General features: G+C 53.1%; 2 protein-coding genes across 4 annotated transcripts; both read left to right on the plus strand.

The window, feature by feature from the left end:
• The first annotated feature begins 2,075 nt into the window (after positions 1 to 2,075).
• Positions 2,076 to 25,949, plus strand: RAPGEF3 (Rap guanine nucleotide exchange factor 3). 3 transcript variants are annotated; one of them, XM_032876951.1, is made up of 28 exons: positions 2,076 to 2,091; positions 3,411 to 3,623; positions 9,349 to 9,402; positions 9,488 to 9,594; positions 9,759 to 9,880; positions 10,034 to 10,202; positions 10,751 to 10,835; positions 11,170 to 11,230; positions 11,339 to 11,415; positions 11,590 to 11,736; positions 12,271 to 12,383; positions 12,660 to 12,748; positions 13,050 to 13,128; positions 13,336 to 13,486; positions 13,572 to 13,654; positions 14,480 to 14,519; positions 17,030 to 17,111; positions 17,414 to 17,560; positions 19,495 to 19,592; positions 20,053 to 20,178; positions 20,272 to 20,453; positions 20,714 to 20,804; positions 20,907 to 20,957; positions 21,846 to 21,933; positions 22,280 to 22,344; positions 22,740 to 22,794; positions 22,920 to 22,991; positions 23,808 to 25,949. In XM_032876951.1, the coding sequence occupies exons 2-28, from the start codon at positions 3,531 to 3,533 to the stop codon at positions 23,924 to 23,926; spliced, it is 2,646 nt and encodes an 881-aa protein (XP_032732842.1). In that variant the 5' UTR covers positions 2,076 to 2,091; positions 3,411 to 3,530; the 3' UTR covers positions 23,927 to 25,949. The 3 variants fall into 3 exon arrangements, with proteins under 3 accessions (XP_032732842.1, XP_032732840.1, XP_032732841.1); XM_032876949.1 differs by lacking the exon at positions 2,076 to 2,091 and adding an exon at positions 2,592 to 2,934; XM_032876950.1 differs by lacking the exons at positions 2,076 to 2,091; positions 3,411 to 3,623; positions 9,349 to 9,402 and having other exon boundaries at positions 9,494 to 9,594; positions 10,057 to 10,202.
• Positions 25,950 to 35,669: 9,720 nt separating this feature from the next.
• Positions 35,670 to 49,401, plus strand: ENDOU (endonuclease, poly(U) specific). Its single transcript, XM_032876952.1, has 10 exons — positions 35,670 to 35,860; positions 40,372 to 40,494; positions 42,781 to 42,852; positions 43,309 to 43,443; positions 43,880 to 44,051; positions 44,457 to 44,656; positions 46,797 to 46,910; positions 47,535 to 47,641; positions 48,392 to 48,534; positions 49,159 to 49,401. The coding sequence occupies exons 1-10, from the start codon at positions 35,806 to 35,808 to the stop codon at positions 49,277 to 49,279; spliced, it is 1,242 nt and encodes a 413-aa protein (XP_032732843.1). The 5' UTR covers positions 35,670 to 35,805; the 3' UTR covers positions 49,280 to 49,401.
• The last annotated feature ends 7,744 nt before the right edge of the window (positions 49,402 to 57,145 follow it).

Below are 57,145 nucleotides of genomic sequence, written 5' to 3' on the forward strand. Positions count from 1 at the left end.
ACCTTCTTGTGTCTCAACTTCCTCATCTGTGAAATGGGATGACAATAAGACCTATCTCATAGGACTGTTGTAATGATTAAAAACGTGCATGTATATAATGGATCAAGAGCAGGGCCTGAGGTAGGGCAACTGTTATCATTTATCTGTCCTAACACACCTCCAGGCATCTGATGACAGTCAGGGGAGGGTGAAGGCTGCCCCGGGGTGGGGCACGATGGTTCCCCAAGATGTCTCACTGTCTGTCTTGGGATGTCTTCCTCAGACACACTCCCCTTGTCCCCTGCCCCCTGCAGGCCTCAGTCCTGATTAAACATCTGTTGAATGGTCATTCTACTAGGCAGCCCTCACTCAGGAATCCGGAGAAGGAAAAACCAGGAAAAACCTGGGCTCATCAGTTGCCTGGGGGTGGGGCAGGAGGGGGCAGGAGGCTTTGCCTTCAGGTAATGAGAATGGGACCAGTGGGAGGTCCAGTGAACAGGCAATCACTCCAGCCATCCTCTAGGTCTCCCAGGAGAGGGGAAATGAGAAAGAACCCAGAGAAAAGAAAAACAAGGAAAGAGTAGTGTTGAAGGAGAACGTAGCTAGGGGGAAAGTGGGTCTGAGACACTTCCATTTGCATCCATCTGAATGACTTTCTTTGGACCTCTCATCCCCCACCCCAAGTCCTGCAGACATGCTCAATTTCTCCTTCCATAGCTTTCTCTTTTAGGCATAGAGTCCAGATTAGGAGAACGAATATGATGGATACACAATGCAGAACAACATGGGGGTCACGTGGGTCCTGGCAACCTGGATTGAAGCCCCAGCTCATCATTTGCTAGCTGTGTCACCTTGGCCAGTCACTTAATAACTCGGAGCCTCAGTTTCCCCATGCATATAAAGTGGGAATAAGGGTAGTGTGAGTTCATAGGGTAGCGAGTGGCAGAGATTACGTACATGAAGCACTTGGAAGGCTTCCAGGCACCTACAGGCTCTCATGGCTTCCTGAAAGGTCTGCAGCTACGTAGATGTCCGGCTCCGCTTCCCAGCTCCTTTTCCACCTGCCCATATAAGGGCAGGTATAAAGACAAAATGGGGGACCCCTTTCTGACCCCACTGCCAGTCCCTTGGAACTCCTCTGTAAGACCTTCTAGATCAGGTCACTAGCCCCAGCAACCTAAAACTTCCACTCCCCTCAACTCACTTCAGCATGCACCCCTGTTCCCCCCGCCTGTTATTCTTTCCTGCCAACAGCTAAGCTGTTCTCCCTTCTCTCAAATTCCCAGAACATGGCGGGGACGCCCGGGGTGGTGGTGGTGGTGGTGGTGGTGGTGGCTGGGTTTCAGTGTGGGGCAAAACTTATTCTCAGGCTCCCCACATCTCCTGAAAAACTCCACCATCATTTCTGAAAATGTGAACCCAGCAGACAACCTTGGGGTATTTGCTCAAAATACAGATTTTCCACTTCATGCCAATAGAACGGAATCTGAATGGGGAGGAGGTGGGGAGGATAAAACTTACATTTTGATAAGCTCCTGGGTGGATTTTAAAATACATATTAAAATTGAGATTTTAATCACCATTATAAACTGTATTCGAGAAAATAATCGCGGGTGGGAGATGGGAGCTCAGCGTTCCAAGCAGGAGGGATGGCTAGCGTCTTCCCCAATTCAGGCAGGCTCAGCAGCCAAGTGCAAAGGACAGAGACTGGGCCAAAAACGTGAGTCCTAGGAGGCTGGGGGCGGGGTGTGCGACTCCTTTCAAAACCCTCTTCCCTGTCCTGACCAATTACTGGGCGCTGCGGGTGTCGCGGTGAGGGGCCACTGTCTCCCCTCCCTCTCCGAAGCTGGAGTGGGCCGAAGAGGGCGGCTCTGGGCCATCTGCGCGGTGGTGCACACTGAAGCCCAGGAAGGCGACGGGCTTTAGTCCAGAGCCTGCAGAGGACTCTGGAATCCCGAGGCTCAGCCTCCAGCCGCCCGGCAGCCGGGGAGCGCGCTGCGGGCGTGGTTCTCGCAGATCCCCTCTTTTCCACAGCTCCGCCACACCTCCGGGCCCCCATCCCTCCTGGAGAGCAGCCCTTCTTCTCCCGCCTCAATTTCCCCACCCGCGTCCGTGCGTGTGTGTGCGTGTGTGTGTCTTGGGGAGGGGAGGCTCGGCAGCGGGATTCCCCCACGGGAAAGCAGCCCAGTCCCTCCCCCGGGCTGTTCGAGACCCTGAACCGAAACAGGAGGCAGGACGCCCCTGGCCGGGAAGCGGCCCCAGCCCGGATTTCCCTCCCGGGTGGGGCCGCAATGACTCACCCCCCTCCCCCTTCACCCCGGTTTCCTTGTTTGCATTTCTCCTCCCGGCCACGTGGCGGCCGGTGCCGCCACTCACGACCCGTACCCGGACACCGCGGCCGCGGCGGCCCTGGCACACAATCCCGGGCCGCTCCTGCCCCCTGGGGTTTCTCGGGTCTCTGGCTGGCCCCCGCCCTACTACCCCCGAGTCCCGACTCCACCCCCGGCCCATGCCCGCCCCCTTTCCTGCACCCTCCCCCACCGTCAGGCCCGGCGCCTCCTCCCTGCCCTCTCAGCCGGTCCGGGGGAGGGGAAGGGGGCGGGGAGCGCAGGGGGGTGTGACAGCTCCCGCCCGGACCAGTGCCAGCTGCAGCCTCGCTTCAGTGCCCGGTGCCAGCTGGCTCATTCGTCTGGGACGGAGGTGGAGGTTTGGGGCTCCTTGACGCAGGGGGGGCTCCCCCCCACGCCCCCTGCCCTCTACGCACCTAAAAGGAGCTTCTCCTCCCCGCCAGTTGCCCTGGCGGCGGGTCCAGCTAGGAATTACCCTGGTCACTTTGCCTGGGGCTTCCAACCCACACCCTTGTAGGAGCAATCGGGGTCTCGCTGAGGGTCTCCCCCCGCCCCAGCCTTTCGCTAGAGCCTGCAGGGCTGTGCGAGCTTGAGCAGGAACATGAAGGTGGGTAAGGTGGGGGTCAGGGTGGGGAGGAACAGAAGAGGAAGCTGACAGGGTGCGTGGGGTGTTTGGGTGGGAGAGAGAGGGCTGGCCAGGGGTGAAGGAGAAGGGGAGAAGAAGGGTTTGAGCTAGAGCTGTGTTTCTGGGGGATCCAGTGAGTCCGTAGCCTCATACTGGGAGGTGGCAGAGATCCCTTCAGGGCCATGGGCTGTGGGGTGGGGCAGAAGTCCAAAGGAGACAGGGAAGAAAGGCCTGATCTCCGGCCGCCAGCTGGAGACCCCAAAGCGCGCCAGACCGGCAGGCCCCAGTGAAGGTCTTCCTGTCCCTCCCCCGGCTTCTGGCAGGGTTGCAGCACCTCCGCCTGACCAGTCCAGAGGACTCAAAGGAAGTGGTTCTGCCTGGGGCAGTTGCGCCCTGGTCCAGCTGCCCCGGTCCCAGCCCCAGTCCCATGGCTCTCTGCCTTCCTCCCTGCGTCACAGGTGGGCTGGCCAGGTGAGAGCCGCTGGCAGGTGGGCCTGGCTGTGGACGACACCCCCTCTCTAGGAGCGGCACAGGTGGGAGGCCTCCCGGACGTGGTGCCGGAGGGGACCCTGTTCAACATGGTGCTGAAGAGGGTGCACCGGCCCCGAAGCTGTTCTTACCAGCTGCTGCTGGAGCACCAGCGTCCCAGCCGCATCCAGGGGCTCCGCTGGGTGAGTGCCTATCAGCTGCTGAGCTAGGGCCGGGCGGTGGGACCGGAGGGCCTGGACTGCGAGAAGGAGTACGCCACTGGGGGTGGAGGGGCCGCTGCCGGGCTGCACGGTGCGGTGAGCAGCTGGGCTGCTGTGCGTGTGGGTGGCGTACACAGCCGCCCTATGTGTGTCTGCATGCGAGTGGTACTCACCCCTGCCCGTGCTGGCGTGGCGGAAGGGGATTTGTCATCGACCTGTCACTTCTGTGCACCCCGAGTTAGGCAGCTCGTGTGTTCCCCAGGTGGTGGTGGGAGGCATGTGGGAGATGGGGGCAGGTCAAGGGGGAGGGTTAGGTAAGCTTCGTTGCTCTTCTGGATCTCTCACCGCGGCAATATTCTCCTACGGCGAAACGCCGAACTGCGCCAATTCTGCTGGATCTTGGGGTGAAGTGGTCATGTGAGCACTGCCTGGCGTCTGGCTCTGGGGGTCTCAAGGGAGGCTTTGGTGAAGTTTGGAGACAGGACCCGGAGTCTGCCTTTGCCAAGGAGCCTCCTGGAGCTGTGAGAATGAAGGAGAGGGCAGGAGTGGGCAGAGCTGTGGGGCGCAGGGTGGGCGACGGGATTCAGATCAGCAGAGAAGCTCTCTCCAGCTCTCTCCGGCCACCCAGAGTCCCTAGAGATCCTTCCCCTGAGATTTCGCGTGTGTCTATTGTGTGGGTCATGGGACAGCTTTGGTGGGGGGTGTGGGATGCCAGGAGGGTAACCTGGGCAAAGGGGTAGAGGGAAAGCAGGAGCAGGTGACAGAATTGGGAGAGCTTGTCACCTATGTCTTTTATCAGCAAGTCCCTTTGAGTAGGATGACCACCACCTTCTGCCTCTTTTCCTCCTACCACTTGCCCAACTGCCACTTATATTTATCAAAATATGAGGCTGAGTGAGAAAAAATGAGGTCTGCCAAGGTGATGGGACCTCCTACCCCAAAACGGAATTGAGAGGATAATCTAGGTGCCAGTCCCTAGCTCTCCCCCAACCCCTCCCTCCCCCCTGGGTCTTCCTGATCAGTTGTCTCTTGGGCCTGGGTCCAGGTCAAGCTGGGGCTCCAGAGGGAGCAGGGGAGCGGCCCCTTCTGGGCTAAGCCGCCTCCCCACCCCTCCAGGTCACTGGCGGTAGCTAAGGCTTGGAGCCTGAGGGCTAGAACCCTCCCTCCTTCCTTCTCAGGCTATAATTACTTGTGCATTTCCGGTCCCTTTCCCAGCTAGTAGAGGCAAGATGGGGAGTGGGGGAAAGGGCAGGTGCCGGGGACAGTGAGGTCACTGGAGGATCCCTGGGGACTCAAAGACTCAGGAGGGGGAATGGGGGGGGCAGGGGAAGTGGAAGAGGCCACAGGCTGTCTCCTGACTCTCCCAGCCCCCAGAATTGAAGAACTGGGGTGTGTGGGGAGGCCAGAAGGGTGGTGTGAGGGTTGCTGGAGTAGAAATGGGGTGAAAGTCACTGAAACACAGCCCCCACCTCCCACCGCCAGGTGTGTGGGGGGTAGGTGGGAATGGGTGATTAAAGGGAACTTAGATTTTTAGGGCTGGGGCAAGGGCTACACCCTCTCCTGATGACTGCCTCTGGGCAATGGGGGGATGGTTGTCTCAGCCCACTGCCGCTGTGTTTAAGAAGCCACACCTCTCACCTGTAGATGATGCATTTGGCCTAGGAGGGGCTCACCTGAAGGAACCAGGGGCTGCGCACAGTGGGTAAAGGGTGGATGTTTTAAAGGAGTGGAGGCTAAGATGACAGTGCTGGCAGTCATTCAGGCCGTGACAGCCTCTTAGAAAACCAGGGGGAAACCCATCAACCTCCCTTGGCCTGAAGAGAGCACTTTGTGTTGTGACAAAATCAGGACAAGAGAAAATAAAAGCAAGTTACAGCAGGACGGCCTGAGGTTAGATAGAGAACAGACTTACCAACTATCGCGAAAGTGACACTGGAATGAGATGGAAGGACATCTCCTTTGGAACACTGGAAAGGGAGAAGAGATCTTGTCTGATGTCTGGGAGCCAGAGAAGGATCAATTTATCTAGAGGCAGGGGCAAGGTCAGGATACATCTGGTGGGTCTCACAAGCTCAGAGAAGCCTGGGATGCTTCCCTTTGAGTGGTTGTTTTGGGGGAGGTGGCTCTGTTCTCTAATTCCGAAAACATGCTTTCATCCAACCTGTCCAAACAATGGTAGTAGCTAATAGTTGTTTAATACTTAGGTCCCAGGCACTATTTTTTTTTTTTTTAAAGATCTTATTTATTTGTTTGAGAGAGAGAGGAAGCACAAGCCAGGGGGAGAGGCAGAGGGAGAAGCCATCTCCCTGCTGAGCAGGAGGAGCCCAATGTGGGGCTCTATCCCAAGATCCTGGGATCATGACCTGAGCCGAAGACAGAGGCTTCACCGACTGAACCACCCAGGTGCCCAGGTCCCAGGCACTATTATAAGAGCTTTCCCTTATCATATCAGATAATCTGACAATAGCCCTGCGAGACAGATACTAATGTCGTCATCTCATTTTATAGACGAGAAAACAGAGGCACGGGGTGGCTAAGTGACAAATCCAAGAGGCTCGGATTCATCTCTGCTAAGAGACAAAGTGAGGCTTCTGTCCCAGGTGGTCTGGCTATGATGGCCGAGTACATGGCATGCTTTCTTTGGCTACAGATGGTAACACTGACCCCCAAAGCATCACCCCTCCCCTTGCGTCCTCTCCCTGTCCCAACACACACAGCCCTGGCCTGAGACCCTAGCCATGGCCTAAGGGAACTGGTCTGACAGGTCCCCACGAGGCTCTCTGGCTCAGTGCCGGCCTCTCCAGTGTGGCTCTGACACCAAGTGACAGGGAGGGAGGGTGGAGCTGGCTTGTGGTGCTGGTGCCCGGAAGCTCCTCTTCTACCCTAAGTCCCTCCTGTCTGGGGAGGAGGGTATGCCGTGGGCAAGGGCCTTCACCCCTACTTCTTTCCAACTGAGAACCCCTATGGTGACACTCAGGGTTATCGTATCAGGGACAGGGTCGGCCAAGGTACACAATATTTTTTGCATTGTGTCCGGGTAATAGGCGCCCATCGTGAAATAATGGTTTAATCAAGTTACTTAACACTTACTAAGCAGTTACCACAAGCCAAGCATCACTTCGAGTGTTTTATGTTATTAACTCATTTGACCCTCATAATTCCCTTATAAGATGGGTACTATTATCACAAACTCGATTTACAGATGAGGAACCTAAAGCCCACAGAGCTGAATAAGCAGCCAAGGTCACACAACTGGCTGGTACTGGGGACCCGAGATTTGACCTGGGCGTCTAAATTGGGAGACCCTAGCCTTAATCGTATCTCCTGAATAGTACCGCCGCTACCCCACACCCATCCTAAGTCGTTCCCAGAGCACAGGCACAGGGTAGGGACCCAGAGGGACTATGATAACAAACCCGGGCAACTTCATTTAACGCAAGGTTTTCTAAACTTACTTGCCCGTGGAACATTGCTGAGGGCCGAATTTATCTGTCCATAACATGAGGTGGGGGAAGCCCCAGGCCGTGGAGGTGCCTGGGAGACAGTGGTGTGGAGGTGGTGTGGAGGGGCTGAGGACCTGTGCTTTGGAACCAGACAAGCACAGCGTGAATCCCGGAGCCCCTCTTCACCAACTCTCAAGTGAGGTTGTGTCACCTCTGAGCCTCCTCCTCCCCAGCTGCGAAGCAGGAGACAGACACCTCCCTCCAGGCTCAGCTCGGCTGTTCAGTATGCTCTTGAATTTCTGAGCAGCTGTGAGGGTCCATCACCTCATCTCTCTGAGCTCCTGTTGTCCCTGGCAGACTGAGAGGGAGGTCTTCAGGAGCCTTCCTCAGCTCTGATGGGCCAGAGCCCACTTCCCCTGACCCTCATGCTTATTCCCTGAGGCTGGGCTGGAAATGGCTTCAACAAGGCCTGGGGATCTGGGATCTGGGGTGTGCCCTGCCTGGCCCTACAGGAGCGGACACGTCCCTTCCTAATGTGCCCTCCAGGGTCAGAATAATACCAGGAAGGGAGCACAGGCTAGGGCACAGAGGAGAGCTGGGGCAGGGACAGGGCCACCTGGGCATTTTGACATGAACAACAACAAGTCATTAGCACTCGGCACTGTTTGTTCTGACACAGGGGGGTGGCTTGGTAGCATTCCTGCCCTTCCTCCTTCCCCGACTCCTCCTCCTCCTCCTCCTCCTCCTCCTCCTCATTTCCTGTTGCTAAGTCTCCAAGGCTCTGTGTCTGGCACCAGGCTGGCCCCATGACCCGGGCAGGGATACCCTAGGGACACCTAGCGACTTCCACCCAGCCCCAGGCCAGACGCCTGTGCTTGCCAGACCTCGGGCCTCTGCGTGGCACACAGTGGGAAGATGCCAGGACCAGGCCAGGGGGTTCTGGCCCTGGGCCTGCTTGATCCCCAGCTCCCCAGCCAGGTCCTTTTCAGGGTCCTGAGGGCATCTGGGAAAGCAGGAGACAGAGCTGGTGAGAAGGGGGAAGAGGGGAAGGGGAAGGAGCTAGGCAGGTGCGGTGGGTGGGGTGAGACCAAGAATGTGCGCACTTTGGAGCTTATGCGTGGCTGTCTGGCTAAGTAGTCACTCATACTTGAGTGACTGAGTTACACCGGCTCTTCACCCCGACTTCCTAAGTCAGAGAGGACAGACCATCCCTGCTCCGCCTACTTTCCGTCTGGTCCTCTTCTGTATAGGGTCAGAGGAAATCATGAAGCAAGACGTGCCTTGTAAACTGCAAAGTATTCTGCCTTTGGGAGGGCCCATGGAGGGTCAGGAATCCTGTCCAGAGATGTCCACAAATTCCAGTTTTCCCTCTGACAGAGAAAGAAGGGTTGTAAGGGGCTGTTGTAGCCCACGTCCCGGGACCTATGGGCCCTGGGGTCCTGGATGGCTCAGGTGATACCAAGGGCATGGAAGCCTTGTTAACCAGTGTCTCTACATAAATCCCGTCTTCCAGAGCCGGTGGGGCTCCGCCAAGACTTCCTCCCTCTTGCAGGGTTATGGGCTAGCAGCCGCATCTCAGAGAGCACAGGGCCTTCCCAGCAAGCAGCCCGCCCTCTGCTTCACAGATGAGTAATAATAGCCAACATGTACGTACAGCTCTGTGCGAAGCTGGGCTTCAAACATTCAACCCACACTAACTCACAGGACCCTGCCCAGAGCCTCTGTACTGCTATTATGAGTGTTTCATAGGTTTTATAGACAAGGAAACCGAGGCAGGGAGAGGTCAGGCCATATATTTAGGGTCACACTGCTAGTACACTGAGGAGCAGGGATTTGAATCCAGGAGTCCCCAGGTCTTGCGGCCGGGGACGAACCCCGGCTCGGGATTAGGCTTGTGTGACCCCAGGCTAGGAGCAAAGATGCTCACTTCCTGACCTGTCATGGGCCTTTCTTCCCTCCCATCCTCATGCTCTCTCAGCAATGTCCCCTACACGGGTGTGGTTCACCTGGGAGCCTGGGCATACCTGGGCCCTGCGTAAGCAGAACAGGGATCACATCTCTTGGGGTGCAGTGCTCGTGTCGAGAAGGAAGACAAGGGTCTGGTTGTAGGGTGGGGAGAGGTGGATGCCTGGTGGACGCGGGTGGCCGAGTAGCTCAGGTGCATGTGTTTGGAGCTGGGGATGGCGCAAGGGGTGCGAGAGAAATGGGGAGGGCTGAGGTCCATGAGCTGGCATTGACACGCAGACCCTCCCCCCTGCCCTTAGACGCCGCTCACCGACAGTGAGGAGTCCCTGGATTTCAGCGTGAGCCTGGAGCAGGTACCAGCCGCAGGGGGTGGAGCCGGGAGGGGACAGCAAGCCAGGGCTTCAGTGCCTGAGCCAGCTGTGGCCCTCCCCGTCCTAGGCGTCCACGGAACGGGTGCTCAGGGCTGGGAAGCAGCTGCATCGACATCTCCTCGCCACCTGCCCAACCCTTATCCGAGACCGAAAGTACCACCTTCGGCTCTATCGGTGAGTGGAGGCCTGGGCTGCCTCCTTGCCCGCCCACCGTGTCTCTCCCTGTTACTCTGTTTCAGGCCTCTGGGCCTCACCCTGCTGCCAGCCTAGTTCCCCCTTCTGCCCTCTACCCTCCTGCCTTTTCATTCTCCCTCTTCCTGTCCCCTTACCTCTCATAGGCAATGCTGCTCCGGCCGGGAGCTGGTGGATGGCATTTTGGCCCTGGGCCTGGGGGTCCAATCCCGGAGCCAAGCCGTGGGAATCTGCCAGGTGCTGCTGGATGAAGGTGCCCTTTGCCATGGTGAGCCTGAACCCAGGGTGGGGCCCTCCGGGCTAGGCAGTCCTGGGGGGCAAGCATCTGGGGGCGGAGCCTCGGCGGGCCTTACTGTGGGGGCCTCTTACCCACGCGGTCTCTATTTGTTGCCTCCCTCACACCTGGGCCTCTGCCCTGCAGTGAAACACGACTGGACCTTCCAGGACCGAGATACCCAATTCTACCGTTTCCCCGGGCCGGAGCCAGAGCCCGCAGGTGTCCGGGAGCTGGAAGAGGAGCTGGTGGAGGCCGTGGCCCTGCTGTCCCAGCGGGGGCCTGACGCCCTGCTCACTGTGGCACTCCGCAAGCCGTGAGTCGGGTGCCCTGCCGCCCGCACCCCCCGGCCTTGCATGGCTCTAAGACTCTTTAGTCTTTCCATTTCATCTCTGAGAGGTTCCCTTTCCTTTCGCTGTGTGATCTGGAGCCCCCCTTCTCCACCTCTGAACCTGTTTCTTCCTTTGTAGCTGGGGTGGGAGGCATGGGGTCTACAAGGAGCAGGTGTGCTCAGGGGCAGTGGTGGCTGGGAGGGGGTGGGCAGGCAGGTCCTGGTTCAGGTTCCAGTTCCGCGGGCGACTTTCTGGGTAGCCTTGGACCTCTCCATGCCGGCTTCCTCCTCTGTCAAAGGAGGAGCGCCGTGCCCACATCACAGGGTTGTCACGAGGGCAGGTGGGATTGACACGTGCGAAGCACTTGCCCCTTGTCCAGCATGTGGTGCACACGCAGTAGTGGCCGGCCTGGTCCGGTCACCACCACGGCTGCGGCCAGCTGGCCCCGGGCCCGAGCATGGTGGGCGGAGTGGCTCCCATGCCCTGAGGCCCGCAGTCCATTGTTTGCTTCTCTACCATCTTATGCCTGCAGCCCTGGTCAGCGCACAGACGAGGAGCTGGACCTCATCTTTGAGGAGCTCCTGCACATCAAGGCTGTGGCCCACCTCTCCAACTCGGTCAGTCCGCCTGCCTCCACCCTTCCCCCAGGACCTCCTCTCCCTGCAAACCCCTGTGGCCCCTATGGCTGGGCCAGCAGGTGCTTCCCTCCCCTTCAGCCTCTGGCTTGGAAATGTCCATCAAATTTCTGGCTCCCAACATCCTTGTCCAAAAATCCCTCTGCCCCTCCTGGCTTGTTTCCTTCCCTTGCGTTGTCTCCTGCTGAATCCCCGGCACCTGACCTAGCCCCATCTCTGCCCCCAGGCGCTTGTGTCCTTGAACCTAACCTCCCCGCTAACCTGGCCCTTCTTACCCTGGACTTGCTCCACTGACCCTCCTCTCTCCGCCTCACAGGTAAAGCGGGAATTAGCAGCAGTTCTTCTCTTTGAACCACACAGCAAAGCGGGGACCGTGTGTAAGTCAGACGGGGTGTAGGACACTGGGCACCAGGGGTCTGGACGTGGCAGAGGCCATGGAGAAGTGGAGGGTGACCCCAGGTATGTCTAATGGTTTCTTCTCTCAGTGTTCAGCCAAGGAGACAAGGGCACCTCGTGGTACATTATCTGGAAAGGATCTGTCAATGTGGTGACCCATGGCAAGGTGAGTTCTCCCTCTCTCTCCAGCCTCCTTGGTGGTATCTGCTTCCCTGGCCCTAGCCTCGAGGCAGGACCTTGAATGGACCCAAGATTACCAATCTCCCAGGTCTCCTCCTGCCCAGGGGTTCTCCCACCATGGATCTGCTCTGACAAGGGCTGGGGCGGGGGCTGGCTGCAGGGGCTGGTGACCACACTGCACGAGGGAGATGACTTTGGACAGCTGGCACTGGTCAATGACGCACCCCGGGCAGCCACTATCATCCTGAGAGAAGACAACTGTCATTTTCTCCGTGTGGACAAGCAGGACTTCAACCGTATCATCAAGGTGCCGTTATTGGGGGTGGTAAGGGCAGGGGACGTGGCAAGGACCCTCCTCTGGAGCAGTGGTAGGGGGTAAGGGGCAGGGACCAGAGAAGGCCTATAAGGAGCATGGAGAGGTAGGAGCTGGAGAAGCTTAGAGGTGATGGCTGGTGCATGGGAGAGGTCCATAGCACGCTGAGGAGGCTCAGTGAAACTGGAGAACCCCAGCTCAGTGTGGGAGACTGTGGGGGTGGGTGGCTACAGAGAGGTGGCAGGGCACAGAAGGGTGGGAGACTAGGGCATGAGGGGAGGCAGCGTAATGGTGAGTGGGAGCCACAGAAGGAGGTGGGGGAGGGAAGGGTGGAAGAGGTGGCTCAGGCTGCATGATGAGGACTGGGAGTAGGGAAGATCCAAGGTCATGGGCATTGAATGGGGTGGGAGAAGGGCTGAATGACCTTGTGGGAGCCTTGTGGGGCCCGGGGAGGTGGAGGGAGATGTCCTGGAACAGGGGAAAGGACCTGCGGTGTGTACTGAGCACTGGGTGTGGCTTGTTCTCCAGGATGTAGAGGCGAAGACCATGAGGCTAGAAGAACATGGCAAAGTGGTGTTGGTCCTGGAGAGAGCCTCTCAGGGAGCTGGCCCTTCTCGCCCTCCAACCCCAGGCAGGAACCGGTAACACACCTACCACACTCCTTCGGCACAACTTCTCTCTTGCCCACCTTCTCTCCTTCCGTTTTCCAGGCTTTACTCCCTTCCCCCATGTCTTACCCCTGCTCGCTGGCCTCCCCGGGGTGGGAGGGGCGGGGCATTCGGGGATCAGATGCACCCCCAGAGCCAGCTTTCCCTTAAACCCCAAGGTGGGCCAGAGCTGGCGGATAGGGAAAGGTGATGTGATTCTTGATGTCTGTCCAGATGTGGGAAGTGCTATGGATTGGCTGTTTCCGCTAGGTATACCGTGATGTCTGGCACCCCAGAGAAGATCCTAGAACTACTGTTGGAGGCCATGCGACCTGATTCCAGCGCTCATGACCCAACAGGTAGGGGCAAGAGATGCCCCGTCTACTGTGTGACTCATCGGGTGGTCAGCGTTGTCTGGGAGAGGGCCAGGCACCCTGAGTGTGATGTCAGTGGGTGCTGGGTTGGCCCATTTGGCCAGTTGGCAGGAAGTCCTCATTCCTGTGCTCTTGGCTTGGGTGGGGAGTGCCGTCACAGGGGCTGGGCCTTGCTGGGACACTGCCGCTATGGGACTAGGAGAAGGGAACCCCAGTTCTGTCTGTATCTGTGCTTGGCAGACTTGATATCTGAGGTTCCTCCTGTTCCCCTGTTCCTGCCCTACAGAGACTTTCCTCAGTGACTTCCTCCTGACCTACAGCGTCTTCATGCCCAGTGCCCAGCTCTGTGCCGCCCTCCTGCACCAATATCCTTCCAGCCCCGGGGGGATAAGGAGGTTGTGCAGAACAGGGAGAAGGGGTCTTTCCCCACAGGGCTGCGCTGAGCTCTCCGAAGGACCAGGCTGGTGCCGAGGCCAGCTTGTCTGTGGGCCCCGGGCGTCCTTGCCCGTCCTTTGCCTGAGCTGTGGTGGGTGGCCTGGCCGGCCGTTGTGGTTCCCTTGACTGGCAGCCACCTTCCATGCGGAGCCCTCGGGGGGCAGTGAGCAGGAGCACAGCACCTACATCTGTAACAAGAGGCAGCAGATCCTGCGGCTGGTCAGCCAATGGATGGCCCTGTATGGCCCCATGCTCCATGCGGACCCGGTGGCCACCAGCTTTCTCCAGGTACCTGGGGGTGAGGCAGAGCCAGACTGGGCAGCCAGGGGGAGGCGAGACTACCTCTGAGCCAATGCATCTTGGCTCCTCCCAGAAACTCTCAGACCTGGTGAGCAGAGACACGCGGCTTTGCCTCCTGCTGCGGGAGCAGTGGCCGGAGAGGCGGCGACACCACAGGTGATGCTCAGGCTCTAAGTGAACTTTCCACATATGTGGCGGGTGGTGCATGGGGGATGGAGAACCCCACGCTGATTCTGGACACTGACACAAACACGTCGTTTGCCATCCAGGCTGCACTGCTTGTGGCTCTGCTGTTCTAGGCATGGTCCCCATCTCAGGGCTTTGGGCTCTCGTCCCTAACACCGGGATGGCGCCCATCTCCTGAGGATGGCATGTTCCCATGCCTTAGCTGAGCAGCACCTGCAGGTGCTGTGAGCCCTGGGAGTGTCAGCTGGGATTGCTGATTTGACTCCTTATTACAGTTAGCCCTTCCTACCAGTCGCTTGCTGTTCACCCTCACGCCATGCCTGCACATCCTCCCTCGCGCCTTCTCCCGAGTGCACCTGCCATTCCCACTTCCTCCATTCTGCACGTACTTACCCCAGAGCATCCTCAGTGTCCGGTCCTGCCGGCCCCACCCGGTGCATTTCCTAGAGCTTCTCTTGGCCTTCCCAGACATTCCCGTGGGACCAGGTGAGGTTTAGGGAGGGCTCACCTGCCCAGATGGACCCCTGGGGCACATTGCTTCCTGGAACTCTCTTTCCTTCCTGTGCTAGCCTGCGAAAATCCCAGCATACAGGGGCTGAGTTTCAAGCCCTGGCTTTGCCCCCTCTGGCTGGAACTTAGCAAGTCTGCAAAGCTCTGAGCCTCTGCTGAGGGCAGATGGAATCCAGAGCCAGGCCCCCTACCCCCACTCCTTGCCCCTACCCTCCTGTCTCGCCCACAGGGGTCTGTTGCTCTGTCCCTCGCTGCATCTCACTGCCCTTCTCACTTGCTCCCCAGGTTGGAAAATGGCTGTGGGAATGCATCTCCTCAGATGAAGGTGTCTGCATGGACCAGCTCCTCTCACCTCTGTCTGGCCCCAGCTTCTTCCCTCTGCCCCTCCTTCAGCCCCCACCCCAGGGGCTCAGCCTGGGAAGGATTCTCATGCACAGACACACCCCTGGGGCCGGGATAGGTGTTCACAGAGCAGGAACTCCCCAACAGGCCTGGGGAGACACAGAGGTCTAGGGTCACCCCTCCACCCCTACCTCACCCCAAGGGGTTTCTGTTGCATTTGGGAGGTAATCCGTGTTCATAGAACCAGTTAGCAGTTCCCGGGATGGGGGGATGATGCCTGAAGGCAGCCTCTGAAGTGTGAGGGTTCCTGGGAATCAGAGGTGGCCAGTGCCATCCCTGGCAGGGGACCACAAGCAGCAAAGGGGGATGAGAACGTGTGGCTGGAGCTGAGATTTCTTGAAGAATAGTAGGAGAAAGGGCTGGAAAGGTAGGATGGGGCCGGTTATAGGGAGTGCTGCCCTGGGAAAATAAACACCAGGCTCTCTGTGCCCGGTGGCCTGTCTGCCCCCTACCCCCAGACTCTCACAGGCTCCTTCTCTACTATAGGCAAAGTTTGTTTCTACCTCAGGGCCTGGAAATTTTTATCTCTGGCTCTGGGCCCACCTAGATCCTTATCTTTATGATCTCAGCAAAAATGTTGGGTTCTCAGAGAGGCCCACCCATCTCCTTATTCAGAGCACCCCCACCCTCTCCCCTGCCAAGGTGTCTTCTGTGATTCTCCTCAAAGCCTTAGCACCATGTGGGGTACTTCTTTATCATCTGTTAGTGCCCGTCCCACCAAGCTGGAGTGCTGGCTTCGAGAGTGAGGGGCCCGGACCTCTGCTTCCCCAGGGCTCCCAGGCTGCCTTGCTCATGGCGGGTGCTCAGGAACTAGTGTGGAATTGCCCTCACAGGCCCTCTGCTAGGTGCTGTTGCTGCAGAAGTGGAGGCAAGACACCCCCGGCCATGTGGGGCTCACATCACAGACAGGCGAGGGACAGAGCGGCTGAACAGTGTCGTGATGCCTAATGGCAAAAGCAGGAGTCTCTGGAGACAGAGAAGGGACGGGCTGACTCGGGGTCAGAATCGGGGAGCGTGACCACAGGAGCTGAGAGCTACAGAGCAGGAGGGTCAAGGCAGAAGAGGCCCCACAGTCTGGTTCGACGGGGAGGGAAATCTACCTGTTTGGGACCCTACAGGAGGGAGTGTGAGAGGGAGACACCAGAGGAGGCCATGCTGAGGGGTTTGGTCCTTGTCCTCTGAACAGTGTGATGCCTTGGAGGTGTGGGAACCATGGGTTGACAAGGTCAAGTGTGTGTTTTGAGTAGGTCAGCTAAAGAGCTGGTGATTTATCCAGCAGACAGTGATGGCCTTGAAGCTGCATTAGGAAGCTTGATCTGGCTCTGGTCAGGCAGACGGGTTGGGGGGGTGGGTGGGGCTGTGGGGGGAGGGGCAGGAGGCACCCAAGGGCTGATGGGGGGGAATATTCTGGCCACTGTAGCACATGAGGAGGGAGGCAACTGAGCAGGTGGATCTGAGGTTTGGCCTGGGCAGGGAGGAGGGGCTCAGAGGAACCCCCAGAACAAGATGATAAGCTTTAGGGAAACCAGAGTGGGGCGGCAGGTCAGGGGCTGGAGAAAGGTTGGGAGGCAGGATGAGAGCGTCTGGGGGGATGGAGCACAGATATGGAAGGATCCAGGAGGTGTTGGAAGAGAAGGTGATGCTAGAGGCTGCGACCTCCCCATGCAGGTGGTGTGAGACTGTGGAACTCTGGGGAGAGCTCTGAGACGTGAAACATAGAGAAGACCCGCGGGCCAGGGTCTGAGCTCAGAGGATTGGCCCCATTCAGAGCTGGGAGGGGAAGAGTCAGTACAGGAGTGGGAAGAACATTCTGGTGGACAGAGGCACTGTGTGGTGGAGGCCTCCACTCCTTGCCCTGTGCTGGGGCCGCATGAAGAAGGGCTGTGGGGCCTGATGGGGCAGTAGCGTGTGGGGAGGTAACAGCGCAAAGGGAGGGAGGAGCAGGTTAGGATTCTGGCTGTGCTACTTAGCAGCTCTGTGGCCTTGGGCCCGTTATTAATCTCTCTGAGCCTCATTTCTACTACCTATAAAATGGCAATAATATGAATATTTTTCTTAAAGGGCTATTGTGACTATTTAGATACTTAGAATAATCCTGTCCTTAGCGTGGCACACAGCAAACAGCCAGCTAGCAAACGGTAGCCAGAGGAGGAAGAGGAGGAGAAAACCAGGGCCAAGGGCTGAGGTGTGCTCGTATTAGGATCACTCAGGGCCCATTTGGCAAAAGGGGTGACACGCAGGCACAGGAGCACTGACTTGTCTCTCCTCGGGGAGCCTTGGTGCCTCATGCCTACCCGGCTCAGGTCCACGCAGCAAGCCTGCCGGTGGTGTGCGCCCAGTGCAGGTCTCACGCTCCCGGGGACAGAAGCCTCTGCTCTGCCTGTTCTCCCCTGTGCCCCCTGTGCCCCAGGGCTTACTTTCTCTCCCTCTCAGACCAGGAACATGCCCGTTTGGCTCCCCGGCCAGGACCAGCCCCTCCCCAGCAGGAACTGTGCCATTCGAGCTGGGGACAAAGGTTGGTGGACCCTGCCAGCCTGCACCCTGCTATCGTTATCCTTGACCTTAGTATGCCTGTCCGAGGAGGGCACACTGTACTCCTCAGGGTCTCTGTTCCAGGCTGCCAGACAGGGTGTGTCCCCCCAACTCAGGACCTCCCTCCCCCCTCCCCGCCCAGGGCAGCATATCCACCCAGGCTTCCCCTCACCACCCACCCTGCCTCCTCGGGACCCTCCCACTGCTGCATCTGCTGCGTGCTCACTTCTGGCTGGGGGGACCAAGAAGCCTCTTCCTCCAGCTCAGCCTGGTCTTCCTCTCCAGTCCCCTATGACATTTGCCGACCAGACCACTCCGTGCTGACCCTGAAGCTGCCTGTGACGGCCTCCGTGAGAGAGGTGATGGCAGCGTTGGCCCAGGAGGATGGCTGGACCAAGGGGCAGGTGCTGGTGAAGGTCAACTCTGCCGGTGGTGAGTTTGTGGCTCTGAGCGGGATGGCCCTGAGGGAGGGACCCCTCCATCTGTGCCTGCCCAGATTCCCGCCCTTGAATTAAGATCATCATTTTGATCGCCTTCATCAGTGTTAGTGATGGTTAGCATTTAAGGGCGGTTTATTAGGTCTCCAAAGGGCTTTGCGTGTCATGCTTTGAGAGCATGTGCTTGGGGCTGGCTGTCTGCAGTTGAGCCCAGCCCTTTAGCTCCCTATCTGTGTGTCCTTGGGCAGGATTCTTCTTGATCTTTCTGTGCTCTTTTCAGCATCTGTATAATGGGGCTGATAGGAGTGCCGACTTCACAGAGGAACTGTGAGGACTGAATGAGCCTATCTATTTTAGGGTTTAGAACGGTGGCTGGCCCAGCACTTTGTACATTAATTTTATTATTATCGTCCTCATATATTCATGGAATTCTAATAACCACCTTATGAGATAGGTACTTTCATCCTATTTTCATTCAAGGAAACTGAAGCTCAAGGGGATGAGGCAATTTCCCCGAGTCATTGAGAGTGTCTGGCTTTTGAATTTAGGTAGTCTTCATTCATTATGTCAGTTGGCGCATGTATTTGAGAGGCAGCTATGGGGCAGCAATGTGTTAGGAGCTGGAGGCAGCGTGGCAGGTGAGACAGAGAAGCTTGGCGGTTAAGAGCATCCACAGAACCCCTGGGCCTGTGTTGGGACCCCAGGACCCACTGCCGACGAACTGTGTGATCCTGATCTGAACAGAGTGCTTAACCTCTCTGAGCCTCTGATTCCTCACCTGTCCCATGAGCTCTAAAACTGTACCCATCACACAGGACGGCTGTGGCCATTAAACGAGGTCACATTAAGAAAACACTTAGCCCGGGGCTGGCACAAAGTTAGTGCTTAGAACATGGAAGCGTGAGATTTACTTAGACCTCCTTTCAGGGACCTTGGGCCATCAGAAACCCCTCTTCAGTCTCTGTGAAGGACACAGCCCGGGCCTGACATCTGGAGTCTAGAATAGACAAGAATTAGGGGCACCCAGGGAATAATGGCAAGGAGTGGGGGCCAGAAAAGCAAACACTTCTCCCCCTTCAGGAAGTGGGGCTTCAGGATGAAGTCCCGCGCACCTGTGTTCTGCTCTGGGAAGCACCTCCCCCTGGTGGCGACTCAGAGAGTTGCAGCTGCCCCGGAACCAGAGACCCTACTATGTGACAGGAACTGTTCAGAGCACTAACCTTCCTTCAGATCGTTTAGATCCCCTCCCATGTCAGTAAACGCTATTTTTACTACAAACCCGCTGTTATCTGTGTATTTGCTCAGAAGTCATATACATATACTCCCACACTAACATTATATAATTCTAAAGCTACCCACAAAGTAAAACTGCAAAACAGATGAGAAACATAAATATAAGGAGAAGAGTTGATATTTTTTGGACACATGATGGTCTTACTTTGGAGGCTACCGGCCTAGAGAGTGGGGATTCACACATGACTAAGAACACGGGCTCGTTCAGTAGTTGCTGATGAAAATCAACACTAAGTAAGGCCCACTTGCCACTTTTCAAAGGCCATTACATGCCTCATCTCCTTATTGCCATTGCTTACATAAATTAACTTGTTGGACCTGTGAGTTGTCAGGGTTGGTCTTACTGTCTCCATTTGACAACAGAGGAAACTCTCGGAGACTTCAGTGTTGCCCGAATATTGCCTGTGTCACTGACAATCCTTTCTTATCTTCCTCGGTGTGCTGACCTGTCCACAACCTGGGCAGTGTGGATGTTGTGGGCAAGAGCACCTGCCCAGGACTCTAGCCTGGCCACTGGGAGAAGGGGCCTCCCAGCCTCCCAGCTGGGGCCCCGGACACTGCCTTTGGTGGCTCCCAGGCTTCCGTCTTTGTCCACCACTTCCCCACCCCCCAGCCCAGCCTCTGCTTTCTTTGCAGATGCCATTGGCCTGCAGCCAGAGGCCCGTGGTGTGGCCACATCCCTGGGGCTCAATGAGCGGCTCTTTGTTGTCAACCCACAGGAAGTGCACGAGCTGGTAGGAACAGGCAGGGGGCCAGGGAGGAGCTGGGTTTTGGGAGTGGCAGAGATGGGTGCAGGGGAGGGTCACAAAGAGGGGAGACGAGGCCCTGGCTCTGACTGCTGCTGGGTCTTAAGGATGAAGTGGAAGGAGTGGGTCTCAGCTGATGGAAGGTTCCAGAAGCTGGGGAAGGGAGAGAGCTGGTTGAGAGCTTTCAAGGAGAAAGAAGACCTCCCACTGGAGATTACCCAGGAGATAGGAGCCCTACAAGGAGTGGGGGGGTCTCAGCACTGGGGAGCTGGCAGGAGGATAGACGTCTCCTTGGGAAGCCTTATCCTTCAGAGGCCTACTCCTGGTAGCACCCTTCTCCTCCCCGACATCCCTTTGACCATAGGCATGGAGTCTCTGCCCCAAACTCTCTCCTCCTACCCCGCATCTGTCCCCTGGATTCCCCTCCTGAGCTCTCTTGCACCCACAGACCCCACACCCCGAGCAGCTGGGGCCTACTGTGGGCTCTGCGGAGGGGCTGGACCTGGTGAGTGCCAAGGACCTGGCGGGCCAGCTGACAGACCACGACTGGAGCCTCTTCAACAGTATCCACCAGGTGTGGGGAGCAGAGCTGAGGGGAGGCATGCAGCCGGCCGGCAGGGGCACCCCACCTTGTGTGGGCTCATCTCTCCTGCTCTCTCCTCCCCAGGTAGAGCTGATCCACTACGTGCTGGGCCCCCAGCACCTGCGGGACGTCACCACGGCCAACCTGGAGCGTTTCATGCGCCGCTTCAACGAGCTCCAGTATTGGGTGGCCACGGAGCTGTGTCTCTGCCCTGTGCCGGGCCTGCGGGCCCAGCTGCTCAGGAAATTCATCAAGCTGGCTGCCCAGTGAGTGTCTGTGGGCTGGAGCGGGGGTGTGTGTGGCTGAGTCCTGAGGCGTCTCTGTCCCCAGTTGCCTAATCTGCCATCCCCTTGCTTCCCTGGGTCTCCTAGAGTCTTTGCCTCCCCACCCCGTTTGGCCCCAGGCCCCACAGAGGCAGCGCTGGCCTGGCCTGGCCTGATCCTGGGCCCCAGGCCTGCTGTTGTCTGGGTAGGAACTTTGTGGGCGTGGCTGTTTCCCCTGAGATCTCTGGATCTTCTATCCATAGCCTCAAGGAGCAAAAGAATCTCAATTCCTTCTTTGCCGTCATGTTTGGCCTCAGCAACTCGGCCATCAGCCGCCTGGCCCACACCTGGGAGGTAGGTGTGATCTGGAGGGCCCGTGCCCATCCTGGGAGTGTGGGTTGGGGCTAGGGCTCCCATCCCGGAGCAGTGAGAGCTCCATCTGCCTCTCCTCTACAGCGGCTGCCCCACAAAGTCCGGAAGCTGTACTCGGCCCTCGAGAGGTTGCTGGTGAGTGCTGGGCCTTGGCTCCTCTTTCCAGAAATCCTGATTCTGGGCTTCCCAGCAGTCCCTCTACCTTTCCCTGGCCACTTCTAGAGTTCCCAGCCCTGGGCCAGAGTCGGATTCCTTCTGGGCTGTGTGTTTGGGGTGCTGGCTGCGGCATGAAGTGTTAGCAGAATGAGGGGGGCACAGAGCGTGTTGTATCCCGTGTGGCAGGGGTGGGAACCTTAGCTGTGGCCGTGAGGTCCTGTGTGAGGACCAGGACAGGACACATGTGGTGTCTGGCTTTGGGCTCCGAAGTGCCAGGGGAACATCAGGGGAACATGGGTCTCCTGCCGACCTTCCCCAGGCCCAGGAAGCAGGTCCTGGCACCAGACCCATGGTGGGCCAGAGTCTGTCAGTGGCCCCTCAGGAGATGCTAGAGGAGGCCATAGATGAGGGAAGAGTTGAGGAGCTGGCTGCCCTTACCAGCCCCCTGCCAGGAACTGTTGACGGTTAAGAGGTCTTGGGAGTGTTCAAGAGAGCTCACACAAAGGGTTTTTATCAGCCTGGCTATGAGCTCTCAAGAAAAAAATGTACCTTGCGGCCTCAAGAGATTCAGAGGAATTTACCCACTAGAGAGGGACAGACAGAGACAAAACAAGAGGAGGGACAGAGAGAGAGAGAGGGTTTTCCATAAAACCCCTGGGCCCCTGAAGTGTGTTTGGGGGGGCTAAGACCAGGAAGCCTCACACACAGATGACCTGTGGTGCTTCAGGTCCCCTCCCTCCTGCTGTGGAGCCCGCCTGGGGGAGACCTGGGGCCCAGAGGAAGCTGAGCTCCGAGCAGGTGGTGTTTGGTTGTGTCATGGTGTGTGGTGGTCAGGTCCCTCCCTCACTGAAGCTTCTCCCCTCTCAGGACCCTTCATGGAACCACCGAGTCTATCGCTTGGCCCTCACCAAGCTCTCCCCTCCCATCATCCCCTTCATGCCTCTTCTTCTCAAAGGTAATTGGACCAGTGCTTACCTTCTCACCTCCACCCATCCGTTCCTGCGTCTGTCCGCGTCTGTCTGTATGTCCACCTGACCCTTGGGGTGCTGACACCTTGGGGGACACAGATGAATCAGGAGTTCTCAGGCTAGAAGCAGCGTTGAGACAAGTGCTGGTGACATCAGATGGCCTCTGATACGAGGCCTGAGAGATACAAGGAAATTGCTCCGAGGGGTCAGAGGAAGAGGGCAGTGTGGGGCTGGGACAGGCCCAAGGTTCCCATGATTGGCCCGTCACCTTTCCTGGGCTGTAGGAGGGGGGAAGAGTTTGGGGATCTTAAAGCAAAACCCATCTCTCTGCAGACATGACCTTCATCCATGAAGGAAACCACACATTGGTAGAGAATCTCATTAACTTTGAAAAGATGGTGAGTTCAAGGAGAGTCGGCATCTGCTCCTAGAGTGAGTTTGAGATATGGCTGTGTCCTTGGAAGGGAGTGGGGGGCGGGAGGTGACCTAAAGTCGTTATTAATAATACAAAGATGAATACTTCTTTTGACGTATTCACTCCCTTTCGTGCTGGGGAAGACAGCCTTAATGACCTCACCCGGCAAACACAGCCCGAAGCCCTCCCTGATCTCTGTTCTTTCTCCCACTGCCTGGTTACCTGGCAGTTAGGGTTACGGTCAGGGCAAAGCAGATACAGCCCCATCTAGTTCCTAGGAGCACCCCCACCAAAGGGGTCTTGGTTTGCAGCCGCCCCACAGGCCATGCCAGGGTCCTGCCCCTCAGGCCTGGTCTTGTGTCCTTACTCTGCCCACAGAGAATGATGGCCAGAGCCGTGCGGATGTTGCAACACTGCCGAAGCCACAGCAATGGTGAGGGGCTGGTCCCCTGCCCCCGCCCCTCTGGAATCCACATTCCCACCCCCCACCCCCACCCCTGCCCCTCCAGGCTCTGGTTGGGCCCTGTCTCCCTGACTCCTGCCTCTCGCCCCGCCCAGTGCCACTGTCGCCACTCAGAAGCCGAGTATCCCACCTCCACGAGGACAGCCAGGTGGCGAGGATGTCCACGTGTAAGTGGGGCAGGGCTGGGCGCTGATAGGGCAGCCTTGGCTGGCGTTTCCCTGCACCTGCATGTAGGATGCTGTGAACTCTTCACCCCACCACTCTGAGGAAGCTAGAACCTTCTCCCAACTTAAAGACACATGAACAGGCTTGAGTCCTGAAGTCACCTGTGGAATGCTGGGGCAGAGTGATAGAGCTGGGCCCCAGACCAGGGGTCCGCTTACCCCAGACCCGATTTTTTTTTTAATTGGTCTGCAGTCGCGTGAGGTGGGATTAATTAGAGTCCACGGTTTATCCAGCGCTGTCATTGTTGGCCCTTTATTTTACGTATGTATCTATTGGGATCATAGAACGAACACTGCTGGACCCATGCCAAGCGTGTGCACAGACGATAGCTCCCTCTCCCTGCGTACTCCTCTGTCCTCGTGGGACGCCATAATACAGTGACACAGCTAAATTTATATGGACAGACACACATACACCTAGAGCTTTTAAAATGCTTCATATATTTATGATGACCACAAAATTCTTCAGTTGCCATTGCTTTTGAATTCAGTGAAAGGGGTGTTATGCAGTACGAAATCTTGGGGACCTGTTTTTCGGAGTCTGAGCCCTTCCCCACACCTCTGCTCCAGACCGGAGGGTAGACTGGCCACTAGCTGGGCTGTGGGAACTGGCAGGGTGGGGGGCGGAGGGCGGCAAGGCTCATCTGCTCCTTTTTGCCGGGGTGGGGTTGGGGTGGGGGTGGGGGGGTGGGCAGGCATGGGCGCTACAAAGCGGCGGCTGTCCTCCCCTGACCACTCTCCCTCCCACCTCCCCGGCAGGCTCTGAGCAGTCCCTGAGCACCCGCAGTCCGGCCAGCCCCTGGGCTTACGTCCAGCAGCTGAAGGTCATCGACAACCAGCGGGAACTGTCCCGCCTCTCCCGGGAGCTGGAGCCGTGAGGCGGCTGGGGCTGGAGCAGGCACTTCCGGTCAGGAAAGCCAGGGCCCGCCCGGGGCCAGGAGGCCCGCAGGCCGGTGGCAGCTGGGCAGGGCTCTCCCGAGTGGACTCACGGCCCTGGAGTGGGCGGCATGGAGGCGGCTGTCCCCCGTGATGACAGACGGCCAAGGAGGACCTCGGAGTGGAATGAGCTGGGGCCCAAGGCCAAGGAATGGGGGGCAGAGAGGCCCTGGAGCGGGCGGGAGAGCAGAGCAGGCGCTGGAACTTGGTTCAATAGAGAGCTCTCCACACCACGTTTTTCCCAGATTCTGTGCGTCTGTGGCTTTGTCCTCAGGCCATCTCCAGTCGCTTTGTTTTCATGGTGGACAGAGGGAGCAGGTCCCATCTGTGTGGCGGGTGTGCAGGCCGGGGCAGGGCCGGTGTGGCCCAGGGAGGGGTGAGGGAGGAGGGCCCCTGCTGGTCTTCCCAGAGCACTGGAACAGGAGATAAACAGTTGGGTGTGGCCTGGCCTGTTTGTATGGGAAGGGTGGCCCCTGAGGAGCCTTACCGTTAACAGAAATGACCGGGGATGCTGTGTTCCGAGGCCAGCCCTGTGGGGTGTGTCAGTGAAGTCTGAAACCCTCCCAACCCCAAGAGCTGGGGCGGAGGTGTTGTCTCGGGAGTGGACCCAGGGAGGCTGACAAGCGTTCCCACTGCTGTAGGGGGCTCTGGGAACCAGGCGGAGCGCCAAGACCGCTGACGGCCGGCCCCTGGCCGCAGCAGCTGCTGGGGCCTGGAGCCGCCGTCAGTGGCCAGCAGGGGTGACCCTCGGTTCTCCACCGTGGCCTGAGAGCTCCATTACAGACCAGCCGCCACTGGCTCCTTCCACCCTCCCCTCCTGGCTGCGCTTGCTATCCCTCTGCCTGCAGCACGCCTCAGCCTGGTGGGTGGTCCTCTCCACAAACCCGTGGCCTCTAAGAAATGGCCACTTTGTGGATGGTGAGAGAAAGAGCACTGAGGCGGAGGCCTCTGAGGGGAGCCATCCCTTTCTCAGGCCTAGCAGGCTCCCAGGAAATCCAGTTCTTGAGAATGGTCCCAGCCAGCTCTGCCCACATTCAGTCCTTCCTCCCCTGCCCCTTCAGCACTCCTGTCCCACCCAGGGAGCTCCTCTGATGAAGTCCCAGGCAGGGCTTCCCTCCTCTCTCAGCTTCCTGTGGCCCTGAACGTGGTAGGGGGAGGTTCACTGTCTGGTCTAGAGAGAGGGAAACCTCTTGGTCTTGGGGAATGACCTCAGAGTAGGCACTGAGCGGCAGGGCCTGAGGGCTTCTGGAGGAAGTGGGCCCCTTCCTGGAGGCCAAGGAGGCAGCTGGTGTGACCCCGTACCGGCTCAAGTCCACCTCCTCTAACCCCTGCTTTGCCAGACCTCTTATCCTAGTGGTCAGGGACACACATGCAAACTGTTCCCAGAGAGAATTAGAGCCTTTTGCAGGAAGCAGCACAGCTGGGATTACACCTCAGGTTTCTGAGAGAATCCCAGCAAGTTAAGGAACAGTTCCCTGCCTCCATTTCTCCATCTGTAGAATGGGTATGATGATCTCAGTCCAGCCCTTTGTGACAAATTGAACCATAGCTCGGCCTCCAGAGCCACGGAGACAGCCTTGGCAGTCTGGTGTCCTCGGCCTGTCGGGGTGGGTAGAGAGCACCCAAACCCAGCCTTGAGTGAAGCTGGGCAGAACCCACTCCTCCAGGGAGAGCCTGAGTAGAGCAGATGACAGGGTAACCAAGCCAGTTCCCTAGCCTATGGGTGGAGATGCAAGACCACGGGGCACAGAAGCTTCCAGAGCTGAGCAATCATGACATGAGGCCCAAGCCTTGGTGAGTCAGGACTCCCAGGGGCTCTCTTCCATCTGAAACCCATTGTCTGATGAGGTTTTGGCCAAGAGCAGACCAGCCCGCCGGCCATAGCCCTTCACCATCCTTTCAGACTCCAGAGTGAGACATGCCTTCCAACAATAAAATGGAAGCCAAGCGTGGTCAGGACCGGTATCCTCCGTCAGCATTTCCATTTTCCTTCTCTGTGGTCACACCTATGTTCTGAAGGAACTTTGGCAGCACACACACCTTCCTTGTGCCTTGGACCGCCCTACAACCTCCCAGCTGCCTCAGTCTCTGGGGTACACCTTCTGAGCCTACTGGGAGAGGCCGGGCCAGGAAAACAGTGCCCAGGACGGGCAGGAGGACACAGGTTGGGCACTGGAGACGCTGCTGACTGGGCTGGGTCACCACAGAGGAGGGAAAGGTTCTGGGTCATGGTGGCTTCTTGCTCTGAGGGCCACGTCAGCTTCTATCTGCCTGACAGCCGAGGCATGGGGTGGATGGGAGGCATCTTCCCATGCCATGTCCCAGCAGCCCAGGCTGCCTGTAGGGGACTCCCAGTTAGTGTCCCAACTTCAGGACAGCTGTGACGGGAGAAGGAACTCATGGCACTGCTGGGAGAAGAAAGTGTAAGATGAGGCCTTAAGTAAGTCTCTTACCTAAAAGGAGGGAAAGCAGGGAAGAAAGTGTGTGTGTGTGTGTGCGTGAGTGTGCGTGGGTACCTGTGCCCCACGTACGAGGGAGAACAGAATGGTGATTCCTCCTCTCAGATACACACACATACTTACCCATCCCTCCTCCCCTACCCCTTGTCCCTAGCTTCCCTGGGAAAGCCAGGACGCTAATTGTGAGGTAGACACCAGGGAGGGTCATGCCTCTCCAGCAGGCTGAGCAGGATCTGGTGAGAGGGGAGGGCAGCCTGGGAGCCCGACTGTCTGACCCTCTGGCTGCCCGAGCTCTCTCCTCCCTGGGAGCCAGCCTCCCCCACCAGCCCTGGGCCTCTGGCCGCCAGGCTTCCCAAGCTGCAAAGATTAGTCTTTTTAATATTGCTGTTATTCATAGTACTTATCATGTTGATAGGCTTAGATGTGAATAGTTTCCATCCTTTCCAGCATACTTCAGCCTCTATTATTTTTATATGGAGAGTAGCGCACATATTTTTACCCCCGCCCCCATTTTATAGTCAAACTGAGGCCCAAAATGATTGGCCTGAGGTGGCGTAGCTGGCTAATAAGCAGGTGGACTGGTGAGGACTGGGGTGTGTATCCGCTGGTCCCGTGCTGCGGTCCTTTGCTCACCCCTGCCCTTTCCTCGTGCCCCCGGTGCCCCAGGTGCAATCTCCCCGAACCCAGGCATTTTCTTCTCTTAGAGAAATAGGTCCAGGCATGTACATTCCCTGCACACCCCCACAACTTCATTCTCAAAATCTTATGTAGTAGGGGCTCTGTGAATGGGACAGGCGGTCCTGGCCTTCCTGGAGCAGACCTCCCCGCCTCACAGACAGATCCCGAGCGAGGCTGTCAGAGGGAGCGGATGCCGCAGAGGGCAAGCCCAGGGAGGAGTGGATCCCCACGGGGTCTTACTGCTCACCCCTAAACATTTAGGCACCGCTCTGCCTCCCGGTGTTGGGACTGCTCTCCCCTCAGCAGGGATGCAAGTCCCCTGAGGATCCTGAGTATCAGACAGCTAGCGTGGCCGGCGGCTGGGAAGACTCTGACCGGGCAGTTGACTTCCCCTTCCCTTCCATGGACGGATAGGCCAGAGCGTAAATGCATTTCCAAAATGTATCCTGGTACCCTGCCCCGTACAGGAGTGCTAGGCTTCTCACACAGCGGCCAGGGCCGGGGGCTGGACCCAAGGTCCCAGCCTGTCCAGTTGCCCTGTACCTTCGCCCCACCCAATCCAGGCACCCCTCTCTGAGATTCTGAACTCCCCAAGCCCCAAGCCTCGCTGGACTGGGCACCTGAGGTCAAAGGGGCTTGTAGCCCCGGTGTTGAGTGACTATCGGTTCCTCCCAGTGATGATGAAAGCTGATCCTCTGAAAAGCCGTCTGACTCAGCTGTGCTTTGAGAGTATCTTCTTGGCCATGCTGGGGGCCTTCCTGGAGCAGGTGGCCTTGCCGGGGCCAGAAGGACTGTTGTTGCTGGTGGTAGGTGGCACACTGGTGGCACCAGTAGGTGGCACATGGACCCAGTGACCCCCAGAGGAAGAGGAAGTCTGGGCTCAGAGCCCAGATCCACTTTCTATTGGAAAGTGTGGAATTTCAGTTGTTCGTTCAGTTGTTCAGCCTTTGACCCATGTGGACCCTGGGTGAAGAGCCCTACGCTTACGGCCTCGTCTGACTCTGCCTCACACCTTCTTGGCCCTTGGGGAGAACTCAGGGCCTCTGTTTTCTTGCTGGGGTGTGAGTCGTGGGCAGACAGAGCCTTCTCTGGGTTGCCAAGGGGAGGAGAATGCAGGCTTTTCTGGCACTGAGGGGGACTGTAGCAAGCAGGGGGTGGAGAGAGGGTGACTTTTTGCTGGGGTCATGATGGCAAGGCATTTTTAGCTTACTCGGCCTCCCAGAAAAGCGCCCTATCAAGTCGAGTGGGAGGCGTGCAGGTGTGGGTCAGGGTCGTCCTCTGTGAGGGGCAGTGGGTCGAGCCCCCAGGAGCCTGGGCCTCAGCAGCCACATGGCCTCGACCTCGGGCAAGCCTCTTCCTCAAGGGTTTGGGGTGTTCTCCCACTCTCAGTGTCTTGGCTTAAGCTGCTCAAGTCAACCAAAGAGAGGAGGGGGCACCGACCTCTCTCGGTCATAAAGCTGCTGACCCTCGGAGCATCTTCCCAGGGGTGGCCTCCGGCCAGGACCTCCTGAAGGAGGGAGCGCCAGCTACAAGTCATTTTATTAGAAGGATTTCCAGGGAGTCCCTTACCCCTAAATATTACAGCCTACAGCCTCCCTGAATTCTAGTTGTCTCTACGCAGTCCTGTTATGTAAGCACGTACCTTGGGAAGATGCTAATGGTCTCATGGCCAAGATCCTCATCCTTCTAATGGCCACTTTAAGGGAGAAAAAGGAAAGGAAAAGCTCGAGGCAATGCATTAGGGGAATTTTGTTCCTCACTGAGGCTCCTAGCTCCCCTCTAGATCTGGCTTAGTCCTCTAGGCGGTGCCCCCACCCACCAAAAATAAGTGGTCCCCTTTGGTAACCAAACCCGGTGAGCCAGACAGTGTGACTCACTGAGAGTCATCCCCCCAAACTGGGAAATACTCAAAAGTGAAATGCTTGAACATACTCAGAAGCACATTATATTCTTAAAATACAAATTTGGTTTTGTACTTATAAAAAGGAATCACATTATGAAGAGTTTAGAGAAACTGCCACTTTCTCATCCTTTGTGTTTGTCTTAAATGTCATTTTTTCACAGAGGCTTCCCTAACCATCCTATCCAAATTAGGTCTTTAGTGGCCCTGCCTTTTTATTTTTAATTGAAGTATAATTAACGTAGAGGGTTATATTAGTTTCAAGTGCACAGTATGATTCAGCAGTTCTATACATTACTCAGTGCTCATGATGGCAAATGTGCTCTTGAGTCCCCATCCTCCACTCTCCCCTTTGCCCCACCCACCTCCCCTCTGGTAACCATCAGTTTGTTCTCTGTATTTAAGAGTCTGGTTTTTTTTGTTTGTCTCTTTTTCTTTTGTTTGTTCATTTGCTTTGTTTCTTAAATTCCACCCATGAGTGAAATCATATGGTATTTGTCTTTCTCTGACTTATTTCACTTAACATTAGAGCCTCTAGATCTATCCATGTTGTTGCAAATGGCAGGATTTCATTCTTTTTTCTTTTATGGCTGAGTAATAGTCCACTACAAACATATATGTATGTTTATATATGTATATATGTGAGTACTGTATATATATATATATTAGCCCTGCTTCTTTCTTTATGCATTCATCTCTCAATGGACACTTAGGTTGCTTCCATATGTTGACTATTAAAAACAATACTCCAATAAGCATAAGGGTGCATATATCTTTTTGGGCTAGTTTTTGTTTTCTTTGGGTAGGTACCTCTAGTAGTGGAGCTACTAGAGCACATGGCAATTTTATTTTAAAAATTCTGAAAATGCTCCACATTGTTTTCCATAGCAACCGCCCCAGATTGCATTCCTACCAACGGTGTACGAAGGTTCCTTTTCCTCCACGATCTTCACCAACACTTATTTCTGGTCATTTTGAGTCTAGACATTCTGACAAGTGTGAGATGATATGTCATTGTGATTTCAGTACGCACTTCCTTGATGATGAGTGATGCTAAGCGTCTTTTCATGTGCCTGTTGGCCATTTTTGTGTCTTCTTTGAAAATATGTCTATTCGGGCTCTGCCTATTTTTTTAGTTGGGTTTTTTTTTTTTTTTTAACAGTATCAAGTTGTAGAAGTTCTTTATATAGTTTGGATGTTAACCCTTTATCAGACATATCCCTTGCACATGTCTTCTCTAATGGTTTCCTTCACTCTGCAAAATCTTTTTATTTTGGTGTAGTCCCAACAGTGTAATTTTGCTTTTGAATCCTTACCGAGGTCTGGAAAAATGTTCCTATGGCGGATGTCAAAGAGATCACTGCCTGTGTTTTCTTCTAAGAATTTTATGGTTTTAGGTCTCACATTTAGGTCCTTAACCCATGTTTTAATTTATTTTTGTGTATGGTGTAAGTAGTTCAGTTTCATTCTTTTGCATGTAGCTGACCCGTTTGTCCCAATACCATTTATTGAAGAGATGGTCTATTCCCCATTGTATATTCTTAGCTCCTTTGTCATAGATTAACTGACCATGGATTTCTGGTTCTCTATTCCTTTCCATTATGTGTCTATTTTGATTACCACAGCTTTGTAGTATATCTTGAAATCCGGGAGTGTGGTACCTCCAGCTTTGATCTTCTTTCTCAAGATTGTCTTGGCTGGCCCTGTTTTGTTTTGTTTTTTTTTTTTAAACACACAGTATTCTGTTCTTGTTATGTGCCGGGAACTGTTCTAAGAGCTTCACAAGTATTACCTCATTCAATTTTCACAAGAGCCTTGTCAGGTACTCTTACTTGCTCTATTTTACAGTGATGGGGGAAACCAAGGCCCAGAGAGATCAGAAAACCTGCCCGGGGTTGTATAGCTGGTGAGTGGTAGAATTGGGATTCAAACTCAGTAGTCTCAGCATTGGGTTCTGCTCCCCCAATCCCAGCTCTCCCTATGCTTTGTCCATTGTCTCCCTCCCCCTTTGGAGGCTGAATTTCTTGTCCTCACATCCATTCTGCTTAGCAAAGTCAGGCGAATGAATAAAGACTGAGAAAGAGGGAAATTGGCCATAAGCCAACTACCTTAGACACTAATTACGACAGTTTTGAAAGATGGTAGATCTTCACACACTGGGTAGGAACCGCTCCTGCCAGTTCCACTGTTGTCTTTGGGAGGCCAGAGCAGCCACAGCTGTGCCGACACACCTGGGGCAAGAGGCTGGTGGGGTGCCTGGTGCCAGTGCCCGGCTCCTGCTCGGCGGTTCCCGGCCCTCCCTCCTGACCTTGCCCTTGCTCACTCCCTCGCTGTCTCTCTGAACCTCCTTATCTTGGTCTGCCTGTCTCATCTGCTGCTCTTTGTTCCCAGCTGTGCCTCCAGAGCCTCCCCCAAAACTATTGGGGTTTGAGGACGCGAGACAGAAACTTTATTTTATAAACACCATTGGGTAGTGTAAAACAAACATTAGTACAGCAGCCAAAGGGGGGAAAAGTGTAGGCAGGTGGTTACTTTGGGATCCTAAAAAGTGGGATAAGGTTGAGTTATCTGTTACATTGTGGATTCAGAAGCTGCTGGAGTCCTAGGTCCTGTCTGATCCCTGTGTTGGCTGCCCCTAGCCATGGTGATGCCAAGGGGTGGCTTGGGGGGAAGGGCATTAGATTTCTATGAGTTCCAAGCAAACCTGCAATATTGCCACAAATGGTGTGTTGGCTATGAAAACATTACACAATGAGTCCCTAGACCCCATTTCCACCCACTGCCCATAAGGCCCCCGCGGAAGCTTCCAGATCTCAAAGAAGGCCCCGTCTGCTCTCTCTGGCTCACCATCTTCCGTCAAGACTTTGTAACAAGTGGGGCTGAAAGGCTCAGTTTGCTCCTTCATTCATTCTTGGCCCCTTGTCCGTGTTGGTGGTTATTTAACAACCTTCAATGAAAATACAAGAAAGTAGAGGGGACCCAGGAAGCAGAGGTGAAGAAGCAGCCTGTATGGATAAAAAGTTAAATGGCAGTGCGGGGGTTAACCAGTGCCATGCTGGCCACACCACCGGAGGGGCTGGGATATCTCAATGGCGCCCAGGACAAATATCAAGAACTGAGTCCACAGGCAGGAGCGATTCCTCTGGTTGGAGGGCAGAAGTCCGGCTTCGAGGGAGGGTGGGTTTGCCCTGGGCCTGGAGGAGAGTAGGAGGGGGACAGCCCAGGGGAAGGCAATGCAGGCAGAGGACTTCCCTGTGGTTTGGCCAGCAGAACCAGAAGCACAGCCCGGGACTCTGGTGAGTGCCCTCAGTGGCACACGTCTGTCTGACTCATGCATCCACGGGACTTGGGGGGGGGCGGTGAGTGTGACACTGAGTATCAGGGCTGCCACAAACTTAAAAAGAAAGTCCTGGAAACCCAACGGTGGGACACAACCTACAAGCCAGTGTGAAAGCAAACCCCGCGTGAAGCTATTCTAGAACATGTTCAGCGAGAGGCGACTTCAGACTGAGCTGGGTCACAAGTGACCAGATGTGGGTGACTGTCCAGGTCTCTATCCTGGGGCACTTCCCGGGCCACAGTGGGATGGAGCCTGGAGGTCTAGCATCTTCAGGGGCCAGGGGTCTGCTTCGGAGGGGTCTCTAGGCCTCTCCTGAGCTGGGCTAGCTGCAGAACCCATCCACTTCTGGTCTTGTGCTGAAGTGACTGAGCCTTGGTTTCACGGAGGACAAGGCTGACCTTGGGGTATGTCCCCTGGGCCATAGCCTCTGGGTCCTGATGACCCCTCACCACCCCGGTAGCCCAGAGATGTGTGGGATCTAGTTCCAACAGCCATCTAATGCTGAGGCTTCTCTGTGCTCTGTCCCACGGGAAACCAATAGGTTCTAAGAGCCCGTTTTCCAGCCTGGCCTGAATCCTGCCGGTCCGGGAACAGCACAGCACGGGCACCCTAGTGAGTGCTCAGCAAATATTTGCTCATGGAATTCCCATTCCCTACACTGCTGACCGCCTGACCTGCCTGCCTCCTGGATCCTTGCCCACGTGCCTTCACCCTCCGCACCTGGCCTCACTTCCTGATAAGGCATCTCTCTGCGTGCTCTCGCCATGGGAATACCATCCACCGTTCACCTGTCACCATACCCTCCAGGCCCGAGTCTCCAGGACCCCACCTCCTATGACTCCCACCTTGCTGGCTGGCCCCCTGGGAAGAGCTTTTAATGGAGGGTGGAAAGCCCATGTGAGAACCTAACTGGGGGAGAACTTGGAAAGCCAGCCAGGCCAGCCAGCCGCCTGGAACACCCTTTCCTGCATTTATCTCTATATACACATATGTAATCTGATATGCGCATCTCTACATCCGCATAGATAAATCGAATTTATCTATGAGGCATCTTTGCAGGAGTGTACAGAGGTGTGTTCATACACTGGCTTGCTGGATTTTTCCCAACTGTCCTATCTACTTTCCTCCACGTCAGCATGCATTGGCTTATACAGTCCCGGGGTTGCCCGAGAGGCACAGAGGCATCTGAGTGGAGGCAGGACAGCCCCTTAGGATTGTGCCAGGCTTGCAACTTCATAGGAGGAGTGGAGCCACATGGCTGCTGAGGTCCCTTTCATTCCACGTAATCTGAGTGCAGACCACTGTGCTTTGTAACCCAGACGTGGTTAAGTGGTGTTGATGTATTCTGCGAGACAATGTGGCATCAGTGCCCATTAGGACGGCGTCTGGTTGGAAGTCCTGCTGCATAACTTACCGATGTGCTCCTGGGGATACCTGCCAACCTTTCTGTGCCTCAGTTTCCTCCCCCATGAATGAGGATAACAATAATACTCTGAAGGGTTGTAGAAGAGGGAAGGATGGAGTGCATAGGAGGTTCTGGCATGGGAGTCCCCGGCACGTGCTCAGTCAGTGTTGGCCGTTGTCCTTAAAGCTGACATTGTGGTTCTTGTTTCAGACCTGGGTCCTCAGATGGGCCCTCTGGCTCTATGGGGTCAGTGTCAACCATCCCTAAGCTCCCAGCCTTGCTCCTGCCCTAAAATTCCCGTGTTGGAGGGAGGAGGTGCTCCTGCCTGGAAGTTCCTTCTGACAGGCTGCTCAGCTGGACGGTAGGGCCGCCCGGGCCGGACGGACTCCACACCGTCAGTCTCTGTGGGGTGCCTCCAGCCAGGCCCTTGGAAGGCACCGTCCACCCCAAATTCTGAGGGGTTGTTCTCCTGGCCCAGCCAGTGACCATCTCCTTTATTCCCTAAACTAACCAGAGTCTGAAATCCAGGTGTGTGACGCCACCTGGCACAACTGCTGGCCGTGGTCGCAGCCCGCTCTCTACTTGGACTTGGACTTGACCGCTGGAGCAGTCCAGGCAGACTTTCTGCTTCTACTCCCTCAACCACCTTCCCTGCTCCATGAAAGGGCCAGGCTGATGTGTCAGCTGTGCTTCTGCTGTGAGTCTCTTGCAAGGCAGCTTGTCACAGGCTGTCCTGTTCCCCCCTGAGCGCCACGTGGGGTCTCATCTCCGCACTGAGAGCGGGGGGAGGATTCTCCCCACCCCACCACAGCGGCCCACCCTGGGTGTGGGAGGGAAGCCCCGAAATGACCTTGGCAGGGCTCATCAGGTTCAACCCTGTCATTCCAGAGATGGGGAAACTGAGGTCAGAGGGAGGAAGCATCCCATATTTCCAGCATGCTGGCAGAGGAGGACGTGTCCCCTTACTTCACCCCTGGAGAAAAGTCACTATAGAATAGTCTGATGGTTCATCAGTTTTGCCTTCTTACATGAGGCTTTTCTTTTATTAAGAGGGCAGCATCTCCATGCAACACTGTAAAGAACAATTTACTGAACAGATTTTGCCTTTAATAGGAGGGGGAACTTGGCAGTCCCACATTGCTGCTCCTGGGACTTGGGGAGGAAGGACTTGGAGAAACCTCACCTCCCTGGGGAGGGCCCATGGGAAGAGAGTGTAAGTAGGGGATGAAAGGAGTGAGCTCCTGGGCCCCCAGGAGAGGAAGATGGGTCCTCTGTCTGTCTCTGAACCTCTTGCCCACCGCTGACCTCGTAAAGCTGGAACCTGTGAGAACCTGAACTGTGAGAAGTTGAGGTGCTGACTCAGTCAGAGTTAGAGACTATTTGCATATTATTTCTGGGGTTCTTGGGCTACGTGTGGTTTGATGCTAATAAGAGCAGCCCTTATTTCTGACCCACACCTCCTGTATCTCTCCTTGGACTGACCCTAACACTTCCTTGAGCTTCACTGCTGGTCAAATTTGGAATAATCATCTCACTAGGTTTCTCATATTAGCATCAGGAACTCAAAGATGAAGCCAGCCTGTAGCTCCTTGGAAGGCCAGGACAGTGGCTTGCCAGTAGGTGGGTGTTTGGAGGGTATCAGCCACGGACCAGGCCATCAGTCTCCCACTTGGGATGGAGAACCGCACCCTCCCTTCCCCCAAACTAGGCCCATCTTGCTGTGTCTGCTTACATGACCCATTTTCTGGCCACAGCTAGTATTACCTGTTCTAAACATCTGGAATTACCTGCCTGCTTAGTCACCTTCCCTCTGGCTTCAAACAGCTGTCAGGCCCCACCCCCTCTCCACCTCTTATCCATCTAGGGTCCTTCCCTCCCCTTTTTCTTCCTGGAAGGATCTGGAGGTACCAGATCCACAAGTTCTGATGTCTTTAAAAGGATCAGCCTGGGCAATAAGGCTCATTTGAGAGCTGTGACATTCACCTTGACTCTAGTGAAAGTCCAACAGCCCATCCCCTTTTGGCTTCCAACTGGGCACCATGAGGGCCTGTGTGCCCCTGATAGTGGCCATACTCTTCAGCCTGGCCTGGGCTGGTAAGTCATTATCTGGTGGGGGTGCAACGGTCCTGCGTAAAGAAGCAGAGAGTTGGGGAACTTGGTAGAGGTATGAGCAGAGTGGGACGAGGGAAGGTCAGCTCTGTCCTAGAGCCATGTAGCATGCCTTAGAATCCATCCCTGTCAGAGTATAGGAGTTGTCTTTGGGGTGGAGGGGACTGAGGAGCAGGGCTGAGGGACAAATGTCATGGAAACCCCTTCATGAGTCCTTGGAGGACCAGACCCAGACATCCCTTGCTCCAGTCTGACTTTTGATCTCACCAAGGTTTGTCTGCAGGACTGCTGTGTGATGTAAAACTTGCTGGGTTTGAGTGGCCTGGCTGCCCTTGGTCACTCTCTCCACTGCCTGTGGGTGGGTGAGGTTGTTTGGGGTAGGACCCTGCTCTGGGTAAAACCTCAGGAGATGGGCAGGCTCAGCAGGAAACTGGAAAAGGCCCTGGTCCAGAGGTGGGCCATGTGCTCTCTAGGCTATACAAATGGTCAATGGAATGGGCCTCCGACCCAGTGACTGAAGATCTAGAGCATGGAACTGGCCTATAGTTACTAGCGGTGCAGGGAATGGGACCGGCAGAAGGACAGCAATGTTTTCCTTGGTAGCTGGGCAGAGTGCTGGTGCTGATGTGTTCATTGGCAGTTGGTTAATGGGTGCGGAGGAACGGCGGCCAAGGGAGGGGCCTGAGCTGAGAGGTGTGGGGAGAACCCTCCTCTGCCCAGAGGAGAAAGAATCAGAGCTTGATGCCCAGTCCACCCGACCCAGGACTGTCGTAAGGATGAAATAAGATACTGTATAAAAAGCACCTTATGTGGAGTGAGAGCTCAACCAGCTGAGGTTTGGGTTATGAGTATGCTTGTACCTATTCCTGGCAGAAACCCTCGTTTCCAGTCAGGTTATATATGGAGACCCATGATGGGATTCCCAAACAGAAAACATTTGGAGGAGAAAGCTGCTCCCAGGCCCCCCTGCACCGGGAGGGATGGGGGACCTCTACTCTGGCACCCGTGGCAGAGCAGCTGGGAATCAGTTCTGTCGGAGGCCCTGGGTGGTGGACAGCCAGTGGGGAGTACATGAGAACTTCTAGCTTAGTGTGAGCCAGTGGCCGCTTGGTTAGCCCATCCCAGTCTCAGAAGAGGAGAGCGACTTTAGACATTGGGTCCCTGGGCAGCCATCCTCGAGGACAGAGGCCACAGTGGCTTTAGAAACGCAGGTGGAGCCCTTGCTTCTGGGGGAGGAGGGCAATCTGATCTGGATGTGGGATGGACGGGGAGGTGTGAGTCCAATAGGCAATGCTGCCTTCTTTCCTAAGGTGGGCAGGAAGGGGCTCGGCTCTCATCCTTCCTACTTCCTACATCTCAGAACTTAGATGCAAGACAATGAATCATATGGAGGAGTCACCATCAGTCTTAGGAGCCTGGTTGTTTTGGGTGAACTGGGGCAGGAAGCTGGTCCTGGAAACCAATCTTCTTGGTTGGCTAGGTCTCCAGGGAAACAGCCTCTGGGGCTCCTGGACAGGCACGGATGGAGGATGATGTCCCGATCCTCAGAGCAGCTAAGTGCTGGTGTAATAGTGACACCCAGGTTTGGGACCAGACTCTCTGGGTAGGCAGCAAGGATAGGGAGTGGAACTTCTGGCATATTGAAGTTTTGGAGAGTTCAGAGGAATTTAGCATCTCATGAGACAGGGGAGGCCCTAAGCCCTTCCAGGGGAATGGAGGGAAAGTCTGGGTCTGAGACAGACAAGGCCAGTGTGAAAAAGGCTGTGGCTCAGAGAGATGAGGCAAAAGGGCAAGGGGCTGATGGCTGCCGAAGCAGTGACTCAGGGCCTGGCCAGGGAATGAGGCTCGCACAGGGCCCTGTGTGGCCCGCAGGCACAGGGTGAGGACACTGGAGTGAGGAGTCGGAGTGACTCGGTCCATTGAGTGTCCCCAGGACAGCCCAGCGAGGTACCTATGAGGAAAAGAAGTCCCTGCTACCTCTCCTCTCCCCCCTCAAATCCCAGGGTCGTCTCAAAGCAGACCAAGTTTATGGGGAAGGGAGTTCTCACTGGGGACAAAGTTCTCGAACAGAGATGACAAAGTCCACTCGGCCAGGGCCGTGGGGGGTGTTCTCCTGAGCTCCAGATTGCTGACTAGTCACGTGGAGCCCTTCTCAGCCTGTGCCAGCTGCTGGAATGAAGTGAATTCTTTCCTGGGACTCTGCTGATCGGGCCCATTGTGAATGTTGCCTTGATTTGTCTGAATTTTCTCCCTTTGGACTGTGGGTGTTCTGCCAGGCTGACTGGGCAGGCAGCTGACTGAGCCTTCCTCCTGCCTAAAAATTTCTCCTTAAGGTCTTTGCATTTAGGTTCCAAGGGAGCAACATTTAAGATTCAGAAAGAGTTCCACTGAGCCTGAAAGGACAAGTGGCCTTGGGCCTGGTTGTTTTCAAGGACAGTCCACTGGATCAAAGGCCTGCCACATGGGAGGCCCTGGATCCAACTTGAGGCTGCCTCAGGACATGGTTAACCTTGACCTGACACCTCTTTGATGTAGAGAATACAGGCTCACAGCAATGACGTCAGCTAGGAAACTGTCAGCGACATAAATGCACGGACACCCTGGTCCAAGGGCTGGCCCAGCTGAAAGCCAGGGAGGGAGTCAGCTAGATGACGTGCATCCACAGGGAAGACTGCTCTAGCCAGTCTGAGCACTTGCCACATTGGAGCTGGGCGTGGAGTATTATCGCTGTTTATTTATCTAAGCAGCCCATGTTGCTAGTAAGGATAATGTACTGTACTAAATGCTTTACAAATATCAACTCATTTAATGGTTATAAATATTCTATGAGATGGACTCCATTGTCATGACACTTTCACAGATAAGGAAACCGGGGCACAGAAGGTCAAATAACTTGCCCAAGAGCTTATAGCTCGAAAGCAGCCGAGCCAGAATTCCAACCCCATGAAGTTTTGGCCCCAGAGTCCAGGTCAAGTTCTTTGCTCTGCCACCCGCATGAACACCATATAAACCCTAATCCCAGAATCCAAAGTAGTAAATAAACCCACAACCTTCATATTCACCTCCCACCCAATCCAGGCTTAAATCGAGATACGGTACCTATGTGGAGTCACCACTAGAACCAAACCCCAAATCTAATCTAAGGCAAAAGTGGGATAATTTCTCTTCTAGTCTCGACACACTCTTCAACCCTGGAGTGGCATTAAACCTATCCCCTCATTCCTCGGCCAAACAGCAATACAAATCTGTTACTTCATCGATAAATGTAACTCAAGTCCAAATCCTGATCGTAGCTTTTAATCCGAACCTAATGCACCGTAAATCTGGTCCAAATTAGGTTTCGGTTTCCACATTATACAAATTCCGATGCTAATGGCGACTCTGACCCTGATCTTGACATCCTTCCTCGCCCACAGCCGGGCCCCTAAACCCAGCATTCACGAAATCCAAACCTCAGGAACCTCAAGTGGAAACAAAGACCCTGTAATTACCCTTAAGTCTCAGAATGGAAGGAAAGGGCCCCCGAAGCCAGCTGTCACCAAAGACACCTCCCGACACTGTCTTTGCTGGGGTGGGCATGGCGGGGGTTGTGTTTTTAAGAGTGGTAGTGGGCTTGTACCATTTCTTTCAAAATTTTTTGTCTATGCCCCTTGTGACCAAAAATTTGCTTCTGCAGGCCATGTGGCTGGAGTAAAGGATGTGGTCTGTGGTTACACAGCGGATCCTGTTCCAGAATCCAATTCTGAAGTATACTTGTTCCCCACATGAGCATAAACTAATTCAAAACCTTTCCAAAGACTAGAAGAAACCGAAAGACGGGACCTGGGAGAAACAGGGTGCAGGGGAGACCAGGTGAAGGGGAGCAAAGAACAAAGGAGCAGAAGACTTAAAAGGGGCAGGATGAGAGGAGGGAGATGCCTGGGGAGAGGGCAGGTGAGATCACTGGAGCAGTAGTGACCACCTTCACCTATGTGACAGGTGAATGATGACCTGTGGGTCATGACCAGTCCACAGATCTCTTTCGTTGGTCTGTGGAAATTTTTTTAAAATTGGAAAACTTCACATGAAAAGGAAGGCTTCTCTTAAAAAACTAGAGGCTCTGGCAGCATTGAGCCTGCACCCCGACATGGCAGAAGGGGCTGGAGCTGGGAGTGGCTGTCAATTTCAGGCCGAGCGTCAGTTCCAAGTTTGTTATGGTCCCCACCGATTCCTACTGCCTCCTTGCTTCTCTTAGAGGTCTAGCCTCGTTCAGCATTCAAGTCTGTGATCCTCATGTATATTATGAGCCCTTCAATACGGGTGGGTGGCGGGTGGTGGGGATGAGGCTTCTGCCGGTGCGTGGGAGGCTGCCCATGTATTTCTCTGCAGCAGATGGCAATGATCTTCCCTGCTAGGTGGGCCCCATGCCCCTGTCTGCAAACCCTACCGCAGGGGGCACCTTGAGAGGGAGAATACGACCCTCACAGAGCTGAGTTTGTGACCTTTACTGCCCGTAGGAAAATTAGAGTCCTGTGCATCTCGCTGTAATGAGAAATTTCACATGGACGCTGCCTGCCAGTGTGACCGCCAGTGTCCCCGGCATGGGGACTGCTGTGAAGACTATGAGCACGTGTGTACTGGTGAGGCTCCTTGTCGGGGGAAGGGTCTGGGAGGCACAGTGGGCCAGGCCATGCACACACCAAGACTGCCTGCAGGGGCGCTGGCTCAGGTGTCCGGCAGTTCAGAGCTGGGATCCGTGATGGATGACAGGGCTCCAGGAGCCCAAATGAGGACATTGATGAGCAGTGCAAGTCGGGATTTGTCAACTGCTTGTCCCAGCTATTCTAGGCTGTCTCCAGTCTAAAACCGCAGCTTAATAGATGTTATTTATCTGGAATATCTATCTGAACTATCAGGATTAGCAATACTATTTTGGAAGTTTAAGTAATTCGAAATGCAGAAGAACAGTAACAAACATTAACATAGCATGTATCTCATGACCAACTGTAATTCAACACTTTGCATCACCAAAGTGTAAAAAGGGAGTCGAACTCTCCAACCTCCATGCCCCCAGGGAGCCTGTGTGGTGTCACTGTGACTGTTGGGATTCACACACACCACTCTCCTGGTAATGAGTGGACCGAGCGGCTGGAATACCTTCAATCTGTCATTCCCTGTCCAGTGATTAAATGGGACACACACTACTCTCAGAGGCCAATTGTTTCTCTGTTACTCTAATATAGTTTTAAAGGTCATTTGAAAAAAATTATTTTGAATAATCCCCTTGTTTGGATGCTTCCAGTGTTTTAGACCGCCAGATAAATGGTCTTCTGCTTTAGGACACGAAGCCTCATTAAGTTCACTGTCAAACCAGGTGCCCTGACTCTCAGTTTGGAAAACATGATCTCTAGAGCCATGGTAGGTAATGGCTAGCAAGACCATGGCATACGGTTGTGCAGGTTGTACACTGCACAGGGGGACCTGGCTGAGAAGCCAAGGTGACCAAAATTGAGTCCATTCTTGCTAACCCATGTGCCTTTCTTGGTGAAGAGCTGTGTCTGCTGAGAGAAAGGAGTACCTTTTCCTAATTTTCCCAAAGGGGGTATCTGCTGACCCAGCCATGTGCCCATTGAGCTGCTTCTACCAGAAAGAACCCTCATTCCATTTACATGAAAACACCATCTATACCAGCAGGAGTTCTGTTGATCAAGCCCAGGGAGGGAAACCCAGGTCCAGAGCTCAGTGCCAGAATCAGAGCCTGCCCCTTTCCCCTAGTCTTGTGCCCTATTCAGCAGACACAGGAGAGCCCATTCAACTTGGACCATCGGGCTGGCATTTCACAGCACAGACAAGACTTAGCTTGGGAGCAAGTCCATCTCCAAGCCTCTGATTTGCACTTCAGAATCCTTTTCCCATAGAAAAATTATGGATGACGTTTGAGACCCTAAATCAGCCCTTGAAAGTCTGTTTAGCATAACATTGGCGGAGTTAAGAACTGGTGGATGGTCAGGACTTAGAACACAGCCTGTCACCAAGGAAGTGATCAGAACACGTGTGTTGGCTGAACACATAGTCTGGCCTGCGGTTCTGATAACACAACACCATCCAGCAAGCTCACTAACGGATTCCGAATCACTTTGTAACAGTGTTTCTTCTCTGGGGGAAATTACCCCCACCATGTGCTGGAGAGGAGCTCCGAGTCCCCAGGAGCATCCTTCCTCTTCCTCCCCACCCCCACTCCACCAAGCCTGCAGGCCAAGGGAACAGAGAGGCAATATGAACGTCCTTTTCTGAACTCACCTCCCCCACCCCCTTCTCTGTGGCCATTGCCAAGTGTTGTAAAGAAAGAAGGGAAGTTGGTATCTCAGGAAACAGTTCTTAGAGTTCTTAGTCCCGGAGGGCCTGGGTGGAGTTCACCCTTGACTGTGACTGGGAGTTATTATAGTAAGGGATGTTCCTAAGCGAGGCCTTATCATTTGGAGAGGGGCAAGCCTGTCCTCTATCAACGTATCTTGAAGAAAAGTCAAACCCGAATCAGGGTTTTCAATCCAGAGGGCACCCCTTCCTGCCTCCCCTCCTCTATGTATAGATGAACACACTGAGCGCCAGAATGCTGAAGTGGCAAGGAGCGTTGTCACCTGGGGAAATATTTTTCACTTTTTAGAACAGTTTCCAGTCATCTGTCCCCTTCTGTATTCCGTTTTTATTTATTTATTTAGGGCACTTTAAAAGCACTGCATTTATTTCCATATTAATCAAACTGTCTTCCGTTTTTAGTTTGTCTCCTTGTTCATTGTGCCTCAGCCCCTGTTTCATATTTTCTTCCATTGCACGGCTTGTCCTGGAGGCTGGGGGAACTGGGAATCGGACATAAGGGAAAGGGAGCCCTTGGGGGTGGCTGGTGACTCTACTTCTCTGACCTACAGGAGAAGAGGGCCCCGAAGAGCCAGAGCCATTCCTGGAGCTGGAGGAAGAGCCGGTGGAGGCCTCAGCTGGCCGTGAGTCTGCCTTTCTAAAGGGGAGCCTGCAGGCTAAAGGCGGGGAGGGACACGAGAGGTGACAAGGAGGAGGCAGCCATCCCAGCGGCAGCAGGCACAGTCCTGAGCTAGAGGGACCCCAAACCCAGCACCCGGAGGTGGAATGAGGGCTGGCCTCTGCAACCTGGGGTTTAGGCAGGAAAGGGAGCCTGAGGGCTATGGAGGGAAGTGGAAGAGATTTTATTTTTAGGGTGGGAAGATTATAAAAACAACAGGCCAGAAAGTAGAGTTTGGCCTCTCCGCAAGGCAAGGGCTTCCTGACCGTGGAGGGTGTGTACCAATTCAGCCCGTTTGTTTTCCTTCCCTGGAGATCTTCAATAGGAGTTCCGAGTGGGAGGCTGGGGGGGGGGGGTGTCGGGCTGGCCCGGAGTGACCTCTAAGGGTCTGCCACCCACACACCTCTCCCTGTGCTCTCAGACCTGTACTCAGCACCCAGCTCCTGCCGGGACCGCTGCCACGAGGCCTTCGACAGGCACCAACCATGCCACTGCAATGCCCGCTGCCCAGAGTTTGGGAACTGCTGCATGGATTTCGAGAGCCTGTGTGGCCACGGTCAGTCTCCTGCTCCCTTTAGCACAGCCCCGAGATGGAGGAACTCTCCAGAGCGATAGTTCTGCAGGTGTGCTCGCTGGAGCAGCGTATCAGTATCCTCTGGGCATAGATTAGAAAGGGAGACTCTAGGAATTCCCACCAGACCCACTGATTGGACACTCTGGGGGCAGGGCCCCCAAAACTGTTTTAACAAGCCCTCCAGGTGATTCTGGGGCATGCCCACATTTGAGAACTTCCCAGAGGTGGGGGCAGTGTGGGCATTTTGCAGGCAATGCTATGTGCCTATTTTAAGGAGCCTTTGGGCCCGAGGTCCCTGCCTTCCAACCACTAGGGTGATGGACTGCAGCTTCCTTCCCTGGCTGTCTGCTTCTGGAAGGTGCCCAGGGGAGGCCCCGGGCCTTCCTTGGGCTGAGAACCCCCTCCCCACTCCTCCTAGAGGGCTTCTCCTACAGCAGTGATGCCATAACCAAGGAGGAGCTACAGAGCATCTCTGAGAAGATCTACAGGGTAGATGTCAACAAAGCCCAGAAGGAAGACATCATTCTCAACAGCCAAAACCGCATTTCGCCCTCGGAGACCAGAGACCAAGTGGACCGCTGCCCAGAGCCGTGAGTCCCCTTCACTCTCCCTGCACAGTGTCCCCCCCACCCCCGGCTTCGCTTCTTTGCCTGCCTCAGCTCTTTTCTCCTCAGGCGGGATGGAAGTGAGAGAAGGAAATAGGTCTCCAGGGACAAAGAAAACCATCTTGAGGGGCTGTGGGTATCCACTTGGGAGGATTTCTGTGACTGACTGGGCTGAGAAGAGAGCTGAGCTTCCAAGAGCTGGAGTGGGAGAAGAGAGCCGCCTCATGCACACCCTTCAAGAGGAGCTGAGGTCCTGACTCTGCTCCGGACCTCCACCTTCTCGTGCCTGCCCTGACCTGTCTGGCTGTCTGGCTGCCCCTGTAGGGGCCGGGTGGGGGTGGTCCTGCCCCATGTTCAGGCCTCCCTAGCGCCTCCCTCCACCTCCCGCAGGCTCTTCACCTACGTCAATGAGAAGCTGTTCTCCAAGCCCACCTACGCGGCCTTCATTAACCTCCTCAACAACTACCAGCGGGCCACGGGCCGTGGGGAGCACTTCAGTGCCCAGCAGCTGGCTGAGCAGGACGCCTTCCTCAGAGAGGTCATGAGGACGGCGGTCATGAAGGAACTCTATGGCTTCCTCCGTCACCAGAGTGAGTGAGCGACCCCAAGCCCCACAAGGCAGTGCTCAGGACAGGAGAGCCTGGCAGCCCTGGGCCTCCATGGTGGGGAGGTGAAGCGAGCAGGGGCAGAGTTGTGTAATGGCCAGCAGGCCTCTGGGAGGGCCAGGAGGGGCCCTGGGCCTAAGTAGTGGAAGCAATCTCTGTCTGGCTCGCAAGTCACCTCTGCTCTGATTTATTCTGAGCGGCCTCGTGGACGCCCGCCACGCACTGTTCCAGTCTCAGGCTCTCTGCAAGCCGGGGAGTCATCCCTGCACCTCACCCAACTCAGCTGATCCCACAGGCACTTTGGGTCCCTGATTCTCCTTCCTCCTGCTCCAGGTCCAGGAAGGCTTGTTGGCTTGTCCCACATTTTTGCTGGGGAAACAGCAACAGAAAATCACCAAAAGCTTCTACCGGGAGGGGTTCTGGCTAGCTCCCTTCCGGATAGGGACACATTTGAATCAGACCAAAAAAGGTTTGAGCCGCAGGAGTTCTTGGCAGGGGGCTGTGTCGGTTCGAGTCCTGCAGATTCCTCTCCTGAACTCCAGGCAGCTGGGCTGGGCCTCATGGGCAGCTCTGTCCGGGTCTCCCCTCTGCTCACAGCGGCTGCCTTCCATCCGCTCGCCTTCCCTTACGTGTGAGTCACCCACGGCTTTTAGGTGAAGCGGGTGACGCCCGAGCACCCGGGTGAAGAGGGCGCGATCCCGCACCGCCCCCTGGCGGTCCTCTGCCGCAAACACGAGTGAGAGTCTTGGCAGTCAGGGCAGCCCTCCAGCTTTCCAAGAGAGAAGCTGGGGGCCCACAACAGGCTGATGACTTGTATGAGCCGGGCGAAGTCGTGAGCAGAGCCCCGTCTGGGACCCAGGGATCCCATACTGAGGCCGGGCTGTTCCATCACGTCTCTCCCTGTCCAAACCCAGATTGTCCTTCAAGTTGCAGCTCACATCCCACAAGGCTGGGTCTGCACCTGCCCTAGCTCCCCGCTGCCTTTCAGCATCTCCGCAGCATGTCTTCAGAGGTCAAGGGTTGGGGGGGTGGGTAGCCCAAAATAGCTTTGGGCCCGAGGGGGCCACTTGTTAGTGGTGCAATCCTGGGCAAATGACCTTACCTGTCAGAGCCTTATCTGTGAAATGGGATCTTTGCGGATTAACGCACGTTAAGCACTGGGGAAGTGGTATGAGCCATTCAGCCTGTGAACCCATTCTCTGTTATTGTGTGTACATTTTGTCTCATTTTCTGACTGTGTTTTAAGTTCTAGAAAGGCTAGCAGATGTCTGGTGTCTCTTTGGTGTCCTCCACACACAGTTCTGAGCGGCAGTCGGTATCTGATGGCTCCCTGAATTAGAGCTCCAGCCCCGGCCTTCCCACTGGGGCCCAGCTGCCTCGTTTCTAAACTGGGCATAATTGGTATCAACTCTATGTGAAGATTCAGTGTGAGGACTGAAAGCACTTAAAACAGTTGAGGTCCATAGAATGTAGACAGTAAATTGAAATATTTTTGTATTGTTACTTTTTGACTGATGCCCAACTCTCTGGCCATGGCTTGTGAGGCCTGGTGGCTGCCTACCTCTTGGACCTCCTGTCCGACCCCTCCCCACTACGCTCACTGTGCTCCAGCCACCCTGCCTTTCCCTTAGCTCATTGAATACAGAGCCCAGGTTGTCTTAGAGCCTTGCCCTTGTTGTCCCTTCCACATGGAAGACCATTTCCCCCAGATTTATCCTGCAGGTCTCTGATTAGGACTACCTTCTCAGAAAGGTCTTTTTGATCTTCCTTTCTAGAAGAGCCCAACCCCATCCCAACCCCACCTCCAGCCGTCATGGGACACTCTGCTTTATTTTCTTCATAGCGCTTATCCGCAATCATATTGTTTATTATTTGTCTTTTCCGCTGGAATGAAACTGTGAAAGCAGGGATCTTGTCCTTGCTATTCCTTGCTGACTCCTCAGCCTGCGGATCGGGCTTGGCACAGAACAGGTGCACTGTGGGTAGTTACGGAATGGACAACTGAATATCTTTGTTGGTTGAACCCCTATGTCTCTTAATGTGCTGGAGCAGGTGGCTCTTCCCCGCTTCCCAGGACCTGGTCCCGCCGTCCCCTCTCTTAGGTCCTCTGTGTTCCTCCCCGCAGACCGCTATGGCTCCGAACAAGAGTTTGTCGATGACTTGAAGAACATGTGGTTTGGGCTCTATTCAAGAGGCAATGAAGAGGAGGACTCGAGTGGCTTTGAACATGTTTTCTCAGGTGGGATCATTATGCCTGGAAAGAAAGAGTTGGAGGAACGAAGAGAGACTGCTTCCCTCAGGAGGAGGGCAGCATCAGGCACTGAAGAACTTGCAGCCAAGCCTGTTAGCAGGGATGGACCTGTTCACCCCCAAGCCAAGAGGAAGGGGTCTGAGGAGCTGTTTTTGAGGGATAGTCTCCCATGGAGTATCTAAAGGGGAAAGAAGACCAGACACTAGGGCTCCCAAGGGCACACATAGGAAAGGGGCTGGGTTCAGGGGCAGGGCTGGCTACTTCTGAATCGTCCTCTGCTTTCCAAGAGGTCCATGGTCTTTCTCCCCACTGTCCCACCCCATAAAGCTCCCACCAAGTTTGGCTTGCTACTGGAGAAATGGCTGAGAGGAGATTGGTCGCCCAGGCCAACCAGGAGGAGGAATTCTCCCAAGGCCTTTCTGAAGGGGGCAGGGAGGGCTTTCTTGGGTGAGAGTTAGGGATGTGTGGCATGCTGGGGAGTGTGGGCAAGGGGCTAAGCAGGTGTGCATTCTATGAGCCAAAGTCTCAAGAAGGGGGACAGCCTTGGCAGGGAAGGGGTGCAAGAGGTTGGAGGGGAGGCCCAGATCACCCACCTTGAACTCTTCATTATAGGTGAAATCAAAAAAGGCAAGGTCACTGGCTTCCATAACTGGATCCGCTTCTATATGCAGGAGAAGGAGGGCCTGGTTGACTATTACAGTCACATCTACGACGGCCCGGTGAGTACTGGGTGCTGACCCGTGGGCTGGAGAAGCTTATTAGTATCCAGTCTTCCTGCCCTCACTCTGTGCTCCCAGCAGCCAGACAGGCCTCTCGCCCTGCCTCTCGTTGGCTGCCTAGCAGGGATGGTGAAGATGACTTCCTGATCTGGTGGCCAGTGGGTTTAGGCAGCGAGGACCCTGAGATTCCCTTCCAAACAGTGAAGGCTCCAGACCTGCAGAGGGCAGGAGGCAGAGAGCACTATCCCTGGATGGGAGGCTGGGGGCAGGGGAAGATCTTCAGAGGGGAACAAGTCTCAAAGGTATGTAATGACCTCCTACCTGAACTTCTTTAGAATGTGGCCTTGGCTGGAAATTTCAGCCTGGCTAGTCGGAGTTCAACTCCTTACATTTCAGAAAAAAGAAACCTTTGCTGCCCTGTGCCGGGAAATAATTGGGGGACAATAAATTGTCTTTCTCCTCCACATGTGATAGCTACAAAGGAAGCATTATGGTCCCCGCTACCCTGGCGTCAGTCACAGGAAAGCGGGCTCTGGCCTCTTCGGGAGACTCATGCTGGCAGCTCCGGACAGTGGGTCCAAGTAGGGCTCAGACCCCTTAGCCGGGGAGACTGTTTCCTTGGTTGACGTAAAGAATCCAGCCTCCCCAGAAAACTCATGCAGGCCCCTCCTGGGGGCTGCTACCATGTGCCACCTGTCTGGCAGACTCCACTCATGGTATTTACCAGGTCTCCTTTATTACTCTCTGCAGTGGGATTCTTACCCCGACGTGTTAGCCATGCAGTTCAACTGGGACGGCTACTACAAGGAGGTGGGCTCAGCTTTCATCGGCAGCAGCCCTGAATTTGAGTTTGCGCTCTACTCCCTGTGCTTCATTGCGAGGCCTGGCAAAGCGTAAGTACTGGGCCAGCCAGGCCTGGGCAGCAGGCTGGAGCCACAGGCTGTCCTCAGCCAGGACAATCGTGAGAGCTGGATTCTGCAACTCCGTGGCTTGGATAGACCACCCCTCTGCACCTCAAGTTTTCTCACTTGGGAAATGAGGTTGTTAGATAAGGCTGGTCGTTGCCAACCTTTACCTCAGTGGCAGAACCATCACCTGGAATCTTATGCAGAACCGTCATAGGTCAAACAGTTAGAGATGCACTTGCCCTGATGCTCCAGGCCTCTCTCTTCAGTCCCCAAGGCTGCTAGGGGGAACCCCGGAGCCCCAGAGAGTATAGCTTGAAACCACTGGGCTTCATCTCTTCTAACATTTGAGGACTTTGGGTCCTACTATGTCTGAAACCCTAAGCAGACATTTAATTTCTGGGGGTTTAGCTCTAGAATCTGAGATTTTAGATTACTGCTCTGGGAAAAAGGAGCCCTTCTGAAGGGCTGCCTGTGCATGGGTAGTGGGAGGTAATGGCTGAAGAAAGCTGGGGCAGTTCTCTGCATGGATTGGGCTTGACCTCGCTAGTCAGGGGATGGGCATGGGGAGACGTGATGGGCCCCTATGACTTGGCCATCTTTCCTCCACAGATGCCAGTTAAGCCTGGGTGGCTATCCCTTGGCCATCCAGACCTATCCCTGGGACAAGTCCACCTATGGAAATGGCAAGAAATACATCGCCACGGCCTATGTGGTATCTTCTACTCGATAGAGCTTGGAGCCCTATGGGGCATGAGAGCAGTGAGAGTTTCTGCAGGATGCAGGGGCTATCTGCTCTGGGCTGGAGGAGGCTAGAGGAGACTGAAAGGGATTCCCAAGTCTAGAAATGCCCTTATGGTTAACAGAGAAAAGTACAAATAAGAAAAATGGAGAGGAACAGTCAAATCTTTGTGCTCCAGCATTTTGGAAAAAGAGTCCAGACAGAGAAGATGGGAGCCCTCTGTGGCCCTTGGCCCTGATGGGAGGTGAAACCATAGACAAGTCCTTGACCTCTCTAGGCCTCATGTTTCCTTTGAATGTAAAGGGAAGGGGTTTGCCCCCTTTCTTCTTTTTGGAGTTGGTGAGAGGGCAAACCTGATGATATCATTACTGTGAAGGTGTTCTCAATTGTTCCTAAAAAGAACAGCAGATAAGAATTCAAGGTCACTATAATGGCTGTTGTCATACACAGCTTTGCAAACTGCAATTCAGTCCTATGTTGGGGCCTCAAAGAACTCTGACCATGGAAATCAAGCAGTGGGTAGTTGGTCTTTTCTTGGGTTATAGCCTCTCAGGACAGGGTCTGGGAGAACTCTGATGCTTGATGGAGAGGAGAGTGGGTTGACGCAGTGAGTGAGCTTGGGAGGGAGTGAAATTCTCCAGGCTAGCTCAGCAACTGCATCAAGAAGCTTTCTACTTGTAGATGTTAGTGTGGTACAGAGGTGTATTTTGATCCCACATAGTTTGTGAGAGAGTTCCCCAAATAGGAGGAAGAAAGGAACTTGGAGCTTGGTGACATTAACAATTATTTTAAGGCTAATCCAGTAGCCATAATTTGCTGGAATTACTCCAGATTTAAAGACCAAGGAGAGTGGAGCTCCCTGTTCCAACCTCAATTATGCATTTCTCCTCCTGTGGCCTTAGGGAGAACCAGACACAGTCCCACAGAACTAGGCTTGAACTATGGTTTACAGGGTTCGAGTCTCCAATTAAAGTCATTAAGAAAAGTTGAAATCAATCTCCTCTTTGTATATGACCCCCCCCTCAACTGTCTGTCCCCCTCCCTGCCTTTTCCCCGGAGTGGAGAGTGATGTTGCTGGCTTCTGTGGCTCTTCAGGATGGTGTGGAGAATGTGGTATCTCAAATCCCGGAGGACTGACTCGTCAAGTCTCTCTAGCCAAGAGAGGAAGAAAAGCCTCCCGGTTGATTTGTAACGTGAAGAGTAGAAGGAGGGAGGGCACTTACGGACTTCTGGTTCCACATATAAGGAGCTTGGAAGTCACTATTCCATCCTAACAGCAAGTGAAAAACTGAACAGACTGAAAAATCAACAACTCTTCTTGGATCTGTAGGAGAAGAGAGGACTCAAGCAAACCAGGGCCCTCAAGATTAGAAAGTCAGGCAACTATAGATTGGAATAAGCTTGGAAAGATAAGCTTACTGGAGCAGAGACTCTCCTGCAGAAAGGCATTGCAGAAACCAGTGCCAGGATGGGAAAATGTGAAAGGGAATAGATGAATTTGAAGGAGAGGCAGTGCAGACTACTCTGAGTTCAAAACCCCAGATGAGCCAGGGTTAGGGGAATGCCACAGGATTGTGAGATTTACCTCTGGGAGCTCCGCCAGGTTCCCATAGTGTGTACCAGAGAAAAACCCTCCCGGGCTTCTGGCACAGGGAGGAGAAGTGGAACCATTTTGAAATAGCAATAGCACTCTGTCCTTGTTAACAAAGCCTGCCCTTGGGGGAGACTTGTTAGCTGTTGGCTGACCTGCTAGAATATTACCAGAGTTTAACTCACCAGGGGAAGGGAAAAACCCAACTCCACCCATGTTAGCCATCCTCTTCCACACAAAGGGGGCAAAAACCTGAGAAACGCTTGTGAAGTTCGTAATCCAGAGGTATAGGCTCACTAAAACACTGAGACCCAAACACAGGACTGTAGAATGCTACTGCCCCCCACCCCCAACATTACCAAAGGCCGATTTACCATGCCTGGCAATCGAGAAAAAATTACAAAGCATATCAAAAGGTAAAATAAGATAATTTCAAGAGCTAGAGCAAACATCAGAAACAGACATGGCAGGGATGTTGTAATTTTCAGATAGGAAATTAAAGCAACTATTATCAATATGTTAAGGGCTATAATGAGTAAAGTAGATAGCATGTAAGAACTGATGGGCAATGTAAGCAGAGAGATGGAAATCCCAAGAAGAACCAAAAAGAAATGCTAGAGATGAAAACACTGTAACAGAAATGAAGAATACTTCGATGGGCTTATTAGTAGACTGGACACATTTGAGGAGAGAATCTCTGAGCTTGAGGATATCTCAATAGAATCCTCAAAAAACAAAAATCAAAGAGAATAAAGACCACAAAACAATGAAAACAGAATAGCCAAAGACTGTGGGACAACTACAAAAGTATAATATACACATAATGAGAATGCCAGAAGGAGAAGAAAGGGAGAAAGGAACAGAAGAAATATTTGAAACTATGATGACTGAGAATTTCCCCAAATTAATGTCAGACATCAAACCAGAGATCCAGGAAACTCGGAAAACACCAAGCAGAATAAATGTCAAAAAACCCCACTATATTTTGATGTATCATTTTCAAATTACCGAAAATCAAAGATAAAGAATAATTGTGAAAGAAGCCAGAGTTGTGTGTGGGGGGAATCTTACCTACAGAGGAGCAAAGAAAAGAAATACATCTGACTTCTCCTCATAAACCATGCAAGCAAGAAGAGAATGGCACGAAATATTTAAAATGTTAAAAGAGGGCCCCTGGGTGGCTCAGTTAGTTGAATGTCCAACTCTTGATTTCAGCTCAGGTCATGATCTTGGGGTCATGAGATTGAACCCTGCATCAGGCTCTGTGCTAAGCACAGAGTTGTATACTAATATGTATTATGGACATATACATATATATTTATTCTCATATATAAGTGAAATGAATAGCAGGTACAAGGGATGAGAGAGAGGAATTAGGATTATTTTGTTATTATAAGTCACTCACATTACCCTTGATGTGGTAGAGTGTTATCTGAAAGTGGACATGGACTGATGTTGTAAATGTGTATTGCAAACTCTAGGGCAATGACTAAAAAAAGTAAAAAGTATAACGGATTTGCTAAGAAAGGAGAAAAAAGGAATCATATGAAATCCTCAATTAAAAACAGAAAAGCCAGAAAAAGAAGGGAAGACAAAAATAGGAACAAAGACCTAGGGCAATAAATAGAAAACAGTAATGAGTATGACAGATATTAATTCAACTATCTCAATAGTTACTTTGAATGTCAATGGTCTAAATGCAAAAAATGAAAAAGAGATTGTCATAATGGATCAAAACCAAGAACCAACTATATGTTGTCTACAAGAAACGCACTTTAAATATAAAGACACACATAGATGAAAAGTAAATGGACAGAGAAAAACACACCATGCTAGCACTAATCAAAAGAAAGCAGGTAGAGCTTCACTTTCAGAGAGACCAGACTTCAAAGTAAGGAAAGTTATCAGGGAAGAAGAAGGGCATTACATAATGTTAAATGGGTCAATTGTCCAAGAAGATGTAACAATTCTTAATGTGTATGCATCTAACAGCACAGCATGAAACTACATGAGACAAAAACTGATAAAACAGAAAGAAGAAATAGATGAATCCGCTATCATAGTTGGAGATGCCAATATCCTTTTCTCAGAAATGGATCCGGTAGGCAGAAAATCAGTGAGGATACAGTTAAACTCAGCCACATCATCAATCAACTGAATATAATTGACATTTGTAGACTGTTTCATCGAATAAGATAGATTGCACATTTTTCTCAAAGTCATATGGATCATTCACCAAGATAGACCACATTCTGGGCCACAAAATACCCCTTAACAAATCCCAAAGAATAGAATCCTATAATGTCTGCTCTCAGCTCACAGTGGAGTTAAACTAGACATCAGTAACAAAAGATAATTGGAAAACCATAAAATACATGGACATTAAACAATACACTTCTAAATAACATGAGTCAAGGAAAAAATATCTCAAGACAAATTTTAATATATTTTGAACTAAATGAAAATTAAAATATAACTTATCAAAATTTGTGATATACATTGTTTAGAGGAAAATTTATAGCACTGAATGTATATATTAGAAAAGGAGAAGAATCTAAAATCAATCATCTAAGTTTCTACCTTAGGAAACTAGAAAAAGCAGAGAAAAATAAAACCTAAGTAGAAGAAAATAAATAATAAGAATTAGAGCATAAATGAATGAAGTTGAAAACAGGAAATCAATAGAGAAAATCAACGAAAGTAAAAACTAGTTCTTTGAAAAGATGAATAAAGTTGATATGCCTCTAGTCAAGCTAACTAAGAAAACAGGAGAGGACACAAATTACTTACATCAAAATGAAAGAAGAACAGCACTGCAGACTCTATGGCAGTTAACAGGATAATAAAAGAATACTGTGAACAACTCTATGCTCATAAACTTGATAACCTAGATGAATGAATTCCTTGAATGACACAAGAGGAAATAGGTGATCTGGATAGGCCTATATCTATTAAAGAAATAAGTAATATTAATAACCGTCTAAAAGAGAAAACACCAGTCCCAGATGGGTTCCCTGGTAAATTCTACCAAATAGTTAGGAAGAAATTTAACCAATTTTCTACAATCTCTTTTAGAGGATAGAAAAAGAGGGAATGCTTCGTAACTAATTTTATTAGGTCAGCATTATGCTAATACCGAAACTAGACAAAGGCATTACAAGAAAAGAAAACTACAGACCAATAGATCTCATGAACATAGATGTAAAAATCCTAAACAAAATTTTGGTAAATAGCATCCAAAAAGGTATAAAAAGAATCACGTACCCCAGCCAAATGGGATTTATGCTAGGTCTGCAAAGCTGGCTCGCTATGCAAAAATCAATTAATATAATCTAGCACATCAACAGACTAAAAACAAGAAACTGCACAATCATATCAATAAATGCAGAAAAAGCATTTGACAAAAGTCCAACACCCATTCATAATAAAAACTCTCAGTAAACATAAGAACAGAAAGAAACTTCCAAAGAATACTTATGAAGGCCTGTGGTCGAAGTGACTGGTTTCCCTTCAATACCTGCTCTCCCCTTGTTTTCCCTTAATCATTGAATTCTTAGTTTTCGGATGAGCACAATGACTTCCAAGAGTAAAAACCTCCCCTGCAGCCAGGAGTGCCCATGTGTCTAAGTCCTGGCCAGTGGCAGGCAAAAGGGAGTTCTTAAAGGCCAGGGGGTACATTACAGACAACTTACATCCTACTCTGCCCCCTCCTGCTTTCTGGATTGAAGACAAGATTGGTGGGAGCTCGAGCATCCAGCCACCAGGGAAGCCAGGTGCTGAAGATGGTGGGAACAGCAAGGTAGAAGGGGCCTGGGTCTGACCCTGGAATGATCATACCAACCCTGGACTGCTTATAGTCAGTCTTCTTTTACTTGAAAGAGAAATATTATTCTTTCACGTTGAAGCCACTCTTATACTGGGGTTTATCTTAATGCCATCAAACCTCACACAGTTTGTAACAGGAAGTCCCAAGGTACATAAATGTTCTTGCTAAATAAAGCTACTTAGCTCATATTCCCTTTCTTAAGATTCATATTAACTGCCAGAATGTTCCCTTATTTAGCTGCTTGAAAGATCTCAATAATTGTTTGGGACATTAACACAAAATTAACATCATTCAGAATCATTAATTGCAGCATTTTACCCTTGCGATGATATCATTCACATATATTTCCACTCTGAGAAGACATATATTTTCAACAGTGACTATAGAGATACTAACAATAAATGCAAATGAGATGACTGGAGTTTATTCACACTAAGAGAATAAATTAATAAAAGAGACATAAAAGAAAGGCACAATTTATCAATCTTGGTGAGAACTATTTGAAGATGTGTCAACGGAAGTGGGAAGGTCTGTAATCCAGAAAAGAATGGCCCGTGTCTGAGCTCACAAGAGCGAAGGCTATCATTGAAGCATAGTTTTTGTTTTTTGGTTTTTTTTTTTTTTTTAGAACAATGCAAGTCTCAGAATTAAGTAACAATGGCCATCAAGACCATTCAACTAAGTCCTTTCACTTTGCTTCTGAACTTACACTAAGAAACTATCTATTATGTGACTTAAGAGGGAGACAGAGAAGGGAGAATTCACCCAAGCGTCTATGAGGTCTTACCAGAGCAGCTGGCTGCCCCCTTCTCTCTCATCTCAACTGACTCTGACAGAATTCATTAAAAAAATATATATAGTTGCGGGCGCCTGGGTGGCTCAGTTGGTTGAGCAACTGCCTTCGGCTCAGGTCATGATCCCGGACTTCCAGGATCGAGTCCCACATCGGGCTCCCAGTTTCCTGGGGAGTCTGCTTCTCCCTCTGATCTTCTCCTCTCTCATGCTCTCTCTCACTCATTCTCCCTCAAATAAATAAATAAAATCCTTAAAAAAAATACAGTTGCTTTTGTTAAGAACATCCATAAATATCTGTTTTAAAATTATTATTAATTTTAAACCACAAAATAACTCTGAAAATTCAGTTTTCCAACACAAAACCAAAAAAGGCATTCCTATGCCTCATATACCTAATGATTTGACTACTATGATGTTAAAATACAAAGATACCGTATAATTTTATAGTTGGAAAGATGACCTAATAATATGCCCTTGTAAGAGAGGACCCCAGGGTGTTTTTTCATTGACCATTAACTGGATTAGTGATTCCCAGCTTCAAAGGCACAGTTGTATCTTTGTGCTTTAAAATTAATGATGCCTAGGCTGCACTAATGAAATCAGAATCTTTAGGGACAAAACCTAGACATCAGTATTTTTTTAAAAGATTTATTTATTTATCTTGGCGAGAGAGAGAGAGAGAGAGAGAGAGAAGGAAAGCATGCAGGAGGGAAAGGCAGAGGGAGAGAGAGAGAATCCCAAGCAGACTCCCTGCTGAGCATGGGGCCTAACTGGGGCTCCATCCCAGGACCCCAAGGTCATGACCTGAGCTGAAAACAGAGGCAGGAGCCTTAATGGACTGAGTTGCCCAGGTGCTCCTATTTTATCTTTTTCGATGTTACACAGATGATTCCAAAGTTCAGCCAAGACTGAGAGTCACTGAACTGGATTTTGGGGCTAATGTTTGAGATCATTGAGTTGTTTCAAACTGACAGGTTCGTTTGCTTCTATTTGTTTTCATGGACTGTTGACATTGTTTTTGTTTTACAGTTTTATTTTTTTTTTTGGTAAAGATTTTATTTATTTATTTGAGAGAGAGAGAGCATGAGAGGGGAGAGATCAGAGGAAGAAGCAGATTCCCCTCCAAGCAGGGAGCCTGATGTGGGACACGACAGGACTCCAGGATCATGACCTGAGCCAAAGGCAGTTGCTTAACTAACTGAGCCACCCAGGCGCCCTATTTTACAATTTTAGCGTTGTCATGAAAAGGAAAGAAAGCTCACTCATACGGTAAGCGGAAGCAAGCACTAAAAACTTCACATTCTTTCTTCTTTGTAAGCCAGGGCATTTCTAAAGACAGACCTTAATACTGACACACGTCCAAGAAAGACTCAGATGTAGATACACTTAGAAAAAGGAGAGTTTACTTGCAAAGGGGAAAAGAGACAGAAGAACTGATTTGCCAAATAAGAACTGATTTGCCAAGTACTTAAAGGAAAAGAAAAAAAAAAAACCTTCATAATTGTCAGAGTTCCAAGATTACACAGTCTGTTTGAAACAGTACCTTTCTGAGATGATCATGCTTACACAGGTCGTGACCTAGAGAAACGACCCGCAAGGAAATTATTCGGGCCAAAATTGTTCTGAGAGGATTCCTAGTTAACAC

The sequence above is a fragment of the Lontra canadensis genome, unplaced genomic scaffold (genome assembly GCF_010015895.1).
Source record: "Lontra canadensis isolate GAN:19392208 unplaced genomic scaffold, GSC_riverotter_1.0 scaffold59, whole genome shotgun sequence".
Taxonomy (NCBI): Eukaryota; Metazoa; Chordata; class Mammalia; order Carnivora; family Mustelidae; genus Lontra; species Lontra canadensis.

Bases quoted from the DNA above. Each gene is read 5' to 3' on its own strand.
- RAPGEF3 (XM_032876949.1), top strand. The intron at 12,749-13,049 runs GTAGGGGCAAGA...CCTGCCCTACAG, and splicing joins CAGCGCTCATGACCCAACAG to AGACTTTCCTCAGTGACTTC. The intron at 17,112-17,413 runs GTTGGTGGACCC...CTTCCTCTCCAG, and splicing joins CATTCGAGCTGGGGACAAAG to TCCCCTATGACATTTGCCGA.
- ENDOU (XM_032876952.1), top strand. From the start codon at position 35,806: ATGAGGGCCTGTGTGCCCCTGATAGTGGCCATACTCTTCAGCCTGGCC. The intron at 35,861-40,371 runs GTAAGTCATTAT...TACTGCCCGTAG, and splicing joins CTTCAGCCTGGCCTGGGCTG to GAAAATTAGAGTCCTGTGCA. The intron at 48,535-49,158 runs GTAAGTACTGGG...TTTCCTCCACAG, and splicing joins ATTGCGAGGCCTGGCAAAGC to ATGCCAGTTAAGCCTGGGTG.